Here is a 64901-nt window from a genome sequence, read left to right on the forward strand (position 1 = left end):
GAAAGTGGCAGCCAAATTGCAATTTTATGAGAGACACGTTAATGCCACAAATATGTCCTGGGTCTGGGTTGTCTGGCTCACATACTCTGTGCATGTGATAGGCTGTGTGGGTTCCATTTGTTGGGTCTGGGTCAACTGACGACTCATCTCAGACAGAGTGACCACACATGGGCTTGTCAGAGCTACGTGTCATTTCTGACAAGCATCCTTGAATTCTTCGTCCGGGATATTTTCACGATCATAACGATCGATGCAGTTTTTCAATCTGAAGAGAAAACATACTCCTCAAACTGAGTACATTCATCGTAACTTTAAAGTGGCACAGTCTGTAACCATGGTGAGGTCGCAATAGTCCTGGCAGTGTACAGAATGTGGATCCATATAACATAAACATACTAAAGACATTGGCGACTGAATTACTATGGTTATGATTGTTAGAAATGAAATGTTTGTTGGAGATTGCAATCAATGGTCACTGAATTAGACAGAAGGGAGATTGCATCTCTTCTATGTGGTTACAAACGATGCAGTGACGATAAGTCGGAAAATGAACAATATATTGAATAGAGAGCCATCATAACATGCATAATGTATGCTACAATCAAGCGTTGCATCGATTGGTTGGAAGTTCATGTTCTTCTAAATACAGTTTTACGTCGTTCATTGTCTACATCATAATTATTCTCGAATAGTCACATGACTTGATGTGCATGACTTGACAACCGACCATTCTATTGAATGCAGGTAGATACTACTCACGAAACGTATATTGTTAAAATAGTTGACAAACAAGGAAAGCAATGATATAATATAATATATGTGAAGAACGATGTCATGAAAGTACATATGAAATTTGATAGATCTGTTCTTATTGCAGTTAATTTATTTTAATTTACAGAGAATTACTCAAAGTGAAGAAATATCGTTGGAATTGTGCGTTTTAATAATGCCCCATCTAATTCCCCCTTAGCCCCATCTAATTCCCCCTTAGCCCCATCTAATTCCCACGTTTACCGTCAGTATTAAAATGAAATATACATTATCACGTGCACCGTCAATATTAAGATGAAATATACAATATCACGTTTACCGTCACTATTAAAATGAAGTATACATTATCACGTGCATCGTCACTATCAAAATGAAGTATGCATTATCACGTGCACCGTCACTATTAAAATGAAGTATGCTTTATCACGTGTACCGTCACTATTAAAATGAAATATGCGTTATCACATGTACCGTCACTATTAAAATGAAACACATATCACGTGGAACGTAATTACTCATACATTACCTGTATTTGGTAAAAAATGAAGACACAAGACATTCTTACATAATTCAAGGAAATTATGTTTTAATGATAATCATTGATTAGGCTCAATGAATATTAAAAACTCAAATGCAAAAAGTCAAAATCACAATAAGAACTGTCATGACCAACGTCTCCAGAAACGGACGTCCAAAGACTACGTATGGTACTGGTACTATAGCAACCAATAACAGAAGGAACCACAGGCGTGGAAGTTGGAAAATTCTAGATACACGACCTCTTCCTTTGTCCTGTCATAGAACAAAATGTCATCACAAACATTATATTTTAAAAAAACCCACATGGGTACGTCTGTATGCTATTGTTGGCAAAGTGATAACTAAATAATCGAGCTTTACTTTTAAAAATCACAGAAAACTGTATATGACTAATAGTATGATAAAAATGTTCCTGGTTTAATTGTTGATCGCTTTCAATTTATGGTTTTTAATAAGACGTGAAATGTAACGAACCAACGTTATGATACTTACGAAGTTTGTCTGCTCTGTTTGGGTTGACTGACTGGCATATTTCGGGATGGGCTGTGTTGACTGGCGATTCATATCAGACAGAAGGACCACATAAGGACTTGTCAGAGCTAAATGTAACTTCTGAGAAGCATCATGGAATTCATCGTCGGGGATGTTTTCACGATCCCACCTATCGATACAATTCCGCATCCTGAAAGGATAAATTAGTAGAAATCAGTGTAATTCTCAAAGAGTCAATAATACCCCCACTTTGTAAATCATGAATGATCAAGGTGCGACTTACCTTTGCAGGTCCTGCCCAATAGTACTTAGGACTCGACGATTGGCTCGTCTGTCGACGTCCAACGCCAAGAAAATAAGCGCCGCAAAAGTGACAAACATTGTCAAAATTAGCAGAAGATAGATTAAACTGATTTTTCGTTGAAGTTCTCTCTTCTGTGTTGTTGCAAGATATGCAATGTAATGTATATGTGATGAGAAAGAACGCAAAGACGTCACTGTGTGCGCAAACAATCATGTCGCTTCTGATTGGTTGATTTGAATTCAATGTGCGACGTTTATTGGTTGCAAGTTTTGGCAGTGTTGTAAATTATTCACGATTCGGTACATGAATGTGAAATAATCTTGTTAGTTTTTCTAGTTAGTCTGTATGCGATGATGTCAGGTTCAACCGTTTCGCGTTTGCAATTATGCAGATACAAATGTACTGTATAGGCGATAACAAAGCTAGTCAGGTTGTATCTTACATGTGTAAGCTTATGCATACTGATTCGAGAACTGTATCCAAATATTCAAACTTTCAAATTAAAGCGAACAATTCGCATGTTCAAAGTTTGCCGATCATGTGCGATTCTCAGATAACCAGATTCTATAAGTATCAAGTTGGCAGATAATGCAGGAACTTGATGATTCGAAAAACAAAAAACAGGACAAAGTGTAATAACCACAGCAGCAGCAACAGCAACAGCAACAACAACAAACTAAGTAAATGCAAGTGACGCTTTTCTCTTTGATTTCTTTGTGATACAAACTTAGTCCAATTTTTTCCAAAAAGTGCTCCAATTGACTCGAGTTGACTCAATTTTGAGAGGGGAGAAATGTGTGCGATGCGACAGCAGACCAGTGATCTAGTTTGTGTCATTCAGGTTGACATTGTTACAGTTTTCGCAAAGTCTGACGAATATTACGGTTTTGTAAATAACAAAGCCTATAAACATGTACATGTAATGAAATAAATAGAAAATAAAGAAACGAATTCAATTCCGAATTTGTTAGGCAGGTGACGGACAATTTTTAAAATAAGAGATTATTTCGTTGCATATGCCTTGTTTGGTTTTCAAGGTCCTCAATAGGCCCCACACAGTCACAGAAATGCCACTTTCGTCTTCCCCAGCAGAGTTCCCGAATGTTGCATTATGACTGCTTTGGATTTTCCGGGATTGATAAATGATAAAAACTAACTCTCCAGAAAAGAACAAAAGCTCAGACAAGCAGTCAATATTTAGATCGACATGTAATAATGGTAGCAAAGCATTGTAAGTTTCGATCACGAGTTTCGATTCGAATTCGAGACCGAAGTGCGCCCCCAACGACAATTGTTACATATTTACAAGATGGCTGCGCCCATTTGGAACGTGACAAAGTTGGATCGTCCAGTAACTTTAACTTTTTGTCATAATACCAGCAGTATTGATGAAGGTATTCATTCCTTACTATGAATTTTAAAGAGCGTTATCATTCCCGATAACTATGATATATACGAAGGACTGTGAATCAAAACCATAATTCAATTATTTGACCATGCCTTTAGTTTAATCATTGACGATGTACACGCTGAGCTGCTACGAACGTTACATAACAACAGACCGGCATTGACAACAGCAGAGCAAGATGTTTGGCTTTGTCAACAGCAAGAAAGACAGTTTTATCAACAGTGACAAATAATTGATTTACACTTGATATTATAGCTAAGTTCACAGATATTTGTTAGGTGGGATTAATGTAAATGTTACTACAAAATCCTGTTCGATATCATTCATAGTTGACCAAGTTTGTAAATTGTAACAGTTTGTAACCAAGTTTGTAAGTAAGTTCTCCTACTGACTCTGTTCTCGTGTACTTGAAGTGACATACCCCTGCTTGCAGACATACACTATGGAGTAAGTCAGTATGCAATTCTGAAATAGTTTCTTTAGAGAAGAGAAGAGAAGGGACAGTGTAAGAATTGAGGCCTCTCTCTTACCAAGTCTACAAGCAGGACTAGCATACGTATGATCAAGTCTTCTACATCAAGATTAGATTGTGTATTCATTACTTAGTGAAATTACCAACCTAGCTTTGGAAATAAAGACTCTGAGAGAGAACACAAACATGTTTTTGTTCACCTCTGGTGATGTGACAGAGTTCTCGGAGTGTTAAATATTTCCAACCCTATTCCTTCCAGCACTTGGGCTTCAGACCTGAATAAGCTAGTGTATGCTAGATGTATTACTTAGTTCACTCATCGAACAATGATGGAACAGGGAAACTTTGTCGTGATAAATTGTGTAAGGTGATGATAAAGAACTTGGAGCAATGTAGCATGGGACATTATTGCCTCCACACTACACAACTTATGTATTTACACACAATTTACTGGTTTAAAAAAAAGCACATTAGCAAATGATCCAATGATACAAAACTCCATGGCTATGAATAAAACATGTTTTAAAATGTCAAATTTATGTATATAGAAGGAGGGGTAACTTTTTAGTCAAATACTGGAATTTTTTTTATTTAGCTGGTGGTCTGAGGCTTACTGTAGATAGTTAATTTCCACAGTGATGTTCCAACTTTTTCTTTGAATATGTAACTGTAATGATAGTTTGTGATTTGGTGTATTTACAGATGATGTAGAGCAACTACGATGTCAGCTGAAGACAGCTGTCAGTTATCTGAACAACTCCGGTATAACATCAGAACAGTTCACATATTCGCGTGTACTATACAAACTATCCAATCAGTGGCGTCTCAAATGGTCTTTCCAACATCTTCGCAAGGTTTGTATAACCCATACTGGTCAGGTTTATGAAGACACCAGATGAGTGACAATAAGCATGGATATGATCTGATCATTATGCAAGTTCTCTCATCTGATAAATGATTGAGACAATTACAACAGACCTTTCCAAAATTTGCCATGGTGGCGGTCTACTTCCTGTCTGTGTGTACCTTGGGGGTATACATGGTATAGGTTATTTGGTTAATCATACATGTAGAGGACTGCTACTTTCCACGATGTCTGAACAATACAAAAAAACATCCCTGATTTACACTTCTACAGAATACCAAGGGGCAAAGCTTTTAAGGAATGGTACTATGAGGTCATGATACCCCCAATTTGAGTGAGAGCACTGTATTCTTAATTTTCTGTTTGCAGTCTGGAATGGCTTATTGTACTGCACGTATTTCATTAAGTTTTGAAGGAAGAGGCTAAACAAGAAAAGTAGGGTACCACTTGACCAGCTGTATATACATAGTTGAGTAGATAACTGTAGCTGGCTATATAGCTATTTGCTGGTACTTACTGAAAATACACAACAGTAAGCTAAGAGTACAGATTGATTAGTAAGCCTACTTCAACCATTACAGAGGGTTTACATGTGCATATTTACGTATGTTCTATACACGTAGCATCAGTGTGCCCTCTAATGATAACCAAATTTTGTTGTTGTGAGTCAAAATGATAAAAACTGGCATTTCTTGTGAGTCACCACATAGTAAGAGATAGGGGAACATTAAATTTTAGAAATTGTGTGCGTCAGTGGCACGTCAAATTGGCTTAGAGGGCACACTGCGTAGCATCATGGTCATGTGATTTGCAGCAACCCAGATGTTCTGCATCAGACGATGCTGTGGCAATGGTTGTCTACACGTAACTGTAAATGCATGTTAAGTTTTTGTCATTTTTCGTCTATAAATGTCATATTTTTTTTATATCAAAGTTTGGAAACATAACTGTAAACTAATTGTTCAGTTTTTGGTTTGGGTAGTTACAGGAAAAATGGCAAAAAGACATGTTTAGCAAACAAAATCATGAGTTTGGCCTTCTGGACAGAAAATGTCAACATCCGCATGCACATTCCAATGTCTTTTATGATTCAACACATAACTAAACACAACTCTGTATGTGTTCTAACGTGTACACCTGCATGATAATGCGAGTATGTGTTCTAACATGTACACCTGCATGATAATGCTCTCATATGCATACATGTTCTAACATGTACACCTGCATGATAATGCTCTCATATGGGTACGTGTTCTAATGTGTACACCTGCATGATAATGCTCTCATATGCATATGTGTTCTAACGTGTACACCTGCATGATAATGCTCTCATACGCGCACATGTTCTAACGTGTACACCTGCATGATAATGCTCTCATATGCATACATGTTCTAACGTGTGCACCTGCATGGTAATGCTCTCATATGCATACGTGTTCTAACATGTACACCTGCACGATAATGCTCTCATACGGGTACGTGTTCTAACGTGTACACCTGCACGATAATGCTCTCATATGCATACGTGTTCTAACGTGTACACCTGCATGATAATGCTCTCATACGCGTACATGTTCTAGCGTGTACACCTGCACGATAATGCTCTCATATGCATACATGTTCTAATGTGTACACCTGCACAATAATGCTCTCATGCACGTACGTGTTCTAATGTGTGCACCTGCACAATAATGCTCTCATACACGTACGTGTTCTAATGTGTACACCTGCACAATAATGCTCTCATACACGTACGTGTTCTAATGTGTACACCTGCATGATAATGCTCTCATACACGTACGTGTTCTAATGTGTACACCTGCACAATAATGCTCTCATGCACGTACATGTTCTAATGTGTACACCTGCACAATAATGCTCTCATACACGTACGTGTTCTAATGTGTACACCTGCATGATAATGCTCTCATACACGTACGTGTTCTAATGTGTACACCTGCACAATAATGCTCTCATGCACGTACGTGTTCTAATGTGTACACCTGCACAATAATGCTCTCATACACGTACGTGTTCTAATGTGTACACCTGCATGATAATGCTCTCATACACGTACGTGTTCTAATGTGTGCACCTGCACAATAATGCTCTCATACACGTACGTGTTCTAATGTGTACACCTGCACAATAATGCTCTCATACACGTACGTGTTCTAATGTGTACACCTGCATGATAATGCTCTCATACACGTACGTGTTCTAATGTGTACACCTGCACAATAATGCTCTCATACACGTACGTGTTCTAATGTGTACACCTGCACAATAATGCTCTCATACACGTACGTGTTCTAATGTGTACACCTGCATGATAATGCTCTCATGCACGTACGTGTTCTAATGTGTACACCTGCACAGTAATGCTCTCGTGCACGTACGTGTTCTAATGTGTACACCTGCACAATAATGCTCTCATACACGTACGTGTTCTAATGTGTACACCTGCACAATAATGCTCTCATATGCATACGTGTTCTAATGTGTGCACCTGCATGATAATGCTCTCATACACGTACGTGTTCTAATGTGTACACCTGCATGATAATGCTCTCATGCACGTACGTGTTCTAATGTGTGCACCTGCATGATAATGCTCTCATACACGTACGTGTTCTAACGTGTACACCTGCACGATAATGCTCTCATACACGTACGTGTTCTAATGTGTGCACCTGCATGATAATGCTCTCATGCACGTACGTGTTCTAATGTGTACACCTGCACGATAATGCTCTCATACACGTACGTGTTCTAATGTGTACACCTGCATGATAATGCTCTCATACACGTACGTGTTCTAATGTGTGCACCTGCATGATAATGCTCTCATACACGTACGTGTTCTAACGTGTACACCTGCACGATAATGCTCTCATACACGTACGTGTTCTAATGTGTACACCTGCATGATAATGCTCTTATACGCCATTACGTGTACATGTTCTAAAGTGTATTGAAGCCTCTCTATTGGAACAGTGATGTTCACCACATCCCAATATATGCTGAAATCCATGCTATCAATATTTTGTGTATTTTTTTGTGACTCTAGTCACCTCACTCATAAGCATCTGTGCTAAATATAATACTACATAAAGTTTGCATATCATGCCATTGAAAGTGATATTGTCATTAGTTGATGTCATTGAAAGTGATATTGTCATTAGTTGATGTCACTTAAAGTGATAGTCATTAGTTGATGTCACTTAAAGTGATATTGTCATTAGTTGATGTCACTTAAAATGATATTGTCATTAGTTGATGTCACTTAAAGTGATATTGTCATTGATTGAATTTTATGATGTCGTAAAGTTTTGGGGAGGTTTGGTATCTACAGGGGGTGGGAGACAAACATCTGTTTCTCAACATATTTTCTCAACGTTGTAAGGATATTGACGAACAGAAATGGGCAAACAATACTAGAGAGAGAGTCCAAAACTTACACAATATTATTCAAGTCGTCCCTTAGCATAGAGAGCTATTTATCGAATATTGACAGATTGCATCTATGAAATGTACATTGTAAATTCAGAATTTCTGCTCATAACCTGCATATAGAAAAAGGCAGGAGATGTAATACACAGAGAGACCAGAGATTTTGTGAACACAGTAAAACAGTACTTGAAGAGGAATACCACATTTTACTTTGTTGTCCCCTGTACACGGATACAAGACAGAAATACATTCCAGCATTGTATTATAGACAACCACAGTATGACAAATCTGTAATACTCAATGACGACCAATAACATATTGCACACAAAAAGAAATCTTGCCATGTATCTTTATTTAGCATTTCGATTTCATGACAGAAACCAATAATTTATTTATGTATTTAGTTATTTTCACTTCATTTTCTTATTTATCATGTATCTTGTATAATCTATATACTTATCATTCTGTATGACTATAGCTTTGTAGAGTCTGATATGACAATTGTAAACGTTTGTACATAAGGTCAGTGGCCATAGCTTTCTAGTGTCTGATATGACAATTGTAAACATTTGTACATAAGGCCAGTGACTATAGCTTTCTAGTGTCTGATATGACAATTGTAAACATTTGTACATAAGGCCAGTGACTATAGCTTTCTAGTGTCTGATATGACAATTGTAAACATTTGTACATAAGGCCAGTGACTATAGCTTTCTAGTGTCTGATATGACAATTGTAAACATTTGTACATAAGGCCAGTGACTATAGCTTTCTAGTGTCTGATATGACAATTGTAAACATTTGTACATAAGGCCAGTGACTAATAGCTTTCTAGTGTCTGATATGACAATTGTAAACATTTGTACATAAGGCCAGTGACTATAGCTTTCTAGTGTCTGATATGACAATTGCAAACATTTGTACATAAGGCCAGTGACTATAGCTTTCTAGTGTCTGATATGACAATTGTAAACATTTGTACATAAGGCCAGTGACTATAGCTTTCTAGTGTCTGATATGACAATTGTAAACATTTGTACATAAGGCCAGTGACTAATAGCTTTCTAGTGTCTGATATGACAATTGTAAACATTTGTACATAAGGCCAGTGACTAATAGCTTTGTAGTGTCTGATATGACAATTGTAAACATTTGTACATAAGGCCAGTGACTAATAGCTTTCTAGTGTCTGATATGACAATTGTAAACATTTGTACATAAGGCCAGTGACTAATAGCTTTCTAGTGTCTGATATGACAATTGTAAACATTTGTACATAAGGCCAGTGACTATAGCTTTCTAGTGTCTGATATGACAATTGTAAACATTTGTACATAAGGCCAGTGACTATAGCTTTCTAGAGTCTGATATGACAATTGTAAACGTTTGTACATAAAGGCCAGTGACTAATAGCTTTCTAGTGTCTGATATGACAATTGTAAACGTTTGTACATAAGGCCAGTGACTATAGCTTTCTAGTGTCTGATATGACAATTGTAAACATTTGTACATAAGGCCAGTGACTATAGCTTTCTAGTGTCTGATATGACAATTGTAAACATTTGTACATAAGGCCAATGACTAATAGCTTTCTAGTGTCTGATATGACAATTGTAAACGTTTGTACATAAGGCCAGTGACTATAGCTTTCTAGTGTCTGATATGACAATTGTAAACATTTGTACATAAGGCCAGTGACTATAGCTTTGTAGTGTCTGATATGACAATTGTAAACGTTTGTACATAAGGCCAGTGACTATAGCTTTCTAGTGTCTGATATGACAATTGTAAACATTTGTACATAAGGCCAGTGACTAATAGCTTTCTAGTGTCTGATATGACAATTGTAAACATTTGTACATAAGGCCAGTGACTAATAGCTTTCTAGTGTCTGATATGACAATTGTAAATATTTGTACATAAGGCCAGTGACTATAGCTTTCTAGTGTCTGATATGACAATTGTAAACATTTGTACATAAGGCCAGTGACTATAGCTTTCTAGTGTCTGATATGACAATTGTAAACATTTGTACATAAGGCCAGTGACTAATAGCTTTCTATTGTCTGATATGACAATTGTAAATATTTGTACATAAGGCCAGTGACTAATAGCTTTCTAGTGTCTGATATGACAATTGTAAACATTTGTACATAAGGCCAATGACTAATAGCTTTCTAGTGTCTGATATGACAATTGTAAACGTTTGTACATAAGGCCAGTGACTATAGCTTTCTAGTGTCTGATATGACAATTGTAAACATTTGTACATAAGGCCAGTGACTATAGCTTTCTAGTGTCTGATATGACAATTGTAAATATTTGTACATAAGGCCAGTGACTAATAGCTTTCTAGTGTCTGATATGACAATTGTAAACATTTGTACATAAGGCCAGTGACTATAGCTTTCTAGTGTCTGATATGACAATTGTAAACATTTGTACATAAGGCCAGTGACTATAGCTTTCTAGTGTCTGATATGACAATTGTAAATATTTGTACATAAGGCCAGTGACTAATAGCTTTCTAGTGTCTGATATGACAATTGTAAATATTTGTACATAAAGGCCAGTGACTATAGCTTTCTAGTGTCTGATATGACAATTGTAAACATTTGTACATAAGGCCAGTGACTATAGCTTTCTAGTGTCTGATATGACAATTGTAAACATTTGTACATAAGGCCAGTGACTAATAGCTTTCTAGTGTCTGATATGACAATTGTAAACGTTTGTACATAAGGCCAGTGACTATAGCTTTGTAGTGTCTGATATGACAATTGTAAACATTTGTACATAAGGCCAGTGACTTTAGCTTTCTAGTGTCTGATATGACAATTGCAAACATTTGTACATAAGGCCAATGACTTTAGCTTTCTAGTGTCTGATATGACAATTGTAAACATTTGTACATAAGGCCAGTGACTACAGCTTTCTAGTGTCTGATATGACAATTGTAAACATTTGTACATAAGGCCAGTGACTAATAGCTTTCTAGTGTCTGATATGACAATTGTAAACATTTGTACATAAGGCCAGTGACTATAGCTTTCTACTAGTGTCTGATATGACAATTGTAAACATTTGTACATAAGGCCAATGATTATAGCTTTCTTGTGTCTGATATGACAATTGTAAACATTTGTACATAAGGCCAGTGACTAATAGCTTTCTAGTGTCTGATATGACAATTGTAAACATTTGTACATAAGGCCAGTGACTATAGCTTTCTAGTGTCTGATATGACAATTGCAAACATTTGTACATAAGGCCAGTGACTATAGATTTCTAGTGTCTGATATGACAATTGTAAATATTTGTACATAAGGCCAGTGACTATAGCTTTCTAGTGTCTGATATGACAATTGTAAACATTTGTACATAAGGCCAGTGACTATAGCTTTCTAGTGTCTGATATGACAATTGTAAACATTTGTACATAAGGCCAGTGACTGATAGCTTTCTAGTGTCTGATATGACAATTGCAAACATTTGTACATAAGGCCAGTGACTAATAGCTTTCTAATGTCTGATATGACAATTGTAAACATTTGTACATAAGGCCAATGACTAGCTTTCTAGTGTCTGATATGACAATTGCAAACATTTGTACATAAGGCCAGTGACTAGCTTTCTAGTGTCTGATATGACAATTGTAAACATTTGTACATAAGGCCAGTGACTAATAGCTTTCTAGTGTCTGATATGACAATTGTAAACATTTGTACATAAGGCCAGTGACTAATAGCTTTCTAGTGTCTGATATGACAATTGTAAACATTTGTACATAAGGCCAGTGACTATAGCTTTGTAGTGTCTGATATGACAATTGTAAACATTTGTACATAAGGCCAGTGACTATAGCTTTCTAGAGTCTGATATGACAATTGTAAACATTTGTACATAAGGCCAGTGACTAATAGCTTTCTAGTGTCTGATATGACAATTGTAAACATTTGTACATAAGGCCAGTGACTATAGCTTTCTAGTGTCTGATATGACAATTGTAAACATTTGTACATAAGGCCAGTGACTATAGCTTTGTAGTGTCTGATATGACAATTGTAAACATTTGTACATAAGGCCAGTGACTATAGCTTTCTAGTGTCTGATATGACAATTGTAAACATTTGTACATAAAGGCCAGTGACTATAGCTTTCTAGTGTCTGATATGACAATTGTAAACATTTGTACATAAGGCCAGTGACTATAGCTTTCTAGTGTCTGATATGACAATTGTAAATATTTGTACATAAGGCCAATGACTATAGCTTTCTAGTGTCTGATATGACAATTGTAAACATTTGTACATAAGGCCCGTGACTATAGCTTTCTAGTGTCTGATATGACAATTGTAAATATTTGTACATAAGGCCAATGACTATAGCTTTCTAGTGTCTGATATGACAATTGTAAACATTTGTACATAAGGCCAGTGACTATAGCTTTCTAGTGTCTGATATGACAATTGTAAACATTTGTACATAAGGCCAGTGACTATAGCTTTCTAGTGTCTGATATGACAATTGTAAACATTTGTACATAAGGCCAGTGACTAATAGCTTTCTAGTGTCTGATATGACAATTGTAAACATTTGTACATAAGGCCAGTGACTATAGCTTTCTAGTGTCTGATATGACAATTGCAAATATTTGTACATAAGGCCAGTGACTATAGCTTTCTAGTGTCTGATATGACAATTGTAAACATTTGTACATTAGGCCAGTGACTATAGCTTTCTAGTGTCTGATATGACAATTGCAAACGTTTGTACATAAGGCCAGTGACTATAGCTTTCTAGTGTCTGATATGACAATTGTAAACATTTGTACATAAGGCCAGTGACTATAGCTTTCTAGTGTCTGATATGACAATTGCAAACGTTTGTACATAAGGCCAGTGGCCATAGTACTGAATAAAGAATTGATTGATGTCATTTAAAGTGATATTGTTATCAGTTAAAATATTATGTCATAAAAATAATTACAATTTGATTTCTTGGTTGACACATGCATTAGTATAGGCATGCGTGAGAATATAAATTGACCTTCTTATTCTATTTGAACCCTTTAGCGTTAGGTAAATGCTATTTCAGATACTGATAATTTTACACTACTTATTTGAACCCTTTAGCTTTAGGTAAATGCTATTTCAGATACTGATAATTTTACACTACTTATTTGAACCCTTTAGCGTAAGGTAAATGCTATTTCAGATACTGATAATTTTACACTACTTATTTGAACCCTTTAGCGTTAGGTAAATGCTATTTCAGATACTGATAATTTTACACTACTTATTTGAACCCTTTAGCTTTAGGTAAATGCTATTTCAGATACTGATAATTTTACACTACTTATTTGAACCCTTTAGCTTTAGGTAAATGCTATTTCAGATACTGATAATTTTACACTACTTATTTGAACTCTTTAGCTTTAGGTAAATGCTATTTCAGATACTGATAATTTTACACTACTTATTTGAACCCTTTAGCTTTAGGTAAATGCTATTTCAGATACTGATAATTTTACACTACTTATTTGAACTCTTTAGCTTTAGGTAAATGCTATTTCAGATACTGATAATTTTACACTACTTATTTGAACCCTTTAGCTTTAGGTAAATGCTATTTCAGATACTGATAATTTTACACTACTTATTTGAACTCTTTAGCTTTAGGTAAATGCTATTTCAGATACTGATAATTTTACACTACTTATTTGAACCCTTTAGCGTTAGGTAAATGCTATTTCAGATACTGATAATTTTACACTACTTATTTGAACTCTTTAGCTTTAGGTAAATGCTATTTCAGATACTGATAATTTTACACTACTTATTTGAACCCTTTAGCGTGAGGTAAATGCTATTTCAGATACTGATAATTTTACACTACTTATTTGAACCCTTTAGCTTTAGGTAAATGCTATTTCAGATACTGATAATTTTACACTACTTATTTGAACCCTTTAGCGTAAGGTAAATGCTATTTCAGATACTGATAATTTTACACTACTTATTTGAACTCTTTAGCTTTAGGTAAATGCTATTTCAGATACTGATAATTTTACACTACTTATTTGAACCCTTTAGCTTTAGGTAAATGCTATTTCAGATACTGATAATTTTACACTACTTATTTGAACCCTTTAGCGTTAGGTAAATACTATTTCAGATACTGATAATTTTACACTACTTATTTGAACTCTTTAGCTTTAGGTAAATGCTATTTCAGATACTGATAATTTTACACTACTTATTTGAACCCTTTAGCGTTAGGTAAATGCTATTTCAGATACTGATAATTTTACACTACTTACTTGAACTCTTTAGCTTCAGGTAAATGCTATTTCAGATACTGATAATTTTACACTACTTATTTGAACTCTTTAGCTTTAGGTAAATGCTATTTCAGATACTGATAATTTTACACTACTTATTTGAACCCTTTAGCGTTAGGTAAATGCTATTTCAGATACTGATAATTTTACACTACTTATTTGAACCCTTTAGCGTTAGGTAAATGCTATTTCAGATAATGATAATTTTACACTACTTATTTGAACCCTTTAGTGTTAGGTAAATGCTATTTCAGATACTAATAATTTTACACTACTTATTTGAACCCTTTAGGGTTAGGTAAATGCTATTTCAGATACTGATAATTTTACACTACTTATTTGAACCCTTTAGCGTTAGGTAAATGTTATTTCAGACACTGATAATTTTACACTACTTATTTGAACCCTTTAGCGTTAGGTAAATGCTATTTCAGATACTGATAATTTTACACTACTTATTTGAACCCTTTAGCGTTAGGTAAATACTATTTCAGATACTGATAATTTTACACTACTTATTTGAACCCTTTAGCTTTAGGTAAATGCTATTTCAGATACTGATAATTTTACACTACTTATTTGAACCCTTTAGCGTTAGGTAAATACTATTTCAGATACTGATAATTTTACACTACTTATTTGAACCCTTTAGCTTTAGGTAAATACTATTTCAGATACTGATAATTTTACACTACTTATTTGAACCCTTTAGCTTTAGGTAAATGCTATTTCAGATACTGATAATTTTACACTACTTATTTGAACCCTTTAGCTTTAGGTAAATACTATTTCAGATACTGATAATTTTACACTACTTATTTGAACCCTTTAGCTTTAGGTAAATACTATTTCAGATACTGATAATTTTACACTACTTATTTGAACCCTTTAGCGTTAGGTAAATGCTATTTCAGATACTGATAATTTACACTACTTATTTGAACCCTTTAGCTTTAGGTAAATGCTATTTCAGATACTGATAATTTTACACTACTTATTTGAACCCTTTAGCGTTAGGTAAATACTATTTCAGATACTGATAATTTTACACTACTTATTTGAACTCTTTAGCGTTAGGTAAATGCTATTTCAGATACTGATAATTTTACACTACTTATTTGAACCCTTTAGCGTTAGGTAAATACTATTTCAGATACTGATAATTTTACACTACTTATTTGAACCCTTTAGCATTAGGTAAATGCTATTTCAGATACTGATAATTTTACACTACTTATTTGAACCCTTTAGCGTTAGGTAAATACTATTTCAGATACTGATAATTTTACACTACTTATTTGAACCCTTTAGCTTTAGGTAAATGCTATTTCAGATACTGATAATTTTACACTACTTATTTGAACCCTTTAGTGTTAGGTAAATACTATTTCAGATACTGATAATTTTACACTACTTATTTGAACCCTTTAGCTTTAGGTAAATGCTATTTCAGATACTGATAATTTTACACTACTTATTTGAACCCTTTAGCTTTAGGTAAATGCTATTTCAGATACTAATAATTTTACACTACTTATTTGAACCCTTTAGCTTTAGGTAAATACTATTTCAGATACTGATAATTTTACACTACTTATTTGAACCCTTTAGCGTTAGGTAAATACTATTTCAGATACTGATAATTTTACACTACTTATTTGAACTCTTTAGCTTTAGGTAAATGCTATTTCAGATACTGATAATTTTACACTACTTATTTGAACTCTTTAGCTTTAGGTAAATGCTATTTCAGATACTGATAATTTTACACTACTTATTTGAACCCTTTAGCGTTAGGTAAATACTATTTCAGATACTGATAATTTTACACTACTTATTTGAACTCTTTAGCTTTAGGTAAATGCTATTTCAGATACTGATAATTTTACACTACTTATTTGAACCCTTTAGCTTTAGGTAAATGCTATTTCAGATACTGATAATTTTACACTACTTATTTGAACCCTTTAGCGTTAGGTAAATACTATTTCAGATACTGATAATTTTACACTACTTATTTGAACCCTTTAGCTTTAGGTAAATGCTATTTCAGATACTAATAATTTTACACTACTTATTTGAACCCTTTAGCGTTAGGTAAATACTATTTCAGATACTGATAATTTTACACTACTTATTTGAACCCTTTAGCGTTAGGTAAATACTATTTCAGATACTGATAATTTTACACTACTTATTTGAACTCTTTAGCTTTAGGTAAATGCTATTTCAGATACTGATAATTTTACACTACTTATTTGAACCCTTTAGCTTTAGGTAAATGCTATTTCAGATACTGATAATTTTACACTACTTATTTGAACCCTTTAGCTTTAGGTAAATGCTATTTCAGATACTAATAATTTTACACTACTTATTTGAACTCTTTAGCTTCAGGTAAATGCTATTTCAGATACTGATAATTTTACACTACTTATTTGAACCCTTTAGCGTTAGGTAAATGCTATTTCAGATACTGATAATTTTACACTACTTATTTGAACTCTTTAGCTTTAGGTAAATACTATTTCAGATACTGATAATTTTACACTACTTATTTGAACCCTTTAGCTTTAGGTAAATGCTATTTCAGATACTAATAATTTTACACTACTTATTTGAACCCTTTAGCTTTAGGTAAATGCTATTTCAGATACTGATAATTTTACACTACTTATTTGAACCCTTTAGCGTTAGGTAAATACTATTTCAGATACTGATAATTTTACACTACTTATTTGAACCCTTTAGCGTTAGGTAAATGCTATTTCAGATACTGATAATTTTACACTACTTATTTGAACCCTTTAGCTTTAGGTAAATGCTATTTCAGATACTGATAATTTTACACTACTTATTTGAACCCTTTAGCTTTAGGTAAATACTATTTCAGATACTGATAATTTTACACTACTTATTTGAACCCTTTAGCGTTAGGTAAATGCTATTTCAGATACTGATAATTTTACACTACTTATTTGAACCCTTTAGGGTTAGGTAAATGCTATTTCAGATACTGATAATTTTACACTACTTATTTGAACCCTTTAGCTTTAGGTAAATGCTATTTCAGATACTGATAATTTTACACTACTTATTTGAACCCTTTAGCTTTAGGTAAATGCTATTTCAGATACTGATGATTTTACACTACTTATTTGAACCCTTTAGCTTTAGGTAAATGCTATTTCAGATACTGATAATTTTACACTACTTATTTGAACCCTTTAGCTTTAGGTAAATGCTATTTCAGATACTGATAATTTTACACTACTTATTTGAACCCTTTAGCTTTAGGTAAATGCTATTTCAGATACTGATAATTTTACACTACTTATTTGAACCCTTTAGCTTTAGGTAAATGCTATTTCAGATACTGATAATTTTACACTACTTATTTGAACCCTTTAGCTTTAGGTAAATGCTATTTCAGATACTAATAATTTTACACTACTTATTTGAACCCTTTAGCGTTAGGTAAATGCTATTTCAGATACTGATAATTTTACACTACTTATTTGAACCCTTTAGCGTTAGGTAAATACTATTTCAGATACTGATAATTTTACACTACTTATTTGAACCCTTTAGCTTTAGGTAAATGCTATTTCAGATACTGATAATTTTACACTACTTATTTGAACCCTTTAGTGTTAGGTAAATACTATTTCAGATACTGATAATTTACACTACTTATTTGAACCCTTTAGCGTTAGGTAAATGCTATTTCAGATACTGATAATTTTACACTACTTATTTGAACCCTTTAGCGTTAGGTAAATGCTATTTCAGATACTGATAATTTTACACTACTTATTTGAACCCTTTAGCTTTAGGTAAATACTATTTCAGATACTGATAATTTACACTACTTATTTGAACCCTTTAGCGTTAGGTAAATGCTATTTCAGATACTGATAATTTTACACTACTTATTTGAACCCTTTAGCTTTAGGTAAATACTATTTCAGATACTGATAATTTTACACTACTTATTTGAACCCTTTAGCTTTAGGTAAATGCTATTTCAGATACTGATAATTGAATTGAAATAGTGCTCACCTTGATTAAAGTATTCTCTTTAATTCCAGTTTTGGCATTGTCTAAGTCGACTTGAAAAGTTTGGCCTCCAACAAAGTATGGTGGAAGTCCTCAAGTGTGTTGGAGAGTAAGTCTTATACTCTGTCTGAATCTTATTGATCCTAGGTGCAGTTGAGTCATAACATATTGTCACAAGTTGCAGTCATCAGAAAACTAAAACCATGTGCAGCATTGTCGGTGCTTTTACTGCCCGTTTTATGTTAGTGTTCACTGGCTCTGTAGCATTTGCAGTTTGTTATTGGTTTCTGCATGGTGCTATCAAATGGAGCCAGTGAACACTAACATGAAACAGCAGTACCTTTGATTGGCCCAACATCGTGGCTGGGCTTTTGTCCTCAGTGTATTTGAAAATTGGTAGTAGTGATTTTGATTGTCTTCCAGAAAATACAAACAGCATATCTATACAAGGGTTTTAGTAGTTCATAAAAATGTCCAAATAAACTCAAATCATATCCAATATGGCTGCTTTGTCTGTGCTAATATACATTTAACTAGAATTTTTTAAACAAACAGTTCTTTTCATTTTTTCCATGTCATCTAGGAGAGACAAGCTAGTGACCAAGATATCCCTTCCAAGTAAACAGATGATTGAGTATCTATTGGTACGTCTGATGGGATTCAGTCAACTATGTGGTTATCTCATCCAATGTTGTGATTTCACATATGGGTATCCTTTTTGTGTGTTTTAAGTCAATCATCTAAAGTGTAGCTGTTGTCCAATTCACCCACATGTAATTTTAGTCTTTATAGCCTGGATATAGGTTTTGTGAACTGAGATTGTACTGTGGAAGGACCTGACTTTAGGAGGGTCTGTACGCCATACTACCAAGGTTGTACTGTGGAAGGACCTGACTTTAGTAGGGTCTGTACGCCATACTACCAAGGTTGTACTGTGGAAGGACCTGACTTTAGGAGGGTCTGTACGCCATACTACCAAGGTTGTACTGTGGAAGGACCTGACTTTAGTAGGGTCTGTACGCCATACTACCAAGATTGTACTGTGGAAGGACCTGACTTTAGTAGGGTCTGTACGCCATACTACCAAGGTCCACAAAATCCATATCCGGGCTATAAGGTTTTATCATATACCCCATGTAGTGGCATGGAAACATCATTTGAATCACCTAAAATAATGAAGCCAAATGACTGAGTGAATAGATATTGATAAGTGTGCCATACTTGGGCAAAGTGTGCTGGGATGTGATAAGGAAAATTATTGCATGTGTTAGTTGTGCATGCTCACCATTGAATTGTATTGGAAGTGATACTGGGTGTGTAGTGATGGATTCTATGCTATATACAAACACCTAGCCAGTAATCTTGTTTCTGAGCTCAAACATTTTTTTCCTCTAGTGAACTTAGGTGTTGTGGAAATTAGACCCAATTCAACAGAGGGATGGGACATAGAATGGGTCAGAGTTTACATAGTGATGCATTGTGCTTCTCAAAAACCAAACAAGCAGCACTTTTTGGTTGTTGACGAACATTGCATATTTACATTGGACAGTCGCTGAATTTCCAACAACAACAACAACAACAACAACAACAACAACAACAACAACAACAACAACAACAAAGACTGACAAATTCCCCATTGTTGGTATTCCTCTATTTATTTAGTGAGTAGTTACAGGAGAACAAACAACATTGAAATATTTCAGTCAAACATCAGATCAGAATTGTCAGTTTGCAAAACTGTACAACATGTGTGTATTTGTTATTAGTCTCCGACGGGTGAAGAAACATTGTACATCCATGTGCATTTAGAGAACACAATTAAAGTGTACATTTGTAGATTGTAATTTGGCTGTTTCTTCTACTTCATTTCTTTACGTAGCAGAAGAGAATATTCTTTCCATCACATTCTGACAATTGACATATGCATGTATATAGCACATCATTTTCAAATCATACAATTCAGTATACTGGTGTGTCAAGAATAACAAAAAAACAAAGAAATTCACAATGTAATAGAAGTGCAAAGAATCTGCTTCAGTTACAGCTATTGACATTCAGAAAAGTACAAGAGAAATGTTCTGGAGGGGAAAGAATTTCATTGGGAACTTATTTGTATGTTAATTTTGTAATGTAATGCCTACTGTAATGTACATATAGTAACTGTATATATAGCAGATCCTTATCTTGACAAGACATGTATTACAGGAACTTTCAGTTGGAGAATTCATCTCACATAATCTGCTGTTTGTTGCATTACTAAGTAGAATATGGTAAGTATAGAAGTTTAGTTTATTTCAGTAAAACAACAAGATTGACAGTACAGATATAAATATACAGATATACAAGTACAAAATGGAAATGTGTTACTTTTGTTATTACTTGATAATTCAGTGTTTTCATGTAGTGATATATCGGATGTGATTAGGAGCCTAAGTAGTACTCATACACACGCACGCACACACACACACACACACACACACACACACACACACACACACACATCCTTCACCACTCCTCCAGTCTCCCCACATGCATGCATACACTATATGACATTGTGCAAGGAGGCACATTGTATCTATGAATCAAAAGAAATCTACTGTCACCAATAGAGATGTGTTAACCAATTGCAAATTTGCATGACAATGGGGTGAACATTTCAGCAATTTAGCTATTGGCTATTAGTTTTGTTACTACAGCTTTGAAATGTTCATCTTAGTTTCATTTTTATTGAAATTGGTCAACACATCTATATCATTCACAGTTGACCTCATATTCCAGTGTCATGCAGCCAATCATGATGTAGAATGAAACAGAAATGGTCTTATATTTTCATTTTGGACCTTGCAACTTTCTTGCATAGTGTAATATGATATTGTAGAATACATGTTAGTTGTGTAGTGTAGTTGCAGCTGAAATTTACTTCACATAGCATGAACTCTGATAGTTATAGATATCTATACACAGTTAACTACATGCTAGTTGTATAGTGTAGTTGCAGCTGAAATTTACTTCACATAACATGAACTCTGATAGTTATAGATATCTATACACAGTTAACTACATGCTAGTTGTATAGTGTAGTTGCAGCTGAAATTTACTTCACATAACATGAACTCTGATAGTTATAGATATCTATACACAGTTAACTACATGCTAGTTGTATAGTGTAGTTGCAGCTGAAATTTACTTCACATAGCATGAACTCTGCTAGTTATAGATATCTATACACAGTTAACTACATGCTAGTTGTATAGTGTAGTTGCAGCTGAAATTTACTTCACATAGCATGAACTCTGCTAGTTATAGATATCTATACACAGTTAACTACATGCTAGTTGTATAGTGTAGTTGTAGCTGAAATTTACTTCACATAGCATGAACTCTGCTAGTTATAGATATCTATACACAGTTAACTACATGCTAGTTGTATAGTGTAGTTGCAGCTGAAATTTACTTCACATAGCATGAACTCTGCTAGTTATAGATATCTATACACAGTTAACTACATGCTAGTTGTATAGTGTAGTTGCAGCTGAAATTTACTTCACATAGCATGAAGTCTGGTAGTTATAGATATCTATACACAGTTAACTACATGTTAGTTGTATAGTGTAGTTGCAGCTGAAATTTACTTCACATAGCATGAAGTCTGGTAGTTATAGATATCTATACACAGTTAACTACATGTTAGTTGTATAGTGTAGTTGCAGCTGAAATTTACTTCACATAGCATGAAGTCTGGTAGTTATAGATATCTATACACAGTTAACTACATGTTAGTTGTACAGTGTAGTTGCAGCTGAAATTTACTTCACATAACACGAACTCTGATAGTTATAGATATCTATACACAGTTAACTACATGTTAGTTGTACAGTGTAGTTGCAGCTGAAATTTACTTCACATAACACGAACTCTGATAGTTATAGATATCTATACACAGTTAACTACATGCTAGTTGTATAGTGTAGTTGCAGCTGAAATTTACTTCACATAGCATGAACTCTGCTAGTTATAGATATCTATACACAGTTAACTACATGCTGTAATGTGTTCTATTTGTAACTTGGTAGGGTGTTACTGAAGGCACTGCTGCTAGAGGTCATAGCATGGTACTCTAAATTGGTACCATGGAGAGAAAAACTCAAAGCCGGTGCAATGGAATGGGTAAGTACAGAACAGTGGGGTGATGGTGGTGGTAGATGTGGTAATATGAGTTTGTTATATAGTCCTAGTGGAAGCTGATAGTCAGAGTTTAACTTCAATATGTTAAGCCAAGTAAAATACTATGATACCCACCTTTGTCCCCTGCACCATTTCACATACATGTATTAGAATTTGCCAGCTGAATAGATATGAAACTCCTAGGCTATCCATCGATGCTATACATCATTGCCCTCAGTGGTGGCCATATTTGATTTATCACAGAGATTCTATCACTTTTTAGCAAAACTGAACTGTGTGTGTGTGTGTGTGTGTGTGTGTGTGTGTGTGTGTGTGTGTGTGTGTGTGTGTGTGTGTGTGTGTGTGTGTGTGTGTGTGTGTGTGTGTGTGTGTGTGTGTGTGTGTGTGTGTGTGTGTGTGTGTGTGTGTGTGTGTGTGTGTGTGTGTGTGGATTTAAACTTAACAACCACCTGACTGATTGTCTTGGTATTTGGTGGGGACATTACTTGTGTCTAGTTCGGAAATTGTTCAAATCAAAATGATTGTACCTTAGGTCTGTGTTTGGGTGAAAAGATGTGATTTTGGTAAACAAAATTAAACTAAAAAACCACTGGGCAGATTTGCCTGAAATTTGGTGAAGATGTTGATAGGGGTGTGTATACAAAAGCTTGTTCGTGACAAGGTGATCCCATCGAAGATATGCAAATGAGTAATAAAATGAGACTTTTTGGTAAAAAATATGTAATTCCAAGTACTCAGCAGATTTGGCAGGGATATATTTGGGGATGTGTACATCACGTGATGTTAATTACTTGATGATCCCATTAGTGATATGTAAATTAGGTCTTTTGAAAATGTTATGTTTTTGGTGAAATGTTTCTTAGGAATATTTAGACAGATAGGACTGTACAGAAATTATTGTTGTATTGATCTCATTAACCATTAAAATGTTTATGGGGTACTTAACATAATGTAACAAGTGTGTGTGAATGGCACTGGAGTTAATCTCTCCTTGAGGTTGCTTGAAAACATTCTCTAACTAAGTTGAACACAAACTGAACCATAGATTGGTTCAAGGTAAAATGCCTGTCTGTCTTTGCTGTTTGTTTGATTACTAAGTAGAATATGGTAGGGTGTATTGCAAATATAACAACAGAGATGGGTAGGCAATTGTATAAACATTATTTAAGATATACAAATGTCCTTAGCAACACAACCACGCCTATAGCAACAGGTAAACGATGACATATAATGCCAATATAACACCAATGAAGGGAAGGCAAATGAATAAACATTTTAAAAATGTATGCAGATATGCCTAGCAACAAGACCATGCCCATAGCAACTGTTAAACAATGGTGCATATATAACCCCATGGATAGGTAGGCACGTGGATAAGTCTTTAAAAAATGTATGAAAAGATATCTCGCAACAAGACCACATAATCATAATAGAATATTTAAGTTTACTCTCAAGAGTTGTGCTACAACACCATTGGTGCTTTTATTTAAATATTACACATCACTTATTGTGACACAAAACTTTCAAGGGGTTGGATGATAATTAATTTATCAATAGACGTCACTAGCTCAATTTTGATAGTATTCCATTGAATTATGATTATATACAATTCCATCAAAAGCTAGTGGAGAGGGTGTATATACGTATACAAATACAGTAGTTGTATGTCAACCATTTGATCTGCCATCCTGTACATACCTTGCTGAAATTGGTTCTTGTGATTTAGAACTTTCACCTAACAGAAATAGTTATGGAACAAATCTGGCCATAAATACAATTGTTATTGTTAGTATTTTAATGCTATGGTTTTACAACAAAATCCAACATGGCCCCTACTGAATACATCACTACCCTGATGTGATGAAGGGCAATGCTGTGTAGGAGCTGGAATGAATACATGTAGTAGGAATCACTTGATTATGGATATTTGTTTGATATGTGACTTGACACAACACTCTTGCTTCTTTTTAAGTTACCTAAGGGTGAGGTGTTACCAGACAATCTCCTGGACTGGCTTGGACCTGAAAATGATCCTTCAAAGTCTTCCAGGTAAGGGATTTATTACCTTAAGCTCAGCTTCTATGACAGAGGAATAAGTGATTTTGTTTAAGTGAAAGATTAACACATTTTTGTACAAGGAAATACATATGTCATGCAAGGTCATGTCACCCTGAATGGGTCCAAAGTGAACAGCCTATGCTGAGTGTGTAAAACACCAAGACATTTTATCATTGAACTATGGATGAACAAGGCATACTATCAGATAGAGTTAGAAAGTCTGATTAGCATTTAAAATCTGCTTTTGAAAATATACTGTCAAAATAATTCCTTTACTGAGAGATTTTTCTGTTATACAAATAAGTGAGAAATATTGGTGAGTTTGATGTCTGTACTGTTACATATTTAAACTGCCCTAAATTAAAATAGAAGCCAGCAAGAAGTTCTGAAACACATCTTTATTTGTCTGGAATTCTTCCATGTGAGAAAGGATATTGGTAGAATATTTATAAAAAAGATTCTAAAAACAGAAATTTGTTGAAAGAGTATATTCCATGTATATTCCATGTTTGGATGTCTTCGTTTATGGAAATTGGTTCTTTCTGTATCTGGAAGTATCAACCATCTTACTCTGCCTGATGTTGTTATTCACAGATTGGTGCAACAGAATAGCAGCCTACACACATCCTACCTAAACAAACTGTTCAACAGTTCTCAATTTGATGATGATGAAACTTTAATCCCAGCAGAGGAATCTCAACATGAAGATATGTTTACTGAAGTTTATACAGATATTGGAGGTGAGTTTCATGTATATACATAGTGATATATATATCGCGTGTGTGTGTGTTTTCATAAAGATATATGCATATGTACACTTTAATTCACATTTAGCATAAGTTTGGTTATGTACATATATGTGTGTGTTGTGTATGTGTGTGTATGTACATACACACATGCACACACATGCATGCACACAAGTTTTGTCACATGTTACTTATTGCCATTGCCATAAACCACAGTCTCATTTACTGCACCATCCAAAACACACTCTCAAGATGATGACATCATTGCTGATGAATATTCATGACTTGTACAAGGGATAGTACTTTCATAGCCGTATTAAAGGGATCAAAGCTTTATATATTTCAGTGTTGTGGAAGAATATCAGTTCTGGTTTGTGAAAATACTTATTGCTGACCTGTGTAAATATTAAATTGTTCAACAGTTCTAATACAATGAATAGGAGATGGTACACACTGTGTTTTAAAGTACACAGTGGTTTCTTTTCATAATTTCATTCATTTGGCTGATGCTTGCATGAATGTATAGAATTTGCATGGACGTTTAAACTTCTCCATCAGTCATTTGTAAAAAATTGTGACTAATTTGTGAGAAAAAGTATTAAAGTATGATCACTTTTGATCATAAATTTAGGTTTAATGTTCATGATTTTGGTTGTTTTTGTTGCCCACTCCAAAAAGAGATGAAATAGGTTCCCAGCAGAGAATTCCACAATATTGGAAACCATATTTAAACTGAATGCCTACCATAAGGGCAAAACCATTCATTTGTTGACCTTTTAGCTTATAAATTACATCTTCAAGCTTTAAATGACACATTCACTTCTTTATCATCAACACGTGTACTAAATTATCTGAAATTATTTAAAGCTTGCATTCTAGATGAGTGCAAATTTGGGGGGGGGGGGGGGGAATCCTGGAATAATGACTCGAAAAGTCAGGGACCATTACTCACACTGAGCCCACAGGTGCTATGTTTCCTGGACCTGGGTGACGTCGGGATAGCCTGTGGACTGTCTGGGAAAGCCTTGACAGTTCCACATCAATGTGATATAGAGTGTGCAACATAGCCCTGTCAAGTAGTCCCAAACATGAATGGATCTCTGTAGCATTTTGTGTTTGTGTGTATATGTCTGCATAACAATAAATTGCTGGGAGCAAATCCCAATACAAAATTTAAAAAAAAATAAATAGAAATAGAAAAAGAAAAAAGCTTGCATTCTAAAGATATAGCCTAATTATCAAAAATATTATTTATGCAGATTACACATTACAATTAAAAAGTGCTTCTAAAGTTGGGCTCTTCCGCTGCACGACCTTGGTTTGCCAAACCCATACCCAGGCCGTAAAAATTAATATCGTATAGTAGATTTATGTAGAACACTGAATGATCTATTTTGGGTTGTTATTTTCTTATCAAATGTGATAATTATTACATCATTGTTATCAAGTTTGGATTATCTCTTTCAAAAACTTACACTTTACAAATGAAGATGCTGCAAAACATTTAATTATTATCCAAGGTTTTTGAAATGTTGCATTTTTTCAGCAAAATCTCAAAATGTGTAATAAATGAAAATCCTAAAATAGATCAGAAAGTGTTGCAGGTGTGTATTGTCAGTAGAATAGATTTAGCGTAGAAGAAGTAGAAAAAAATTAACAGTTTTGATTGTCTTTATTTTGACATTTAGAACCAATAACAGCTGAGGAACTAGAAAATTCAAGGAAAAGAAAAAGAGAGTTTACATCAACACCAAACACTCAACCAGTAAAGAAGAAAAAATTTGAAAATGACTGGGTGATGGCAGATAGAGGTTACTTCACTTCATCTAGAAGCAGACGACCGTTAATGAATGAGAGAATCCAAACTGGTGATTTCAAGAAAGCTTTTACTCAAACAAAGCGGAGTAACACACTTGAGGAACTCCGGGAGATAGTTACTTCGCAAGTTGAAAAGATAAGTGAAAAATTATCTTTGATGCCAGAACTTGTGAGGGAGAAAGATCAACTTGTTACCGCTTTAGAGGTAAGCAAAAGAGAAGAAAAAGACGTCAAGAAGATGAAGAAGCAAGTTGGAAAATTCATCAAGAAGATGAAGAAATATTGGTTTAGTCCAGCATATGAGAGACAAAATTTGATGGAGAACACCGCATCGGTGACACAAGTGACTGACGTTAATGAATATAAACAAAGTACTGGAATGTGTGCTGATACAGAAGTGATGACATCAGAGAAAAAGACTCCAAATCCAAATTATAAGAGAGTAAAATCAAGTAAAATTGAAATGCTTGAAAGGAAAGTGGACCTAGCAGGTGATCTGGAAACTTTGTTATCAGCTACTCTAGAAATTATCACAACTGGACAAAATGCCAAATTTCTGGGTTGTCACCATGCAGAATTTCTACAAACAGGGAATAGAACACTCAATGTACTTGAGAATGAACAAAAAAAGAAGAAGAAAAAGCCATTGTCAACTACAAAAAAGACAGTGAACAAGTTGCTAGAATTGTTACAAAGCAGTCCAGAGAAGAATTATCCTTTACAGCAAGAGAGTGGGAGAATGCAAGAGAAAGATATTGAGCTTAGTGATCAAACCGACAATGCTAAACAGTATGGATCTGAGAAAAAAGAGGTGCTTGTAAAATTTGCAAAGTTAGACCAAGGCAGAGATGATAAAAAGATTTCTGAAAACCAGAAGAAAGTAAATAAAGAAACCCAGAAGACACACTTTGAGGAAGGACAGACATATGGAAATGGGCAGAAGGATGTTTCTGGCACAAAAGTAAATCGTGATGCAGTCTACTCTAAAAGTGACTCGATTAAAAAAGTAAAACAGAAAAAGAAGAAGAAAGAGAAGGATGGTAAGAACAGCAAGGAGGACATTTTAAATGTAGACAATTCTATGTTTTCAAAATCTAAGAAAACTTACACAGACACAGTAGAGATAGCAGTCACTGATGAACAGAAACAAAAACTAAAGACAAAGAACAAGAAAAAGAAGAAACGCAAACAAAACTATGATGAGGACGATATTTCCATGGTTACCATGAATACCAAACTGAAAGGTATATCTAGGATGACAGCAAATGTACCAAAACTGAGAAAATCCACAACGAAAACATCACTTGACAGCACTGCAGATTCAGAAATAGATGACATATTTTCATCTTTGCTGTGAAATCAGAGTTATACTGTCCTCAATAAAACAAACAAGCACACAAAAACCAATGGTTGACCTAGCAGATGACATCATTATGCTTTAAAATGATGAAAACTCATCTCTGCAAATGTTCAGTCTATGTTCATAAAGTTAACTTCATTTTTGCACCAAGAAATACAAATAGCTCACCACCACTTTCACCAGGGTGTCCACCAGACTGGTTTAGTAATTCATGTACAAACTTTACAATCTTGGATAAACCATCATCACTAACTTTCAAGAGTTCATGATAATTGTCTGAAGTCACACATGCGCTGTGATTTCACAAAACACTGATGAAGCCATGGTAGATACCGGGTGAAAGCATTGGTGAACTACTAGTATTTCTTGGTGCAAAGTGAAGTTAAATTTATGAACATTATGCGTTAACAACAGAATTACTTTTTTTTTCATGTGCTACATTTTCTCCTGACACATTTTTATTAAAATGCAGCATTTGAGTTAATGTAGTGCAACTTTGCACAGTACATGCACTCTGGCAGAGAAGTTGAATTCTTGTGTCTGCATTCAATGTGATTAAAACCTACTCTTAGGTCAGTTAGTCATTTGATTTGATATCATTAGCTTTATTTTTTGTATCAGTCTTCCCCAGGATTCCATGTGTACATTTTTGTCCTCTACAATCTGATTACAATATTATGAAGTTATGGTTTAATCAGATACTTATTTAATTGAATCTTATAACTTTCATTTATCTTTATTTTGTGTTTTAATTGTCCTTTGCATTATGTCATGTTTACATATTTGATATTGATTAGTACACATGATAATGTATTAAAATTAATCAAAGGAAGTAATACAAGTAATAAAATCAACAACAACACCAAAAATCGTGTGCTTGTATAACATAGTATAGACCCTCAACCAATATTGGTGGAGGGTCTATGAACACAGTAAAGTCAAAAGACTTGCTTCCACTGTTGTCAGAAAGTAAAGTAACAGTATACAAAACAATTAAAACACGAATATATATCAAAGTCATATGTGTACAAACAGATACATTATAAATACACTGAAATTCACTCAGTCTTTCTTACAAAAACGTTATGAAGGTGTCTTTTTACCTTGCTTTCAAAGATCTTATTTGACCAAATATCTTGTACATTACAAGGAAAATCGTTCCACAATTTACTTGCCGAATTCTGGAAACTGATTGATATGTTATGGTTATGTTTGGTTAGTCTTGCTGTCAGACATTGTGATATTGGCTCTCTCTCGCTCAAGGCACAAGAACTGCACCCTAGTGCTGAAGCTGTGAAGAGTTAGTGACTTGTCACAAGCATGTCTCATGACAAGTCTCCAACAAGTCTCATGACAAGTCTCCAACAAGTCTTGTGACAAGTCTCCAACATGTCTTGTGACAAGTCTCCAACATGTCTCATGACAAGTCTCCAACAAGTCTCATGACAAGTCTCCAACAAGTCTTGTGACAAGTCTCCAACAAGTCTTGTGACAAGTCTCCAACAAGTCTTGTGACAAGTCTCCAACAAGTCTCATGACAAGTCTCCAACAAGTCTCATGACAAGTCTCCAACAAGTCTTGTGACAAGTCTCCAACAAGTCTTGTGACAAGTCTCAAACATGTCTTGTGACAAGTCTCCAACAAGTCTCATGACAAGTCTTGTGACAAGTCTCCAACATGTCTCCAACATGTCTTCTCGTGGATTTGTGCTCAAGGCACACTTTGTGCACCTTACAGAGAGACACATGTCACAAATTCTGGCAGGGCACACTTTGTGCACCTTACAGAGAGACACATGTCACAAATTCTGGCAGGGCACACTTTGTGCACCTTACAGAGAGACACATGTCACAAATTCTGGCAGGGCACACTTTGTGCACCTTACAGAGAGACACATGTCACAAATTCTGGCAGGGCACACTTTGTGCACCTTACAGAGAGACACATGTCACAAATTCTGGCAGGGCACACTTTGTGCACCTTACAGAGAGACACATGTCACAAATTCTGGCAGGGCACACTTTGTGCACCTTACAGAGAGACACACGTCACAAATTCTGGCAGGGCACACTTTGTGCACCTTACAGAGAGACACATGTCACAAATTCTGGCAGGGCACACTTTGTGCACCTTACAGAGAGACACATGTCACAAATTCTGGCAGGGCACACTTTGTGCACCTTACAGAGAGACACATGTCACAAATTCTGGCAGGGCACACTTTGTGCACCTTACAGAGAGACACGTCACAAATTCTGGCAGGGCACACTTTGTGCACCTTACAGAGAGACACATGTCACAAATTCTGGCAGGGCACACTTTGTGCACCTTACAGAGAGACACGTGTCACAAATTCTGGCAGGGCACACTTTGTGCACCTTACAGAGAGACACGTGTCACAAATTCTGGCAGGGCACACTTTGTGCACCTTACAGAGAGACACATGTCACAAATTCTGGCAGGGCACACTTTGTGCACCTTACAGAGAGACACATGTCACAAATTCTGGCAGGGCACACTTTGTGCACCTTACAGAGAGACACATGTCACAAATTCTGGCAGGGCACACTTTGTGCACCTTACAGAGAGACACATGTCACAAATTCTGGCAGGGCACACTTTGTGCACCTTACAGAGAGACACATGTCACAAATTCTGGCAGGGCACACTTTGTGCACCTTACAGAGAGACACATGTCACAAATTCTGGCAGGGCACACTTTGTGCAACTTACAGAGAGACACATGTCACAAATTCTGGCAGGGCACACTTTGTGCAACTTACAGAGAGACACATGTCACAAATTCTGGCAGGGCACACTTTGTGCAACTTACAGAGAGACACATGTCACAAATTCTGGCAGTGAGACTACTGTTTGGTATGGAAATTGATGAATTACCCAGTCTAATATTGTAACTTTGAGTATGTTTTCTCACACGCATTGGCAGACAAGAAGACAGAGAAGGAACTTGACTATGTACAATTTGATACCTGTGATTTAATTTAAGATATATATAATAACTCTGTTTTCGACCAACAATCATCCCAGTCTTTTGAAGTGATATGGACCAATATGATCTCTGGGATGTAAATCCAATGTATACTTGATTAATTTATTCTATGTTGTTTATAACCTTTGCTTGCTTTTCAAACTGTATCCAGTATACCGAACATGCATAATCAGAGAGATAGTTTATGAAGCAGTTAACACATATTGACTAGTCTCAATGCCAAGACACTGTCTTTTTGGAATAAGAACTGTAGCCTTGAGGTGGCTTTCTGCACAATTTGACTGGCTGTACCTTCTAGTCTAAATCGTCCCCAAAGAAGTTATCGATACCTTGTCACTGGCAATGGTGACTGTATAACACCGAAATAATTTTTCACCCAACTGAAAGGATCTGATCAATAAGATGCAAGTTGTGTCGAAAAGAGTGAGTTTCCATCAAATGTTTCTATGTTCTTCAGTGTAATTTCTGACGTGTTATAGAATCATCATTCACCAGCAGGACAAGCGTATGGTGACACGTTGCTGCTTTTGCTGTACAAAACATGATCTAATAATTTCTGGCAAATCTATTTTTGTCTTTAGCGCATGAAGAAAATCAATTCACCAACCAACATTGTGCATCTTCACACACACACACACACACACACACACACACACACACACACACACACACACACACACACACACACACAAGCACCCACGTCCATAGATTTATTGCGCACAGTGCGGACATACATCACACACACTGTATGAAACTGATCACGAAATTATCTTCAATGGTATTAATTCCTAAGCACGCAGGGCACAACAACAACAATAACAACTAATGTATGAAATGAAGACGTGGTTAAATACAGAAATTGAACTGCAGTAATTAAGATAAGATAAGTGAATGTAATACTTTGTTAAATCCCTAAAAGGGTAATTATAACGTCTGCTACAATAACAGTGATAAAAACCAAGACACAACTTACAGACTAAAAAGGAAAACATAAATAACTCAATAAAATATTTACATTCCTACAGAAATATTGCACATGACAGATAAAAGCAAGGTCTGATAAAAAGTTGATTATAATAAAAAACAGTTAAAATGGTTCAAGTAGCATGCTTAAAATTGGGATTAAAAAGTCTGTTTCTGATATGAAAGATTTCGCATAACGACATGTGCCAGCGGCTAGTAGCCTCATTCTACCACTTCTGTTGATTCGTCTGTCATCAAGTTCTTGTCTTAGTGGATGTGTAGTGTCAGTTAAGATGAGTGTCAGTTTGTTCTTGAGTCGGTCCTTATAGACTGAGTCAAACTGCCGCTGACACGCACCGATCAGTGCCGCCACCTTCTTTATCTTATCCAGTCTAGATCGTTCTTGTTTAGGGATACTTCCTCACAGCAGACAATACAATAACTTTAATAGAGACTCTATATAACAGAACAGTAAAAAGAGAAAAAATCTCCTGCTTAACACTAAACCATCTTAGAATTTTGCAATTTAAAATTCTACATCAAATTCTACCAACAAACATATTTTGGCTCCAAAATAAAATAAAATAAAAAGTGACAGTAAATGCAGTCATTGCAGTCGGGGAATTCCTTGAACACCTTCTGGCATTGTAAGAATGCTATTTTGAAAAGACTGATTTTTTGGAATACAGAAGTGGGCAATAGAGAGTTAGCCATCTACACTGTGTAGTTTTGAATTGTCTAGTTTGATTTAGTTGTGGAGTGGTCGAGGGTCCTCTGTCTCCTCTGTGTTTTCCTCCACTTGTCCACTCCAAATACCCCCTCTGCAATACTCATCAACCCACCTACACCAACTTGAGAGTTTGACTAAGGTATTGAGTCTGCAAAACATTATTTACTCATTCAGATATATTCTTGACACTATAGGGTGTTGATCTTGCCTTCTAAATTTCATGAATTCTATCATCCAGTGTCACTATATCTATAGGCAGCGGTAGAGGGTGATGTTCATCGACGGTCAATTTTCAGCTTCCATATTGCTGACAAAAGTTGAAGAAGACGTCATTTGGGTAGTGGCACTCTCGGCATTGCTCTGCTGGTAACCAAAGACGAGGGACGCGGGATATCTCTTGATTTAGTGTCTATGAAAGCAGAAAGGGAGAACTGAAAGACAAACGGACAGTGTTGAAACGTCAGAATCATTTATTCGTTTGCTATAATGTGATCCTTTGGAACTTACAAGTGCATTATGTAAACCTCAGACCACTAATTCGTTAGTGGTCAGGGTGTAAACAAACTTTATCACGTGCACTCGGCACGTACACCATACATTTCATACATTGCATTCGGATTAATATCTCATTACATGTTATCGGCTATTCATGGAAGTACAATTTGTAATAAATGAGTTTTTAATGAGCATGACAAAATATAATACGTCTTAATACAAACAAAATTTTGAGTCATTTTTTGTGTTGTGGAAATTATGGTAGCAGAGGTCGTGTCACAGGTCAAAATCAAGTATGTCACAATAACATCGCAGTTCCTCGATTTTACCATAGAAATTTAAAAAATCAAAACCATACGAGTTTGGAAGAGATTCAAACGACTTAAAATCTCAAAATTTTATCGCAAGTAACGCAAAGATGATTGTAGGGGTGCGAACTTGATATTTGATTCCGAATATGTCAGATTTCCCATGGAAAAACAATGGCTGTATTATTTTATGAAAACTGAACTTCACTCAAGTTCTACTTTTACTTTTTCAAATGCGCACCAACCTGTCTGAAAATTCGTAAATAGAGACCAAATGGGTTAAATTTATAAAAGTTTAAAACTCCCCATTTTCACGTAGACAACATTTGATCGTATAAACTTCGTGGCAATCATTTTGTATTCACTCCAGAAACATGTGTAGCTGTTTTTGCTCCAACTTTGAACGAAATTTTCTTTTCAATCGAGAATTTTTATCATCTACGCCACACACGGATGTACATGAACTTGTCAAACATTGCGGCCGTAATCAACTTTTTTCTATTAAGCTAGGGAGTTACAGGAGTACTAGCTCAAAAGCGCATGCGCATCATACTTTCTTCCGTACATTCTAACTTCAAAAATAAAGACGTGCTCTCTCCAACGCCTGTATTGCTATGACAACTGTTCTCGATAGCAAACTATAACCCAATATCTTTCATGGCGTTAAAGGCGTTAAAGGTGAGACTAACTTGGTCTTGTTTATCAAGGCTTTTATAATGACTTTTTGGTTGCCCTGACTTTGAAAAGATAACTTACGTCATCACGCTGTTGGTGATCAGTAAAATTTGTCTCACCTCTTGGCGTCGCCGGAAGTCACAAATTGGTTTGCTTCTTCAGCATTCAAAATCATAGACGAAGCACAATCTATCGAAAGTCTTTGACCGTCAATACTAGCTGAAGAAAACCGTTTGGTGCTAAAATTTGATGCTTTTCACAAAGCTTTGATGGAATATAAAGCCATGGAAAAGGACGAAAGGGAGGGAAAGGACTGGAATGCTAAGACTGACGAGGAGGAAGAAACGCCAAGTTCTGTTATAGAATGGAACTCAGACGGTAGATTTTTGCGACGAAAGAGCTCAATGCCTCGATACATCGACTGCAAAATACGTGACAGAAAGAAGGACAGCAAAAGTTGGTTTGTGCCTCCTGAAAACCACGACCACAACTTCGTTGAGGATATCCTGGCAACCCCTCCTAGATCAATGCCAAATAACCTGAAACGTGTTCTCCTCTACGAAAATGTCACTGCCGAGAGACTGTTGCAAATTCGTCTTTCCGAGTTAGCACTGCAGCGGAGCAAGTCGGCGATAAGTTTGGCAGCCAAGAAGACTAAATTTGTAGATACTGTAATGAGAAAAAAAGCGGGAACCTGGACTTTAAATTATAACTTTGACGGTAAGGAGATTTTCAGACCTTTGTTGCCCAAGACCAAACAGAAAATTTATAAGGGTTTGACTTTCAAGAATAGAAATATCCCAAGCAAGACCGAACTAGCGAAAGCCAGTCGAGAATACCTGAGAACACGGGAGGAATTTCGAATGACAAAGTTACCGATAATCCACGAAAAGGAAGAGTTTGTAAACAACCCTTGGCGAAAACCAGAATCTCGTAAAACGGAATTACCATTTATTGTTGTGGGAAATGAAAATGGAGTTGTCGATCGACGTCAGAATAGGAAGGTGGAGCTAAAGAACGACACGGAAACTGAGAGTCCAACAAAGGGAGTGAACGACATGAGGTTTCTTAAACTCGAAGAAGTTTTGGTTCCCATGACAACAACGAAAAGAAGAGGATCGGGATTTGTTGTGGAAACACCGTCAATTTCGCCTAGTAGAAGACGTAGTGTTGCCTCTGAAATGAGTCGCCGCAATAGTATCGCCGCCATTGGATTTCACAGTCGAAGAAATAGCATTGCTCCTGAAGTAATCAGTCGCCACAACAACAGAAGTCAGCGGAACAGCATTGCGTCGGTAACCGGTCTCCATGGCAGTGTTTCGTCGTTAAACTTATGCGGTTATGCATTATAGCAATGCATCTACACATATCAGATAGTTTAGATAGCAAACACACACATATGGATTATTAGTCTGGATGCCAACTTGGTTTGTAACTAAACCACGTAGGTGTAAATCGTAACGATAACGTATAGGAACTAGACTAATGGAATATTACCTAGTAGCTAGGCTATTATAGTTAATCACAGACAAGGAAGAAATTCTGTGGGTGAATGGATACATACTGTAAGCGTGGTTTGGATACCAACTTCGGCTGATTATGATCAACTTTGACTTATGACTGCAATTTGAATTTCTAGAATATACATTTCTCATTAGAGGCCAGAGGATCACATAAGGCCCTCGACGATGATGATACCAGTCTTAACCAGATTGAAACTGAATGACTTCCATAAGGGAACCATCAATGATTATTTGTGACCTGGGGGTGGGGTGTGTGGAACGAATTGTTTTGAAAATCCATTTGATAAATTCTATTGAAACTTGTTACTTTTCTTCCTTATGTTAATAGTCAATTTTCCGGTTCCAAGATTCATTGCGCGAGATGATGTCGCTTATATTGTTACATTTAGTCTTGTTTTGTCTATATCAGTTTGAAATAACATTTTCACCAGTGCGATTCGATCGAGTTAAATATATGTATTTCTCTGTGTATTATAATTATATATTAATTATCGATTCAAGATACTGAAATAATTATAAACAAGAACTTGACGGAACTTGTTGATATTGTCTATATTCACGTTATTCAATATTCATGATATTGTTAAAAACACCAGAATTGTTGCCTCACGCCCTTGGTTTAAGCAAGGAATGCGTTTGAGCTCGAGCGCGCCAAGCAGCGCAGCGCGTCAGCTGTCGCGAGCGCACTAAGCGTCGATTTTGCATCATGTCTATCCGTATACTTTCTTTTTCTTTATTCTTTTTTGGAGTCTTCCATATTTATATAAACTTTTTCTGCGATTATTAGAAATGTTTCATTTTTTTAAAAGACCAGAAAGTGTACAAGTACATATATATAATATTTTAATCATTCCATTTCTGGCCTTATACCCAAAATAACAAATATGTGTAGACGTGTATAATGTTTATCAAAATATACTATAAATAAAGAAGTAAGTATGTAAATGTGACTCATAGCTAACTTAGACCTTTATTACCTGTATCACATCATTATCAGTTTCGGATTTCACCAGAATTGTTGCCTCATGCCCCTGATCAACGTTGAGGGGTACGCAGTGTCGAGTATCAGAAGACTTTTCACCCATGGTAAGAGAAACTCGGAAGAAACTTGGTCCCTTTTTATAGAAAGCCAGAGAAGATGGTAAACGAGCTTTTTTGAACCATGACAAGATAAAGATTGACGGAACACTTTACGTGCTGCATGAATCATTTAATGATATTCGGGTTGTGGGATTTAATCGCATTCAATTACATTCAGACAACCCAGACATTTTTGGTGCAGCTGGTAATGTTTCTGTGTAGGAGGACAGTAATATCATCACATGTAGTGTTCCTGGCAGTCTTACCATATTGTTAATGGTGCAGCTGGTAATCTTTCTGTACAGGAGGACAGTAATATCATCACATGTAGTGTTCCTCGCAGTCTTACCATATTGTTAATGGTGCAGCTGGTAATCTTTCTGTACAGGAGGACAGTAATATCATCACATGTAGTGTTCCTGGCAGTCTTACCATATTGTTAATGGTGCAGCTGGTAATCTTTCTGTACAGGAGGACAGTAATATCATCACATGTAGTGTTCCTGGCAGTCTTACCATATTGTTAATGGTGCAGCTGGTAATCTTTCTGTACAGTAGGACAGTAATATCATCACATGTAGTGTTCCTCACAGTCTTACCATATTGTTAATGGTGCAGCTGGTAATCTTTCTGTACAGTAGGACAGTAATATCATCACATGTAGTGTTCCTCACAGTCTTACCATATTGTTAATGGTGCAGCTGGTAATCTTTCTGTACAGTAGGACAGTAATATCATCACATGTAGTGTTCCTGGCAGACTTACCATATTGTTAATGGTGCAGCTGGTAATCTTTCTGTACAGGAGGACAGTAATATCATCACATGTAGTGTTCCTGGCAGTCTTACCATATTGTTAATGGTGCAGCTGGTAATCTTTCTGTACAGTAGGACAGTAATATCATCACATGTAGTGTTCCTGGCAGACTTACCATATTGTTAATGGTGCAGCTGGTAATCTTTCTGTACAGTAGGACAGTAATATCATCACATGTAGTGTTCCTGGCAGTCTTACCATATTGTTAATGGTGCAGCTGGTAATCTTTCTGTACAGTAGGACAGTAATATCATCACATGTAGTGTTCCTGGCAGTCTTACCATATTGTTAATGGTGCAGCTGGTAATCTTTCTGTACAGGAGGACAGTAATATCATCACATGTAGTGTTCCTCGCAGTCTTACCATATTGTTAATGGTGCAGCTGGTAATCTTTCTGTACAGGAGGACAGTAATATCATCACATGTAGTGTTCCTCGCAGTCTTACCATATTGTTAATGGTGCAGCTGGTAATCTTTCTGTACAGGAGGACAGTAATATCATCACATGTAGTGTTCCTGGCAGTCTTACCATATTGTTAATGGTGCAGCTGGTAATCTTTCTGTACAGTAGGACAGTAATATCATCACATGTAGTGTTCCTCACAGTCTTACCATATTGTTAATGGTGCAGCTGGTAATCTTTCTGTACAGGAGGACAGTAATATCATCTGTTGGAACATTAATGGATTGTGTAACAAGTTCCTTGACCTTGACTTTATTACTTATATGCAAGTTATATAATTTACTAAATTTGATGTTATTTGCCTTACTGAAACTTGGACGCGTAGCTTTTTACAATTTAATTTACCGGAGTATACATTGTGTAAATTTAGCATGATAAAAAGGTGCTCTGTTTGGAAAATATTCTGGTGGGGTTTCACTTTTTGTCAAAAGTTCATTACATGAAAGTGTTAATCAACTTCCAAGTGCTTCAAATGATATTCTGTGGGTACAAATACATCTGAATAATAAGTATGTAACTCACATCTGCTAAGTGTGTGTTGTATATCTCTCGCCAGAAGGTTCTTCACAATATGCTAATGCAAATAGTTTTCAAGTCTTAGAAGATGAAGTTGCTAAGTACACAGCTATGTTCAGTAATTGTCCTTTAATTGTTTGTGGTGATTTTAATGCCAGAACAGACTGTCTTCCTGATTATATTGACAACAGTGGTTGTACATTTTTACCTATTGATAATTTTGTTGTTGACCATGGCTTACCAATGAGAGAATCACGCGATCATTATGTAAATGAATACAGAAATCGTCTCCTGAATCTTTGTAAAAATACAGATTTAAAGATCATGAATGGGAGGTATATTAAGACTCATGGAAGTGGTGATCTTACATTCATTACACAAAATGGAGGTAGTGTGATCGACTATTTTTTGTTACAGAGTAAGGATGTACATTTACTAAGAGATATGTATGTTGACACTAGATCTGAGACGGACCATCAACCTGTTGTGTTTAAAATAAATTTTCCTAGTATTTCTAATGTAAATTCAAGTGCTTCTACTGATGAAAGTAACGTGATTGGTAATTTGTTTAACTGCAAGTGGGATGGTAATCTGGTGACTGGGGTTTCTTCATTCTGGAGAAGTGAATAGATTAATCAGTTTTTGATAGATATTAGCAATTTAATTACAGTTGGTGCTATTGATGATGCTTGAGAAAAGTTACTTTGTCTAATTCAAGATTCTTTATCCAAACTAGATACCTACCGTCATACAGACATAGATTCTATATCCAAACTAGATACCTACCGTCATACATATATACTATAGTATTTTTCGATGAGCTTTGTGCATGTTCAGAGTGTCAAGTCATAATTTGAGAGTAGAAAGTGGACGTTTTGAAAACATCAGTAGAACAAGAAGTATGTGTGAACTGTGTAATTTACAGCAACTGGAAAATTAATTCCATTTTTGTCGTGTATGCCCAGCTTATTACGAGTTAAGAAAGAAATTTCTATCATCCTTTTACTACGAATTCCCAACAGTGACAAAATTCAAATCACTTCTGTGTTCACAAAACTCCCATACCTTGATGAATTAGTCCAAATTCCTGTTTTATAGTTTCAAAATGAGAAATATGATACTTGAATCTGTGTAATTTTGCAACTTTTATTTCGTAATTTTGAGGCGCACTTAACTAAATTACCGAATAAATTATATATATATATATATATATACTATATATATCACTCGGTAAGTATCAATCTGCTAAGACATTGCTCTATACCGCAGTGGCAGAGCGCAATATATATATATATATATATATATATATATATATATATATATATATATATATATATATATATATATATATATATATATATATATATATATATATATATATATATATATATATATATATATATATATATAACTCGGTGAGTATCAATCTGCTATAAGACAGTGCTCTATACCGCAGTGGCAGAGCGTAATAGTAAACTATATATATATATATATATATATATATATATATATATATATATATATTAGTTCAGCCACGGGAGAATTCACCAGGGGATATACCGTGATATATAGTAATTTAATCACTGAAGGGAAACTCCCTAAGCTTGTGGCCTTTAATCTTGAATTTGTCAAAAAAATTAGAGTACATTTGATAGTAGTTTCTTCAGTACATTAGGCCACCGACACCCTTGTACAATATAAAAATAAATATAAAAATAAATATACAGAAAACAATCGGAATAGAACGTTCTTAGCGAAATAAACATCACAGCAACTGAACTAAAATAAAATAAATAATTTAAAACTACAGGCAACAAATTTGCCGAGATTCCAGAGTATGTTCATGACATTAAAATTGAAAAAATTAAAAGGTGAAGGGTAAGGATAATAATATGAATCGATAAATTTACATCTGATATCTTTAAAATACAGGACAAACTAGACAGAAATGAAATCCGTCTTCGACAAGATTAAGATCGCAATGTTGACATATACGTTTGTTTCTTGGCAACTTCAAATTTCGCCCACTCTCAATACGGAGATTTTGGTCAGAGACACGAAATTCGCAAAGCGCCCTCATGAGAAATTCAGTGTCAATAACAGAAAGGTAGTTCTCAAGCAGTAGACTGGTTTTGTAAAGACGGTAGGTATCTAGTTTGGATATAGAATCTATGTCTGTATGATGGTAGGTATCTAGTTTGGGTGAAGAATCTATGTCTGTATGACGGTAGGTATCTAGTTTGGATATAGAATCTATGTCTGTATGTATGACGGTAGGTATCTAGTTTGTATAAAGAATCTATGTTTGTATGACGGTAGGTATCTAGTTTGGATAAAGAATCTATGTCTGTATGACGGTAGGTATCTAGTTTGGATAAAGAATCTATATCTAAATGACGGTAGGTATCTAGTTTGGGTGAAGAATCTATGTCTGTATGACGGTAGGTATCTAGTTTGGATATATAATCTATGTCTGTATGACGGTAGGTATCTAGTTTGGATATGGAATCTATGTCTGTATGACGGTAGGTATCTAGTTTGGATAAAGAATCTATGTCTGTATGACGGTAGGTATCTAGTTTGGATAAAGAATCTATGTCTGTATGACGTTAGGTATCTAGTTTGGATAAAGAATCTATGTCTGTATGTATGACGGTAGGTATCTAGTTTGGATAAAGAATCTATGTATGTATGTATGACGGTAGGTATCTAGTTTGGATAAAGAATCTATGTCTGTATGACGGTAAGTATCTAGTTTGGATATAGAATCTATGTCTGTATGACGGTAGGTATCTAGTTTGGATATAGAATCTATATCTGTATGACGGTAGGTATCTAGTTTGGATAAAGAATCTATGTCTGTATGTCTGTCTGTCTGTATGTCTGTATGTATGTATGTATGTATGTATGTATGTATGTATGTATGTATGTATGTATGTATGTATGTATGTAATATGTATGTATGTATGTATGTATGTATGTATGTATGTATGTATGTATGTATGACGGTATAGGTATCTAGTTTGGATAAAGAGTCTATGTCTGTATGTATGACGGTAGGTATCTAGTTTGGATATAGAATCTATGTTTGTATGACGGTAGGTATCTAGTTTGGATAAAGAATCTATGTCTGTATGACGGTAGGTATCTAGTTTGGGTGAAGAATCTATGTCCGTATGACGGTAGGTATCTAGTTTGGATAAAGAATCTATGTCTGTATGACGGTAGGTATCTAGTTTGGGTGAAGAATCTACATTTGTATGTCTGTATGTATGACGGTAGGTATCTAGTTTGGATAAAGAATCTATGTCTGTATGACGGTAGGTATCTAGTTTGGGTGAAGAATCTATATCTGTATGACGGTAGGTATCTAGTTTGGATATAGAATCTATGTCTGTATCACGGTAGGTATCTAGTTTGGATAAAGAATCTATATCTGTATGACGGTAGGTATCTAGTTTGGATAAAGAATCTATGTCTAAATGACGGTAGGTATCTAGTATGGATAAAGAATCTATGTCTGTATGACGGTAAGTATCTAGTTTGGATAAAGAATCTATGTCTGTATGACGGTAAGTATCTAGTTTGGATAAAGAATCTATGTCTGTATGACGGTAGGTATCTAGTTTGGATAAAGAATCTATGTCTGTATGTATGACGGTAGGTATCTAGTTTGGATAAAGAATCTATGTCTGTATGATGGTAAGTATCTAGTTTGGATAAAGAATCTATGTCTGTATGACGGTAGGTATCTAGTTTGGATAAAGAATCTATGTATGTATGACGGTAGGTATCTAGTTTGGATAAAGAATCTATGTATGTATGACGGTAGGTATCTAGTTTGGATAAAGAATCTATGTCTGTATGTATGACGGTAGGTATCTAGTTTGGATAAAGAATCTATGTCTGTATGACGGTAGGTATCTAGTTTGGATAAAGAATCTATGTCTGTATGACGGTAAGTATCTAGTTTATATAAAGAATCTATGTCTGTATGACGGTAGGTATCTAGTTTGGATAAAGAATCTATGTATGTATGACGGTAGGTATCTAGTTTGGATAAAGAATCTATGTCTGTATGACGGTAAGTATCTAGTTTGGATAAAGAATCTATGATGGTAAGTATCTAGTTTGGATATTGAATCTATGTCTGTATGACGGTAGGTATCTAGTTTGGATAAAGAATCTATGTCTGTATGACGGTAGGTATCTAGTTTGGATAAAGAATCTATGTCTGTATGTCTGTATGTATGTATGTATGTATGTATGTATGTATGTATGTATGTATGTATGTATGTATGTATGTATGTATGTATGTATGTATGACGGTATAGGTATCTAGTTTGGATAAAGAATCTATGTCTGTATGTATGACGGTAGGTATCTAGTTTGGATATAGAATCTATGTTTGTATGACGGTAGGTATCTAGTTTGGATAAAGAATCTATGTCTGTATGACGGTAGGTATCTAGTTTGGGTGAAGAATCTATGTCCGTATGACGGTAGGTATCTAGTTTGGATAAAGAATCTATGTCTGTATGTATGACGGTAGGTATCTAGTTTGGATAAAGAATCTATGTCTGTATGACGGTAAGTATCTAGTTTGGATATAGAATCTATGTCTGTATGACGGTAGGTATCTAGTTTGGATATAGAATCTATATCTGTATGACGGTAGGTATCTAGTTTGGATAAAGAATCTATGTCTGTATGTCTGTCTGTATGTATGTATGTATGTATGTATGTATGTATGTATGTATGTATGTATGTATGTATGTATGTATGTATGTATGTAATATGTATGTATGTATGTATGACGGTATAGGTATCTAGTTTGGATAAAGAATCTATGTCTGTATGTATGACGGTAGGTATCTAGTTTGGATATAGAATCTATGTTTGTATGACGGTAGGTATCTAGTTTGGATAAAGAATCTATGTCTGTATGACGGTAGGTATCTAGTTTGGGTGAAGAATCTATGTCCGTATGACGGTAGGTATCTAGTTTGGATAAAGAATCTATGTCTGTATGACGGTAGGTATCTAGTTTGGGTGAAGAATCTACATTTGTATGTCTGTATGTATGACGGTAGGTATCTAGTTTGGATAAAGAATCTATGTCTGTATGACGGTAGGTATCTAGTTTGGGTGAAGAATCTATATCTGTATGACGGTAGGTATCTAGTTTGGATATAGAATCTATGTCTGTATCACGGTAGGTATCTAGTTTGGATAAAGAATCTATATCTGTATGACGGTAGGTATCTAGTTTGGATAAAGAATCTATGTCTGTATGTATGACGGTATAGGTATCTAGTTTGGATAAAGAATCTATGTCTGTATGTATGACGGTAGGTATCTAGTTTGGATAAAGAATCTATGTCTGTATGTATGACGGTAGGTATCTAGTTTGGATAAAGAATCTATGTGTAAATGACGGTAGGTATCTAGTATGGATAAAGAATCTATGTCTGTATGACGGTAAGTATCTAGTTTGGATAAAGAATCTATGTCTGTATGACGGTAAGTATCTAGTTTGGATAAAGAATCTATGTCTGTATGACGGTAGGTATCTAGTTTGGATAAAGAATCTATGTCTGTATGTATGACGGTAGGTATCTAGTTTGGATAAAGAATCTATGTCTGTATGATGGTAAGTATCTAGTTTGGATAAAGAATCTATGTCTGTATGACGGTAGGTATCTAGTTTGGATAAAGAATCTATGTATGTATGACGGTAGGTATCTAGTTTGGATAAAGAATCTATGTATGTATGACGGTAGGTATCTAGTTTGGATAAAGAATCTATGTCTGTATGTATGACGGTAGGTATCTAGTTTGGATAAAGAATCTATGTCTGTATGACGGTAGGTATCTAGTTTGGATAAAGAATCTATGTCTGTATGACGGTAAGTATCTAGTTTATATAAAGAATCTATGTCTGTATGACGGTAGGTATCTAGTTTGGATAAAGAATCTATGTATGTATGACGGTAGGTATCTAGTTTGGATAAAGAATCTATGTCTGTATGACGGTAAGTATCTAGTTTGGATAAAGAATCTATGTCTGTATGATGGTAAGTATCTAGTTTGGATATTGAATCTATGTCTGTATGACGGTAGGTATCTAGTTTGGATAAAGAATCTATGTCTGTATGTATGACGGTAGGTATCTAGTTTGGATAAAGAATCTATGTCTGTATGTCTGTATGTATGTATGTATGTATGTATGTATGTATGTCTGTCTGTATGTATGTATGTATGTATGTATGTATGTATGTATGTATGTATGTATGACGGTATAGGTATCTAGTTTGGATAAAGAATCTATGTCTGTATGTATGACGGTAGGTATCTAGTTTGGATATAGAATCTATGTTTGTATGACGGTAGGTATCTAGTTTGGATAAAGAATCTATGTCTGTATGACGGTAGGTATCTAGTTTGGGTGAAGAATCTATGTCCGTATGACGGTAGGTATCTAGTTTGGATAAAGAATCTATGTCTGTATGTATGACGGTAGGTATCTAGTTTGGATAAAGAAACTATGTCTGTATGAAGGTAGGTATCTAGTTTGGGTGAAGAATCTATATCTGTATGACGGTAGGTATCTAGTTTGGATATAGAATCTATGTCTGTATCACGGTAGGTATCTAGTTTGGATAAAGAATCTATGTCTGTATGACGGTAAGTATCTAGTTTGGATATAGAATCTATGTCTGTATGACGGTAGGTATCTAGTTTGGATAAAGAATCTATATCTGTATGACGGTAGGTATCTAGTTTGGATAAAGAATCTATGTCTGTATGTCTGTATGTCTGTATGTATGTATGTATGTATGTATGTATGTATGTATGTATGTATGTATGTATGTATGTATGTATGACGGTATAGGTATCTAGTTTGGATAAAGAATCTATGTCTGTATGTATGACGGTAGGTATCTAGTTTGGATATAGAATCTATGTTTGTATGACGGTAGGTATCTAGTTTGGATAAAGAATCTATGTCTGTATGACGGTAGGTATCTAGTTTGGGTGAAGAATCTATGTCCGTATGACGGTAGGTATCTAGCTTGGATAAAGAATCGATGTCTGTATGACGGTAGGTATCTAGTTTGGGTGAAGAATCTATGTCTGTATGTATGACGGTAGGTATCTAGTTTGGATAAAGAATCTATGTCTGTATGACGGTAGGTATCTAGTTTGGGTGAAGAATCTATATCTGTATGACGGTAGGTATCTAGTTTGGATATAGAATCTATGTCTGTATCACGGTAGGTATCTAGTTTGGATATAGAATCTATGTCTGTATCACGGTAGGTATCTAGTTTGGATAAAGAATCTATATCTGTATGACGGTAGGTATCTAGTTTGGATAAAGAATCTATGTCTGTATGTATGACGGTATAGGTATCTAGTTTGGATAAAGAATCTATGTCTGTATGTATGACGGTAGGTATCTAGTTTGGATAAAGAATCTATGTATGTATGTATGACGGTAGGTATCTAGTTTGGATAAAGAATCTATGTATATATGTATGACGGTAGGTATCTAGTTTGGATAAAGAATCTATGTCTGTATGACGGTAGGTATCTAGTTTGGATAAAGAATCTATATCTGTATGGCGGTAGGTATCTAGTTTGGATAAAGAATCTATGTCTGTCTGTATGACGGTATAGGTATCTAGTTTGGATAAAGAATCTATATCTGTATGACGGTAGGTATCTAGTTTGGATAAAGAATCTATGTCTGTATGACGGTAAGTATCTAGTTTGGATAAAGAATCTATGTCTGTATGACGGTAGGTATCTAGTTTGGATAAAGAATCTATGTCTGTATGACGGTAAGTATCTAGTTTGGATATAGAATCTATGTCTGTATGACGGTAGGTATCTAGTTTGGATAAAGAATCTATATCTAAATGACGGTAGGTATCTAGTATGGATAAAGAATCTATGTCTGTATGACGGTAAGTATCTAGTTTGGATAAAGAATCTATGTCTGTATGACGGTAAGTATCTAGTTTGGATATAGAATCTATGTCTGTATGACCGTAGGTATCTAGTTTGGATAAAGAATCTATGTCTGTATGTATGACGGTAGGTATCTAGTTTGGATAAAGAATCTATGTCTGTATGTATGACGGTAGGTATCTAGTTTGGATAAAGAATCTATGTCTGTATGACGGTAGGTATCTAGTTTGGATAAAGAATCTATGTATGTATGACGGTAGGTATCTAGTTTGGATAAAGAATCTATGTCTGTATGTATGTATGTATGTATGTATGTATGTATGTATGTATGTATGTATGTATGTATGACGGTAGGTATCTAGTTTGGATAAAGAATCTATGTCTGTATGATGGTAAGTATCTAGTTTGGATATTGAATCTATGTCTGTATGACGGTAGGTATCTAGTTTGGGTGAAGAATCTATATCTGTATGACGGTAGGTATCTAGTTTGGATATAGAATCTATGTCTGTATCACGGTAGGTATCTAGTTTGGATATAGAATCTATGTCTGTATCACGGTAGGTATCTAGTTTGGATAAAGAATCTATATCTGTATGACGGTAGGAATCTAGTTTGGATAAAGAATCTATGTCTGTATGTATGACGGTATAGGTATCTAGTTTGGATAAAGAATCTATGTCTGTATGTATGACGGTAGGTATCTAGTTTGGATAAAGAATATATGTCTGTATGACGGTAGGCATCTATTTTGGGTGAAGAATCTATATCTGTATGACGGTAGGTATCTAGTTTGGATATAGAATCTATGTCTGTATGTATGACGGTAGGTATCTAGTTTGGGTGAAGAATCTATATCTGTATGACGGTAAGTATCTAGTTTGGATCTAGAATCTATGTCTGTATGACGGTAGGTATCTAGTTTGGATAAAGAATCTATATCTAAATCACGGTAGGTATCTAGTATGGATAAAGAATCTATGTCTGTATGACGGTAAGTATCTAGTTTGGATAAAGAATCTATGTCTGTATGTATGACGGTAAGTATCTAGTTTGGATAAAGAATCTATGTTTGTATGACGGTAGGTATCTAGTTTGGATAAAGAATCTATGTCTGTATGACGGTAGGTATCTAGTTTGGATAAAGAATCTATGTCTGTATGTATGACGGTAGGTATCTAGTTTGGATAAAGAATCTATGTCTGTATGACGGTAGGTATCTAGTTTGGATAAAGAATCTATGTATGTATGACGGTAGGTATCTAGTTTGGATAAAGAATCTATGTATGTATGACGGTAGGTATCTAGTTTGGATAAAGAATCTATGTCTGTATGTATGACGGTAGGTATCTAGTTTGGATAAAGAATCTATGTCTGTATCACGGTAGGTATCTAGTTTGGATAAAGAATCTATGTCTGTATGACGGTAGGTATCTAGTTTGGATAAAGAATCTATGTATGTATGACGGTAGGTATCTAGTTTGGATAAAGAATCTATGTCTGTATGTATGACGGTAGGTATCTAGTTTGGATAAAGAATCTATGTCTGTTTGACGGTAAGTATCTAGTTTGGATAAAGAATCTATGTCTGTATGATGGTAAATATCTAGTTTGGATATTGAATCTATGTCTGTATGACGGTAGGTATCTATTTTGGATAAAGAATCTATGTCTGTATGTATGACGGTAGGTATCTAGTTTGGATAAAGAATCTATGTCTGTATGACGGTAGGTATCTAGTTTGGATAAAGAATCTATGTATGTATGACGGTAGGTATCTAGTTTGGATAAAGAATCTATGTCTGTATGTATGACGGTAGGTATCTAGTTTGGATAAAGAATGTATGTCTGTATGTATGACGGTAGGTATCTAGTTTGGATAAAGAATCTATGTCTGTATGACGGTAGGTATCTAGTTTGGATAACGAATCTATGTCTGTATGACGGTAGGTATCTAGTTTGGGTGATGAATCTATGTCTGTATGACGGTAGGTATCTAGTTTGGATAAAGAATCTATGTCTGTATGACGGTAGGTATCTAGTTTGGATAAAGAATCTATGTATGTATGACGGTAGGTATCTAGTTTGGATAAAGAATCTATGTCTGTATGTATGACGGTAGGTATCTAGTTTGGATAAAGAATCTATGTCTGTATGTATGACGGTAGGTATCTAGTTTGGATATAGAATCTATGTCTGTATGTATGACGGTAGGTATCTAGTTTGGATAAAGAATCTATGTCTGTATGTATGACGGTAGGTATCTAGTTTAGATAAAGAATCTATGTCTGTATGTATGACGGTAGGTATCTAGTTTGGATAAAGAATCTATGTCTGTATGTATGACGGTATAGGTATCTAGTTTGGATATAGAATCTATGTCTGTATGTATGACGGTAGGTATCTAGTTTGGGTGAAGAATCTATATCTGTATGACGGTAAGTATCTAGTTTGGATATAGAATCTATGTCTGTATGACGGTAGGTATCTAGTTTGGATAAAGAATCTATATCTAAATCACGGTAGGTATCTAGTATGGATAAAGAATCTATGTCTGTATGACGGTAAGTATCTAGTTTGGATAAAGAATCTATGTCTGTATGTATGACGGTAAGTATCTAGTTTGGATAAAGAATCTATGTTTGTATGACGGTAGGTATCTAGTTTGGATAAAGAATCTATGTCTGTATGACGGTAGGTATCTAGTTTGGATAAAGAATCTATGTCTGTATGTATGACGGTAGGTATCTAGTTTGGATAAAGAATCTATGTCTGTATGACGGTAGGTATCTAGTTTGGATAAAGAATCTATGTATGTATGACGGTAGGTATCTAGTTTGGATAAAGAATCTATGTATGTATGACGGTAGGTATCTAGTTTGGATAAAGAATCTATGTCTGTATGTATGACGGTAGGTATCTAGTTTGGATAAAGAATCTATGTCTGTATCACGGTAGGTATCTAGTTTTGATAAAGAATCTATGTCTGTATGACGGTAGGTATCTAGTTTGGATAAAGAATATATGTATGTATGACGGTAGGTATCTAGTTTGGATAAAGAATCTATGTCTGTATGTATGACGGTAGGTATCTAGTTTGGATAAAGAATCTATGTCTGTTTGACGGTAAGTATCTAGTTTGGATAAAGAATCTATGTCTGTATGATGGTAAATATCTAGTTTGGATATTGAATCTATGTCTGTATGACGGTAGGTATCTATTTTGGATAAAGAATCTATGTCTGTATGTATGACGGTAGGTATCTAGTTTGGATAAAGAATCTATGTCTGTATGACGGTAGGTATCTAGTTTGGATAAAGAATCTATGTATGTATGACGGTAGGTATCTAGTTTGGATAAAGAATCTATGTCTGTATGTATGACGGTAGGTATCTAGTTTGGATAAAGAATGTATGTCTGTATGTATGACGGTAGGTATCTAGTTTGGATAAAGAATCTATGTCTGTATGACGGTAGGTATCTAGTTTGGATAACGAATCTATGTCTGTATGACGGTAGGTATCTAGTTTGGGTGAAGAATCTATGTCTGTATGACGGTAGGTATCTAGTTTGGATAAAGAATCTATGTCTGTATGACGGTAGGTATCTAGTTTGGATAAAGAATCTATGTATGTATGACGGTAGGTATCTAGTTTGGATAAAGAATCTATGTCTGTATGTATGACGGTAGGTATCTAGTTTGGATAAAGAATCTATGTCTGTATGTATGACGGTAGGTATCTAGTTTGGATATAGAATCTATGTCTGTATGTATGACGGTAGGTATCTAGTTTGGATAAAGAATCTATGTCTGTATGTATGACGGTAGGTATCTAGTTTGGATAAAGAATCTATGTCTGTATGTATGACGGTAGGTATCTAGTTTGGATAAAGAATCTATGTCTGTATGTATGACGGTATAGGTATCTAGTTTGGATAAAGAATCTATGTCTGTATGTATGACGGTAGGTATCTAGTTTGGATAAAGAATCTATGTCTGTATGTATGACGGTAGGTATCTAGTTTGGATAAAGAATCTATGTCTGTATGACGGTAGGTATCTAGTTTGGGTGAAGAATGTATGTCTGTATGACGGTAGGTATCTAGTTTGGATAAAGAATCTATGTCTGTATGACGGTAGGTATCTAGTTTGGATATAGAATCTATGTCTGCATGTATGACGGTAGGTATCTAGTTTGGATAAAGAATCTATGTCTGTATGTATGACGGTAGGTATCTAGTTTGGATAAAGAATCTATGTCTGTATGTATGACGGTAGGTATCTAGTTTGGATAAAGAATCTATGTCTGTATGACGGTAGGTATCTAGTTTGGATATAGAATCTATGTCTGTATGACCGTAGGTATCTAGTTTGGATAAAGAATCTATGTCTGTATGTATGACGGTAGGTATCTAGTTTGGATATAGAATCTATGTCTGTATGTATGACGGTAGGTATCTAGTTTGGATAAAGAATCTATGTCTGTATGTATGACGGTAGGTATCTAGTTTGCATAAAGAATCTATGTCTGTATGTATGCCAATTTTGTTTAAATTCAGAAAAGAAAATACTGTCATTACCAACACTTTGTTCAGTCCAGGCAATCCCAAAACCAAACTTGAACAATAAATGTTTAACTTTATACGCCCAACATTTATATCCTTTATCGGCCATCTCTAGTTGATAATTATAACACTGCTTCACATATGTTGTAATCTCACTCCTTAAGAGTTTGAGCCAATACTTAATAATACGAAGAAACCTATGTTTTGACAAATTCTGTCTCCTATGTTCACCAAGTACAGCAAGATTACACATTAAATGACAATTTGATTTCAACTCATTAATAGCCGAAACCTATTACAGTAAAGCAGGGAAAATTTCTGGAAATGACACACGTTTAAAATGGTAATAGTTTTTATTCTTCTTTTGGAAATGACAGGAAATTGATAGAATTATGTCATTTTATCTTTTAGTGGATGAAATAAACTAACTATTCTTTCTAACAAATTATCCAATTGAAAATATAATTGTGGAGTTATTAAAATATTACCGCTCTTTTGCATTTTAAAGAATATTTTTTTAGCAATGACGATAAATTGTGTGGATATCTGGATTGAATCATTTTTTTTTCATACAACATTTCTAAGACTACTTTAATTGATGAAGATAGACAGTTGTAATAAGCACAATTAGGGAACCCTAGGCTATTCAAAAAAAGATCATATAGATTCTTTCAATTCTGTTAAGGGTGACTGTTTTTTCTGTTTCTCATTACTCGACCAACCCAAATTTTCAGCTCCGATATCAAAATAAAAAGATATTTTTATTTTCGCCCGCCTCTAATATTTTGCGAAACAGTGCCCTCTCTGGCAAAAATAAGCAAGTGTCTGGACTGTCAACGTCATCTACAGTAATTGCGGCGACGACACTTGTTCACGAATAGAGCATTCTCTCGTGATGGAAGTTAATCAAGTGGGCGGCTGAGAACATGCCAATTGTGTAGAGAAGCTGAGAAAGGGCTTGTTACCAGAAATCCAATAAAAAGAAGATAGAGCGGACGAATATGAGTAACATGAAGAAGATGATTTTTTTAAATACTTTATATTTCTTTATATACGACCGACCGACCGACCCATAGTTGAATTTAAAAAGTAACGAGAAAAATAAAAAAAAATAGGGTCAACCTAAAGTCATATGTTGAAATAAAAACGGCTAAAATGTAAAAGGTGGACATGATTTATAGCCACAGCACTTACCAATCCAAGTAGAGTGGTCTGTCATCACAGTTTACAGACAACTAAACGGTGTGTGTGTGTGTGTGTGTGTGTGTGTGTGTGTGTGTGTGTGTGTGTGTGTGTGTGTGTGTGCGCGCGCGCGCGCGTGTCCGTCAGTCCGTCTGTCTGTCTCTTTGTCGTTTGCACGCGCTTGTATGTAAGGAGAATGGGTGGGGTCAGGTGTCACCTGACTCAGACTGTCTGTTTAGAAAATATATGATTGCCTTTAAGATACAAACACAAAAGGGTGAAACTTTGTTTGAAAAAAGTTTAGCAATAGTTTTTCCTCTAATAAATTTAACCACGGACAACTAAGAAACTTACTTAACGAAAACAGCTTTCAATGGTCTTTTGTTCTTTGAAGGTACATAATCAACTTTTACACTTTTGTAACAATATATTCAACCAATTAATAATTAAAGATAATTTGAATGTTAAAGTAAACATCATTTGTCTATAAATGATGACCTTAAAATCGCGTTGCTACACTGGAAATCACCCCACACAGATTCACGTAGAGATGTCGATGTTTGCTGTTGTCCAGATTGCAGTAATACTGTGCGTTTCTCAGGAAATCTACGGCGTGAGTATAATTATAGTGTTTGTATACCAACTTCACAGAAGCACAGTCACATTAAGTCGATCGTCGATCGTTGTGTTATAAGTCTGTGTAAATAGGTTGTTTTCAAATTTAAACAGTAAGCCTTACAAGTATTCGTGTTGAGTCTTATTTTACATGTTGTACTTATTAAATTTGATAAACGAAGTATTAACACTTTACATTGAATTGAAACTCGTGATTGTTTACCCTTTCAATGTGAATATCTTAAGAACTACAAGTGAGATGACAAAAAGGAATACCGCTTCTGAAATTAAGAGCAAAGTAACCCTAGAATTCATGATCATTTGATGAGGACACTATAGATTTCAAAAAGAATTTTCCATTTAAAACAATGGAATGCCAGAGTATTTGACGATTTGACTAAAGTTGGACGAAAACTGTCTACAAATGGAGTACATACATGAATGTATGAAATATACAAAACTTTCAGGAACAGAATTGACCATTTCGAATATATAATTATATTGCATATTTTGCATAAAATGCGTGACAAGAAGCAAGTACGCCGTGATGATGCATCGGTGTGGACTATTGATGATCCGACGCAACTGTTAGTACTTGGCGGTGCTGAAAGTGAGTTTCATTCGTTAAGTATTCGATTCTCAATGTAGCTTTACCTTAATTTAACCGTACTCTATAAAACTGCATACTTCGGCAGTAGATCCAAAATAAGAGACCAGTCTGTGTAGGCGATCTGTTCATCCTTTCACAAAGGGTAGGGATGATAAGAAACCCTCCCGGTGATGTATTTTAGCCTTGTGTACCGTAGTTGAGTACAACGACGTGCATCTCCAAGGTACGCTGTGCTTTAAACTTTCTAGATGTTCGTTATGTTTTCACAAACCACAAAAGAACCATTCTACCCTCGTTTCAAATGATTTGTTAGTTCCGTATTTTATGCTCGAAACTTAGTGGAATAAAGAAGTTTCAATAATGTCTGGTCTTTCGTGTTCTTTAAGTTTAAAAAGTATTCCTTTTGTTATTTTGTATCAGCGACCATTTACAAGCCATATGTTGTAGTCTATGGGAAGGGGGGTTGCGTGGGAAGTCCAGAAAGCAGTTTTCTCCTAAATGTTAAACTTTACTTTCTCCTAACTTAGATATCATGTGAATGCTTGTTATTTCATTAAACTTTAAGTCAACAAGTTTATCGGTATTGTGGTGTAGTCCAGTGAAAATGTGGCAGTTACATATTATATTTCAATTTTTTGTTGTCTTTCATTACCAATCCCCTGATTCATCATCACTGCAAAAATTCCAGAATGTCCAACGGGAGATGGTGTGTCGTGTGGTGAGGGTCTCGATAAATGCTACGTTGATCCACACGATGTGTGCGATGACCCGTCTGTATGTGACGTTGAACAGCTATGTGCAGATTTTCCAGCGGAATTGAGTCCTTTATGTGATGGGCTGGAGGAAATTTTCAAAACTGCCATGTGTCTCGCTGCTGACATATTTGACTGGGTGTCAAAGAATAGTAAGTATTACATGTATGTATGTATGTATGTATGTATGTATGTATGTATGTATGTACGTACGTACGTACGTACGTACGTACGTATGTATGTATGTATGTTGTATGTGTGTATGTATGTATGTATGTATGTATGTATGTATGTATGTATGTATGTATGTGTGTTGTATGTGTGTATGTATGTATGTATGTATGTATGTATGTATGTATGTATGTATGTATGTATGTATGTATGTGTGTATGTATGTATGTATGTATGTATGTATGTATGTATGTATGTATGTGTGTGTGTGTGTGTGTGTGTGTGTGTGTGTGTGTGTGTGTGTGTGTGTGCGACCTTGGAGTAAAGAAAATGTTTATAAAAACATTTTATACGTCACCTGTCACCAATCTCGCATTGTGATTGGTCGAGAGCCTGCAGATATGCACAGATATACAGGCGTATTTTTCACCAACAGTCGTATTTTTGCTTGTTGTATCACGTGATCACTGCACGTTCCCTTGTCAACAAACTTAGCAGACAACTAGAAATCCGGCTATAACCAATATTTCCAATGCCAAATTTGTTGTCAACCGAATAGAATATCACCGTTGTATACATTGTAACAAGTCTTTGAACTGTACTTTTCATGTCACAGGGAAATAGTCAAAAAATTCCAAACAGAACGGCGAAAGTCCAGTGACGCCGGTGAACTCGCGGTCGTCACGCGATCGTAAACATGAATTCCTAAATTCATGAAGGATATCAAAATTACCGCCACTTTTTTTTGTATTTCTGCGCTAGGCGAAAGAATTCATCAACTGTGTTCATATTAGCGTTCTTGTGTTGTCATAATATGTCCCGATTGTAAAATCAACCAATAGTTAATTGTCATATATAGTTAACTTATTTCTGAGTCTAATCACCAATTTCTGTGTCGCTATATACATGTAGAGGTTATGCCTAAGTTTGGAGAAGAAAGCCTGGAGCGCGACATGAGTATGTTTGCAACACTATGGTCGATGGGCATGACGTGTAAGTGAATATACTGAACATGATTTTAGCTAGAGGTTGCATTTCGGATTTTCACTAATTTTCATAGATTTCACTGATTTTCACTAATTTTGATGGATGAAAAATTATTCATTATTTTGGTTACTTATTAAAATTAACAACTTTACTACACTTTTCTTTTAAACAACAACAACAACAACAACAACAACAACAACAACAACAACAACAACACGGACCAAATCCGTGTTTGCAACTTAGTAAATACAGGCAATGATTTGTAAACAAATAGTCACTTGTAATCACAAGTAAACATATAACCAAGCTATATATTCATGTATGGTGACGTTTTAATCTATGGGGAAGCAACAGATGTAAGATAATGAACAGACCTGACGTTATGTAGTCATATTTCAGGGTCTGTGTCGTTACTGCAAGTTTTCTTGTTGTTTAATATTCAATGAAAGAGTATTTGATGTTTTGATGACATATCTATTATTTTTCTAGTTTGTGACGACGGTAAAATGCAGTGCTTTGGTGGGAGCTCGAGATGCATGGCTTATGCTGAGATGTCCGATGATGACGACTGCGGTGGTCTAAAGGGAATGCTTGAAGAAGTCAAATTGCTGCTTGCTTCGACTTTCGGTAAGTGCAAGGAAACCTCATTTTTCATTCTTTCAGTCTTAGTGATTGAATGTACGCCAGTCTTTCCTTGATTTGCCACTTACGTAATAGCCTGATTACTCCACCATTGTGTTACTCTGATAGTTCTCGTATCCACACTTTTAGTGCTGATTAAAGTCGTTATTACACTTTGAAAATATTTTCCTAATAAACTATAAGTCGAAGTGGGGAGTGATTACGAACGTCAGAGTATGACTATATTAAATCAAGTCATTGTGAACAAATTAACACATGAATGCATGAACATAGGAGTTTAAGTTAGGATGGCCTTACTTAATGTTTCTCAATACCCGACCGACCCTATATCTCTTCAAGCCCGTGAAATGATAAAGAAATTGACGCCCTCTATGGCAGGCTTTGAAAAAATCCACAAGGTCAGCACGTACTGCATGTTCACGGCTTTTGATTACGTCAATGATGGAAACTTAATGTATAGGGCCGGAAAGGATAGTGTGACATTTTCTCTGTAGAAGTAGATTCCAAAGAAACAAAAAACAAAAACAACAACAACAACAACAACAACAACAACAGCAGTTTCTTAATTCAATGATTATTGTTGCTGATTGAAGTGAATATCCTTATTACATTTGTACATCTTTGACGTTACCACACAACACTCCCTAATACCTAGTTGATATACAGTTGATTAGATTGAAATCAAGAACTGTTGCATGATAAATTACATTCATTTAACCAAGGCACTGTTATGATATGTATATATATATATATATATATATATATATATATATATATATATATATATATATATATATATATATATATATATATATATATATATATATATATATATGCATAATGTTCAACATGGAACAACAGTGGTTTTAGTTTGTGTCAATATTAATTTGCTGATAACTTGATTTCCGTAGTCGAAATAGGATATGCCATTTGCTGGTCTATTTAATCCACAGAATACCTCGAAGAAGAAGGCGTGTACCCTCGTCGATCTGTAGACAAGACCCGTCGAAGCTTTATTCCAATGCGAAATATCTTCAACCCAAGTTCAGCAATAAAGTCTTATGTAGCGAAATAGTCGCCATCGGCATGCAATGTCTCACAAATAGAGTCTTTATGAAAGCGTTGGTGAAGAGAATGTGATTAATTATTATATAGCGTCTTCCTGCTTATATCTTGCTCCTTTAATTTCTATAAACATTTCATTTTGAAATTAAGAATTTCGTTGTCATGATTGAATATACATCATTGTAACGATTTCGACTTTACCTTAGAGTAGACTTCTTTGTTGTTTTCTAAGATTCTCTTTCTGAATAAATCAACATGCAAAAAAATGATTTTGGCTCGATTTTCACATTGATCGTTATCTTTGTAGCTCTCCCTTAGAATTATTTTATCATATTTTTATATTTCTGATGTACTGCTCTGTGATACTGGGAACACATGACGTTATAAAGAAGATATGCATTAAGGAACGAGCAGTTTAACAGCATGGGGGGGGGGGCTGCGTTGTAAACATCGGGCAATTTTTTTTCCTTGCTCTGTCGAGATACATAGTTAGCTGGTCGTACCTCTTGGCGCTCATATTCAATTGGAGAATACGAGGGCTGGGAGGTACGACCAGCAATGTGTCTAAACAGAGCAGTAAACAGGCTACCCTCTAAATGGTCTCAAATAATTAAAGGTACTTAAATAAGCGCTTTTCTTGTTAACCTTGATGGGGTGGGGGTAGCATCTCCATTACGGCTGATGTAGAGGAGGGTGTGTGAAGTGGTGTACCCTCAAATAGGGAAAACAATTTTGGAAAAATATCAAACCTTGCACATGTTTAGAGTCATAGAATAGTATTAATATATATTTTGTATCTACAAGTTCGTGAATTTCACTTGATTTGACTGTGACCAATACACAGTATACAACGGCAAATGGAGGATCGTATATTGTTGTTATCATATTACGATTCACATATAATTAGCCAGAGGCAATCCAAAACAGCAAGGGAAGACTGCAAAATGTCATGCATAAAACTTCCGGAAGTGTAACGAGCCTTCGCTGTTGCATGTTTTGTTTACAGATCCCTATAGTAGCGTCTCAACAATCAACTTCTGTTCGATAAAATCGAATGGTTTGGTTTGTGTTTGCACAAATTCGCCAATACACACGTTCGTTAACATAAATCGCATGGCTAACAACACAGCCATTTACCTCATAGAGACCATGTGAAGGTATTTGCTTCGCGTCACCAAACGTCAGCTTCTATTGTTAGAATAGTTGTTAGTCTATATATAATAGGAATCCCTGTCACGATGTAGACATTCTCCAATCTGCACATACATACGGTAACTCATTTTTTGAGTTCAGTTTCTGAATGTTCTGGTTCAAACATGTAAGGTTCCAAACCAGCGTCGCTAGTCACCACTGCACTTCATTGCTTGACAATGCAAAGTTCAAGGTTAGGATTGTATGAGGTCACAAATTCTCTAAATGAACATCAGAGGACAGGTCAAAATGGGCGATGTACATGAACTTGAAAAATCGGTCATCAAAACTATGTAATATTTAAAGCCCTATCACTTCGCTCAAGAATATTGCCTATTGTTCAGGATTGGGATGCGAGCATTGTTTTTGGCTATCTCCAGCAAGTATCATTTACTCATATCTCTACACACCATTACATTCTCCCATTCCTATGTCTCCCACTCTTTACAAAATTCTCTCCCCCCACCCCTCCATCCTTACTCAGATCACGAGAGAAGGAGTGTCTGGGGAGCCATCTAAAGTCACTCAGGTACGGGAATAGGTTAAGCTTATGGACTATAAGTACACTTCATTCACCACTACTTGAAATTGCTACTCTCAACATGAGTTTTGCAATCTTTAAGGAGGGCACAGTCAGACAAGACCTGCGCATGGCAGGTTACCATAAAGGTAAGGGTTTTTTTTTGTAGTCACCCCCTGTCCAAGGCCGGGTACAAACAAATGTACAGTAAACATTCTATCATACCGTATCTGGTGATCAATCTCGAACTGGGCGACACGTGGTGGATGAACAGTTTCTCAATGGTGGCATTAGCACGAACAATTCAAGTTATCAGACCTGAATTCCTTAGTACGGTCGGCGGCTACTTTATTTTTCTGTTTCAACAAATCATGAACTCTTTTTGACGGATGTTCGTCGAAATTTCTCCAAATAATAGAGCAGTTTTTACAAAATGCTGTGACTTGCATTAAGTTTTTTTTTGTCCCAACAACGTTTTTTTTTGTTCTTTTGTTAAGCACATTTACTCGCCAACCATTGCCAACTTTATAATTCTTTTGAGTATTTGACTGGCCTCTTTTTTTTTCTATTAAACCCATTGACTTGCGATATATATTTTGTTGTTGTTGTTGTTGTTGTTGTTGGACGCCTTCGCTCACGTCAAGTAGCTATCGTCAACCATAGAGGGTGTAGCGCCAACATTGTATTTTTAATGCATTCAATTTTATGATATATAATTTCTTTTTTGTTAAACGCCTTGATTTGCATTTGTTTGTTTTTGTTGTTTTGTTTGTTTTGTTTTTTTGACAACTTTACTCGCATTATTAAGTATCCACTGCCAACTTGATTTTTTTACAATTCTATTTTATACAACATTGTCACTTCCGGCATATTTCCATTGCTGAGAAATTTGTCCCTCGTGAAACGCCTTAACTGACGTTTTTCTTATGTTTTATCCCTCACAAGGACCTTGACTCACGTGGTCGTTTTGATTATAGACCGCAGATGGTCTGAGCCCTCATATCACAAATGATTTACTGGTGCCTGCTCTACCCACTCGGCCATCGCCACCTCTTTCTCATGACAAGAAAGAAATAACAATAGCCAAGTAAGCAAAAGGAGCACCTGGTACAATCAGACGCACCAGCCGGTGTGGGCCAAACTCGACACGGCCTCAAACGATGTTGTAGACTTCTGAAATGTAAAAGAACGTTGGACTAAATTTCGTATAATCGACATGAAGTGCCGTTCGCTTGGGTTGGGTCGCGCACTTTTGTCGATGGAGTCAAAGGTGGCGTGGCTTGTGGTCGAAGTTTCTCTCGTTTTCTTCTTTGGTGATGACGAATAAACTGACATATGTGTGATGCTTTGGTGTAGGAGTGGCTGACTGGACGCACGTCGTCCGTCTGCGCTGTAAGAATGGTGTTTTACCCCTGTATACAGTGAGCGTTTAATAGTGGTGATTGCAGGTCTTCATGGTCGCGTGAAGTTGAAGCCATCCCGAGCTCACTGTTGCAAGCACATTTTACTGTGTGGGGAATAACAACGTGTCTTCGAGGGACCTACTTACCTTTGTGAAGTTCATGAATAATTAAGAGTTAACACCTGGCGGAATATTATCGCTATGTGATTGGGCTTTGAATAAAAATACAAGTCCAACTGTTCTTCGGGTGAACTTCTGCATCAACACTAAGGGTATGACTAAGCAAGCAAGTAAACTTACAGAAAAAGCCGGCCGAACTTGGTAATTTGAAAAAAACCAGACCGAACTTGGTAATTTTGTGGTAAACTCATTGCAATTTTCTGTCAAGAAAGAATGGTCATCTCTATGTTTTCTTTTTGCATTACAAGAAAGATGTGAACGAACCTCTTTCTCTTTAACATGTGTCCATCCAGGGTGTTATTTTAAAAATAAGAACATTTAAGAGGACATTTAGGTATAAAATATCACCCATACATATAAGCTAACGCCATGGGATAACTGGTTATATATGGTCTTCAATACTAGAATTTTACTCTCAGTACACGTTTTACGTGGCTGTTGTCCACATCTTAATCATATACATATACATGTACATACATATGTACAAACAAACAAACAGAAAGATATATTAAACCAGACACACATTCCCTCTCCTATTGGCTGCCTCATAATTAAAAAATATATGGTAAGTAAATGAAGTGTATATGGTGTTGCCGCAAAGCAACAAACAAGTTTGCAAAAGTACATGGTAAACAACTGCCTCTGAGGCTTAATTTTGTTCAGAGGGTCAATTTTACTATATTGTGATATTATCTGCCTCTGTGTCTCCATTATTACACATACAAAAGATTTAAAATCCTCCCCCCTGTGAGCTTCAAAATTGTTTGAACTCCCTTTCAACCCCCAATTCTACCTCGCCATTCCGTAGGTACTACGGATCACGTGAGATAGCGCTTAATGTACCCACAACTCAATACGTTAGTATTACCGCATGTCCAAACGCTACAATTGTTTAGGCTTTGTTACAAAATCTGTAAGTTTGCGGGATCTGCCCGACATACACAAAACAGAACTTTACAGGGTGTATCCCATTTCCCTCGAGGCATTTATTCCCCCTGTAAATTCTGACCGCAGCATTGTGGATATGGGAGATCTAAAAAATAACTGTACCTGGTTTGAAAGAAAAATATGTCATGAATAGCAATTAATCCACGTAACTTATTTATTACGGTGCTGTCTAGTGTCATCAATTGAAAGACAATATACCAACAAATATGTTTCCATACTGACTATAATGAGCACTATGATCCTATATAGGAATCGAGGGAAGTCAAACTACATTTGTAATTGAACTACACCTGCATGGCGACGTCGACGTACTCAAAACACAGCTTGTTAAAACTAGGGATGTGGTTTGTGGTACAACGTTGTGTATACCAACCTTATCTGAGTATATTAAACCGTAGAAAAGTTATAAAATATCATGATCAACATTCAAATGATAACACCACAGCGACCAACCTCATTCCTAACTATCGTGATAACAGAGTTTATCTCGGCACAACCAAGGCACCACTATCAGTCACGTGATATAGTCCTACTACCATATTGCACAACAACCGTTTTAATGTATGTCAATCATAGTTTACTGAAAGCTAATAACTGTCCGCTGTAATTTCCCCCCAAAAGTAGACTATATGATTTGTTGTAATTTGTAAATTGTAGACAAACTGACTTTCGATTATCTATGAATTGTGTTTTGTGTAATTTTGATCTGAAGACCAATTTCCAGCCCAATCTCTTTTAGGCATTTATTCCTCATCAGTCACTTAATTCAATTTCCGTGCACGTGTATTGATAACATTTATTGTAGCGTGGACAAGTGACTGGATGTTGAATTCCTAACAAGAAAAGACCCACTGCATTTGAATTTTCATCGGACAACAAGAGTTTTGAACGAGCATTCTTAGAGTTAGACCTCTTTGTCCACTGACAAGTGTCCCAAATCCCCTGAATTGTGAATATTAAACGCGTCTGTTCCAAGGGGAAGACATGGTATACATACTGACCCAGGACAAACAGTATGGTGTATACGTACATATACCTTAATATTTTTCCACAATTGTCGTTACAAAAGCCTTACGCTAATAAACATGAAAATTAAACACACTCGGAAATCTGTCCATGGCCACAATGACAAAATATAGCAGGAAATTAAAACGTCTCATGAGTTGTGTGATGCGAGGCCAAATAATAAACTAGGGTGACGACAATTACTAGTAATTTCAAATTATTTCTTTATATGGACACTCTACAATTGTTTTCCACACACTTGATGTATAGTAATCAACAAACAACTCGCCATAACATGGCACGATATGTGATTATCCTCAGTGTCTTTATGGCTTGTTTTTTCTTTAAGATTGACGGTGTAAGTATGAAAAATTGACGTCACCGACCAACTCCGGTTAGGATGCTATTAGTACTCTTTACTGACAGTTTTTGTTATTAAGGGAAAGTATGATTTCAGAGACTGATTTTGTCTTGATTTATAGAAGAAACAGGGATTGGTCATCTATCAGTTAAAGTTGTCGAGTCGTTGAAGGGTTATGGATTATTCAATTTATTATTAACGGTAATGCTTGGTTTTTCATTAAACAGTGGCCGAGGCAGATTTCTAACGATCAACAGGGCGAATCAGTGGCATGGGAAATCTCTGTTGATGATATTACAGGGCCTGAAGGTAAGTTTATGTAAAATAACTATAGTGCATTCACTTGACTTTTGTTATCATTAGCCTATTTGACATACGCCTTGGTAGTTTACGCTGTCAGCATTATATTCTGAAGATTTGATAAACATGCCTATTTAAAATCGAAAGCACATTATTTTGTTACTAGATTGCAAGACGGGAAGAGGATATGACTGTCAATACTGGGGTGACGACTGCTATGATTCGGCTCGACAATTCTGTGAAGACCCTACCGTGTGTGGTCTTGATAACATGTGCCAAACTGTGTTGAGCTATTTGGATATTGATGAGTGCAATAACATTCGTAATAGCACACGGGAGTCTGCGTGTCAAATGGCAGATTTCTTGGACTGGGTAAAACAATACGGTAAGGCTTAAATCCCGAAATGTATCACTGTGGATTGAATACATACATTATCAGACCTAATACTCATTTACATACTTGACAAATATGGATGGATGGATGGATGGATAAGAGGGCAGGCACACAGTTAGGTAGGTAGGTAGGTAGGTAGGTAGTTAGGTAGGTAGGTAAATAGATAGATAGATAGATAGATAGATAGATAGATAGATAGATAGATAGATAGTTTGATAGATAAGTGTGTGCGTGTGGTGCGCGCGAGCGTGCGTGAGACGGTGCGTGCCTGTGTGTGTGTGTGTGTGTGTGTGTGTGTGTGTGTGTGTGTGTGTGTGTGTGTGTGTAATTAGGGACCGGGCATTTTTAACTGAATGGGTGCGGTGACGGTGTTTTGGTGGGTGGGTGGGTCATTTTGAAAAATACCACTTGAAATGGGGGGGGGGGTCATTTGGAAAACACCACTTAAGGGGGGGGGGGGTCACGTTGGAAAAAAGACAAAATAAGAGTCATTTTCGTACTGTGAAATAGCTTCTGACAAACTTTAATTTGTGGATTTTTTCTACGGTGGGAGGGGGCATTCCCTACAGTACCCTCCCA

General features: G+C 35.6%; 3 protein-coding genes across 4 annotated transcripts in view; all 3 read left to right on the plus strand.

The window, feature by feature from the left end:
* Positions 1–3416: 3416 nt before the first annotated feature.
* On the plus strand, positions 3417–29303 carry LOC144453574 (uncharacterized). The gene is made up of 10 exons (XM_078144894.1): positions 3417–3501; positions 4690–4841; positions 18740–18816; positions 19291–19351; positions 19541–19768; positions 20913–20977; positions 22781–22874; positions 24865–24941; positions 25545–25690; positions 27385–29303. Exons 1-10 carry the CDS (start codon positions 3417–3419, stop codon positions 28869–28871), a joined length of 2472 nt encoding a protein of 823 aa, XP_078001020.1. The 3' UTR covers positions 28872–29303.
* A 24400-nt stretch (positions 29304–53703) lies between these two features.
* Positions 53704–58276, plus strand: LOC144453473 (uncharacterized). 2 transcript variants are annotated; one of them, XM_078144782.1, is made up of 6 exons: positions 53704–53792; positions 54329–54404; positions 55093–55308; positions 56240–56320; positions 56804–56941; positions 57910–58275. In XM_078144782.1, exons 1-6 carry the CDS (start codon positions 53730–53732, stop codon positions 58029–58031), a joined length of 696 nt encoding a protein of 231 aa, XP_078000908.1. In that variant the 5' UTR covers positions 53704–53729; the 3' UTR covers positions 58032–58275. The 2 variants fall into 2 exon arrangements, with proteins under 2 accessions (XP_078000908.1, XP_078000907.1); XM_078144781.1 differs by having other exon boundaries at positions 53709–53792; positions 54326–54404; positions 57910–58276.
* Positions 58277–63536: 5260 nt separating this feature from the next.
* The window catches only part of LOC144453690 (uncharacterized), an 8062-nt gene continuing 6697 nt past the window's right edge, over positions 63537–64901 (plus strand). The window contains exons 1-3 of the mRNA XM_078145022.1: positions 63537–63625; positions 63856–63937; positions 64095–64313. Coding sequence (XP_078001148.1) covers positions 63563–63625; positions 63856–63937; positions 64095–64313 — 364 coding nt within the window. The 5' untranslated portion in view covers positions 63537–63562. The remainder of the gene's footprint in view (positions 63626–63855; positions 63938–64094; positions 64314–64901) is intronic.

Source organism: Glandiceps talaboti, chromosome 2, assembly GCF_964340395.1.
Source record: "Glandiceps talaboti chromosome 2, keGlaTala1.1, whole genome shotgun sequence".
NCBI lineage: Eukaryota > Metazoa > Hemichordata > Enteropneusta > Spengelidae > Glandiceps > Glandiceps talaboti.

Bases quoted from the DNA above. Each gene is read 5' to 3' on its own strand.
- LOC144453574 (XM_078144894.1), top strand. From the start codon at position 3,417: ATGGCTGCGCCCATTTGGAACGTGACAAAGTTGGATCGTCCAGTAACT. The intron at 19,352-19,540 runs GTACGTCTGATG...GTACTGTGGAAG, and splicing joins AGATGATTGAGTATCTATTG to GACCTGACTTTAGGAGGGTC. The intron at 24,942-25,544 runs GTAAGGGATTTA...TGTTATTCACAG, and splicing joins GATCCTTCAAAGTCTTCCAG to ATTGGTGCAACAGAATAGCA.
- LOC144453473 (XM_078144781.1), top strand. From the start codon at position 53,730: ATGTCGATGTTTGCTGTTGTCCAGATTGCAGTAATACTGTGCGTTTCT. The intron at 54,405-55,092 runs GTGAGTTTCATT...CAAAAATTCCAG, and splicing joins AGTACTTGGCGGTGCTGAAA to AATGTCCAACGGGAGATGGT. The intron at 55,309-56,239 runs GTAAGTATTACA...ATATACATGTAG, and splicing joins TGACTGGGTGTCAAAGAATA to AGGTTATGCCTAAGTTTGGA.